The sequence below is a fragment of the Babylonia areolata genome, chromosome 23, assembly GCF_041734735.1.
Source record: "Babylonia areolata isolate BAREFJ2019XMU chromosome 23, ASM4173473v1, whole genome shotgun sequence".
NCBI lineage: Eukaryota > Metazoa > Mollusca > Gastropoda > Neogastropoda > Buccinidae > Babylonia > Babylonia areolata.
Window position 1 is genome coordinate 28679608 of NC_134898.1, and position 62500 is coordinate 28742107.

At 40.8% G+C, this 62500-nt stretch overlaps 2 protein-coding genes across 2 annotated transcripts; one reads left to right on the forward strand and one right to left on the reverse strand.

The window, feature by feature from the left end:
- The first annotated feature begins 9546 nt into the window (after positions 1-9546).
- On the forward strand, positions 9547-23657 carry LOC143297770 (SET domain-containing protein 4-like). Its single transcript, XM_076610242.1, has 9 exons — positions 9547-9769; positions 11508-11680; positions 12414-12540; positions 13738-14170; positions 14566-14740; positions 15359-15443; positions 16630-16710; positions 19408-19531; positions 20708-23657. The coding sequence occupies exons 2-9, from the start codon at positions 11509-11511 to the stop codon at positions 20807-20809; spliced, it is 1299 nt and encodes a 432-aa protein (XP_076466357.1). The 5' UTR covers positions 9547-9769; position 11508; the 3' UTR covers positions 20810-23657.
- Positions 23658-28415: 4758 nt separating this feature from the next.
- LOC143297738 (uncharacterized) lies at positions 28416-59893 on the reverse strand. Its single transcript, XM_076610187.1, has 12 exons — positions 59796-59893; positions 55677-55949; positions 54993-55179; positions 51884-51955; positions 51186-51267; positions 49220-49304; positions 48312-48501; positions 47359-47450; positions 46575-46731; positions 45376-45542; positions 37651-44874; positions 28416-36309 (listed from the first exon to the last, which is right to left on the reverse strand). Exons 2-12 carry the CDS (start codon positions 55813-55815, stop codon positions 36239-36241), a joined length of 8466 nt encoding a protein of 2821 aa, XP_076466302.1. The 5' UTR covers positions 55816-55949; positions 59796-59893; the 3' UTR covers positions 28416-36238.
- Between the last annotated feature and the right edge of the window lie 2607 nt (positions 59894-62500).

The window sequence follows — 62500 nt, forward strand, 5'->3', positions numbered from 1 at the left end:
GATCTGGTTGGATCGATGAATGCCGTGAAAAATAAACCGGACTTAATGTGAACAAACTTTAAAAACAAACAAACAAACAAAAACAAAAAACCCGAAACTGTTCGTCTGCTTCTTGTGGTCATTCAATGTTCCTTGTTCAGTTCACATCTTATGATGTGGAGTTTAATCTATCCCTGGGACTATCCCGGCCGCATGTCAAGTTTTAGTGGATTATCCACGCAATCACAGTCATGGGTACCACAAGAAGAGAGTTCTGTATTCATTTAAAAACCGATCGTTCTTCCGAAGTCAGTTCAACATGGATCCGCTGCTGTGTCCGCGGTTCATGATATTCTTGGAATGAACACAAACACGGCTCAATTTAACACGGATAGTTGTTGTCGCGGGGATCAATACGGATGATGATCTTATTGTGCGTGTGTCAGTGTGTGTGTGTGTGTGTGCATCAATATATATATATATATATATATATGGGGAGCATCGGGAGAGGGCGGACGGCCCGGGGGGGGGGGGGGGGGGGGTTATGGGCGTACGTGTGTGTGTCACTGATGATGATGATGTGTGTGTGTGTGTGTGTGTGTGTGTGTGTGTGTGTGTGTGTGTACCCTGGAAGCCGGCTGCGATACGTAGCCAAGGAATGAGCGTGGGCGGGTCGCCGACGAAGGGAAGGGGTGTGGGCCGGGGTTGCAGGGTGATTTGGCCTCGGAGATGGTGTGTCAGTGTGTCAGTATTAGTCTGTGTGTGTGTGTGTGTGTGTGTGTGTGTGTGTGTGACGGCAGCCGTGTATGTGTTTTACATTTATTAGCTTGTTTGTTTATCTATTATCATTATTGTCATTTTATTTCAGCTTGATTATATATATATATATATATATATATATATATATCTCAAGTTTCTCAAGGACTGACTACTGAAGTGTGTTCAGTTGGGCCGTTACGCACGCCGGCTGTTGATCAGGCATCTGCTTAGCAGACTGATGTGATGTTGCGTATGTGATGGTCTCGGGGTAAGGGTAGGGTTGGAGTGGAGTGGAGACAGGGATAAGTAGGACAGGGGATAAGGGTATGGTTGGAGTGGAATGAGGAATAGTAGAAGATAGCAGGTTCCCGTGCAGGCAGGAGCATATGAAAGCGGACGCCCTTTCAATTGTTTACTGTTTACTACAGCTATTACAGGAAAACAGTGCAGCAATACGTAGCGAGATGTTGCCGTATACTGGATTTGTCGGAATGCAGTGACGGACACGGGCCTCCTCAGTTGAGTTCCTGACACTGATACTGATCTTTTATCAGCCGCGTGTCTTCGTCAGCAATGGTTTTCTACAGTGTGGCCGGTCGGTCACGGCAGTTGGACTGAGGTCAGTGGACTAAGTTAACTGTTCGATCAGTTGGAGTCGACTGATTCGGAAGGTCAAGGCCCAGAGAACGTATGTTGACGTACGCTAATACAACTGAAGGCTGGCAGACTACTATTTAAAATCTACTCAGTGTATCAACTTCAATCCCGCTGTCGGTCCCAGTCTTTCAACTTTCTCTGTCCGCCGCCAACTTTGTCTGTCTGTCTCACACCAACATACACTGACTCATGGCACGCACGCACGCGCTTGCACTTGCGCCGCACTGCACGCTGCACTCACACACACACACACACACACACACACACACACTGTGACACACCGTTGGCACTGACACACACACACACACACACTCAGTGACACACACACATACACACACTCACTCACACACACACACACACACACACACACACACACACACACACGTACACACACACACACACACACACACACACACATGACACACCGTGGCTGACACACCTCCACTGATCCGGCACTGTCCAACTGAACTCCGTCTCTCTCAGCCTGAGAGGATGTCAGAGTATGTTTGTCTGCCTCACTGATTCGGACTTACCGGACTTACACACACTGGCACACACACACACTGACTGGCACACACACACACACACACACACACACACACACTGAAACACACACTGACTGGCACACACACACACACACACACACACTGACACACACACTGACTGGTACACACACTCACACACACACACACACACACACACACACACACACACACACACACACACACACACACACACTCACACACACACACCCGTGGCTGACACACCTCCACTGATCCGGCACTGTCCAACTGAACTCCGTCTCTCTCAGCCTGAGAGGATGTCAGAGTATGTCTGTCTGCCTCACTGATTCGGACTTACCGGACTTACACACACTGGCACACACACACACACACACACACACACACACACACACACACACACACACACACACACACACACTGAAACACACACTGACTGGCACACACACACACACACACACACACACACACACTGACACACATACACACACTGGCACACACACACACACACACACACACACACACACACACACACACACACACACACACACACACAATGTTATACTGTCAGTTGTAGTCTGTACTCCGAGAACACGGACAGAGCATGTGCGCGCGACGGAGAGACACGGTGCACACACACACACACACACACACACACTGGCACACACACACAGGCACACACACACACACACACACACACACACACACACACACACACACACACACACACTGACACACACATGGCCGACCCCATCCCCCACCCCGGCGACACACACACACACACACACACACACACACACATATGCGCACGCTACTAATAAATGTAACGTGTTGTATGCCCTTTGTCCCTTTCCAGCTGACTCCATGCCGTCAGTGTCGACTCAGGGTCAGTGTGGCCTTGACGTTTAGGTAGTAGACATTATATGTATATATAAGTGGAGTGATGGCCTAGAGGTATGGCGTCCGCCTTGGAAGCGAGAGAATCTGAGCGCGCTGGTTTGAATCACGGCTCATCCGCCGAAATTTTCTCCCCCTCCACTAGACCTTGAGTGGTGGTCTGGACGCAAGTCATTCGGATGAAACGATACTAGTAAACCGAGGTCCCAAGTGCATCATGCATTTAGCGCACGTAAAAGAACCCACGGCAACAAAAGGGTTGTTCCTGGCAAAATTGTGTAGAAAAATCCACTTCGATAGGAAAAAACAAATAAAAGTACACCTGCGGCAGGAAAAAAAAAAGGGTGGTGCTGTAGTGTACGACGCGCTCTCCCTGGGGAGAGGAGCCCGAATTTCTCACACAGAGAGAAATCTGACTCATGTGATAAAAAGAAATACAAATGCTGATGTCAGTCTGTGCTGGCCGGGGTTACACCCAAGTGCTGATACCCACGATAAAGGCGTTGCCCGTGAATTGTCTTATGTTGTTCATGTTCCCTGATAACCTCCGTCATTCTGATTCCCTCGCATCTTTTAAATCTCGTCTCAAAACTCACCTTTTCCCTCAGCAATAAGTTCAATTGTGGCAGGTCCACAACTACATGCATGTATATGAATGTGTATTGTGTGTGCGTGTGTTTATGTAAGTTTGTGCCTGCCTATGTGTGCGTATGTGTTAGGGTAGCTGTTAGATACACATGTATGTTAAAATGTATGTATGCAGTGTGTGTGTGTGCGTGCGTGTGTGTGTGCGCGTGCGTGCGTGCGTGCGTGTGTGTGTGTGTGTGTGGTCACATTTTGGTGTGTGTATGTAACATAGATATAATGTTTTATGTTATCAAAAGCGTTTTTGTAAAGCACCTAGAGCAGATTTCTGGATAGTGTGCTATATAAGTATCCATTATTATTATTATTATGTTATATCCCTAGCAGGCCACAGACGGGTATAATTTTTTTATCTGTCAAGACTGACAGGTGTATTGACTGACCTAACCACCACAGACAATCATAATTATCACTTCGGTCTGTGGCCCGCGGCATAACACTGAGCAAAAAAACCGGGTCTATATTGCATGTACCATCGTTTGGTACAAGCTTCTTGGTCTAGTAATATCAACTTCAGTCCCTATACACATGTAACGTACACCGGGCGTCTTTCGCTATACCCACCACGGACCTGATATATGACCACAGGTGTGTAATTTTACCACTGCCGCAGAGTTGGCAGGGGAAACTAGCTGGCCTAATATATAATGGTTGGAATGCCTGTCAGCTTTTTGTGACCTTGGCGCTCACCCTAACTTTTCACGGCTGTGTCGTGCAGGATTCCACACATAATATGTGTTGTCAGTGTGTGTGTGTGTGTGTGTGTGTGTAGCGGGAGAGTGTTCATCAAGTTGTGCCGGTGTGTGAGTGTGTGTGAGTGAGTGTGTGCATGCATTTTCTTCAGTTTAACGTCTATTCACTATAAGTGTTTTTAGACGGAAAGGGTGAAGTAGTGTATAAAGGAAAGGGAATGCACGTGAATATTAGTGTACAAAAAAGAAGAAAAAAAAAAAGGAGTTCATGTTATGTATCAGAGGAAAAGTATAAGAAAAAAGTCTAAAGAGGTTGTGGTGTGCATTGAATGAGTTGTCATGGGAAGGAGAATATGTATATGCATATCAACAAGTATTAACCTACAACAATGTAAATATAAATAACAGTATTAATTATAACACATCAAAGGAGGATACCAACTGGACTGGAGTGTGTGAGTGTGTGTGTGCATGCATGCATGCATGTGTGTGTGTGTGTGTGTGTGCCGCCGTGTGTGTCCGTCAGTGTGTGTGTGTGCTGTGTGAGCGAGTGTATGTGCGTGCGTGAGAGAGAGAGAGAGAGAGAGAGAGAGAGAGAGAGTGGGTGTGTGTGTGACGTTGTATGTGTGTGTGTGTGAGTGCGCGCGCGCACGTCGCACATGCCAACCTGTAAACGTGCTCTGTCACGTGACAACTGATTTTTTTTTTTAATATTTTTTTTTTAATGAATTGAAGACCCGGCAACTGTTTTCTGGCATGTGATGATAGAGTCTCCCGTCGGACCGACGGATGAGTAGGCAGGCAGGCTTATCTGTCGGTGTGTGTCCTCATATGGGAGAAGAGGCCGATTCTGGATGCGCAGCACTTGGCCCACATGTGTTGCAAGGGAAAACGTCTCCAGAAGTTGATCCCTGCTTCCTTCGCTCACGCTTCTCCTTAATGGCCAGCGTTCTCTTGTTTTCAAACGTCTTTATGCCACTAGAGCACAGCATCCTCCAGCGAGAGCGGTCAAGGGCATCAGTTTCCCAGGAAGCGATGTCTATGTCACAGGCTTTGAGGTTTGTCTTCAAGGTGTCTTGAAGCGCTTGCAGGGTCTTCCATGTTCGGCCTGACCAGCACAGGTGACTTTTTTTTTCAGTGAAGAGGAGTTGTGCAGTCCCTTCCCCACTCTCTCGACTACCGATGCTCACCGTCAGTCCCACAGGAGCAGATACTGTCACGTGTAGAACGGCCTCGGCAGGTGCAGGTTTTTTCTTCGGAGTTCCGTCTCATAGGAGGACTTCCAGCCAAGGATAAGAGCTCCCCGTTGCCCTTTGGTCATCCTCTTCCGCCTTCACCGCCGTTGGGAAAGGTTTCCTCCTCCGCCTGGTCCGTCGTTGGCATGTAACTTGAATACAAAGCTACAGCACGCATTGAAACATACCTATACGCCAGGCTTAACTGGTTCTTTAGTGCTAAATTCAGAGCTGATAAATAACCATTCGTGGGAAAATGTGATAAAACCTGTACCCCCCCACCCCCTCTCTCTCTCTCTCTCTCTCTCTCTCTCTCTCTCTCTCTCTCTCTCTCTCTCTCTCTCTCTCTCTCTCTCCAGATAAACAGATATAGTGAAAACCCTGAAAGCAAACGATGCCCAAGTTGTGGACACAGAATCGAAAACGAACACCACTGTATTTTTGTTTGCCCATTATTCAATGACTTGAGGCAGAAGTTCCTAAAAGATTTCCTATATTTACCCGTAAGCATAATGTTAGAGGGGAAAAACGATAACTTAAGTCGTCCAGTTGGCAAATTCATTTTCCATGCTGTAAGAAGGAGACAACAAATCAATGCAAGTTAACGGATTTTGTCAATACCGCCCCGAGAAATGTGTTTCTCGTATTTTCATTGAACCTTGAATGCCAATGTTATTGGTAGTTTAGAATGTATGCCGTGCAGTGAATTAACTTTATATTCAATCTGGAAAATGACCTCATACTTAATAAGAAAAATTAGTTCGTATATACTGTGTTTAAAATGAAGTCATTTCATAGTCTGTAAATGAGCTGCTGGATTACCCATCTCCTCTTCCCCCATCCCTCTTCCCCCATCCATCTTCCCCTTCCCCAATGTGTATGTATGCCTATGGCCGAAACACATTAAACCATCTGAATCTGAATCTGAATCTCTCTCTCTCCATGACCACGTTCGCCACTCACTGAAGAATTTACGGCTACAGCTGGAGACAGCTGTGCGTTTATCTGTTTACCTTCATGATAAATCCAGTTTCAGTCTTCCTCAACTGGGTCAGCCATACCATCGTACAGTACCCCCACACCCCGGCTCTATCTCCGTGTGTGTGTGTGTGCGTGTGTGAGTGTGGTGTGTCAGTGTGTGTGTCAGTGTGCGCTTTCGCGTGCGCGAGACAGACAGACAGACAAACTGAACAGACACTGAGACAGAGACAGAGGCAGACAGAGACAGCGAGTGTTGATTTGGCCTTTTACTGGATAAGATTCTGATTATCCTGATTCTGGTTATATAGGACTGACCTGACAAAGACAGACACAGAGAGAGACTAATAGATAGATAAAGAGACAGAGATACAAAGACATACAGACAGACAGACAGACCGAGATGCAAAGAGAGGTTGCATTGTGGGTGGGGGTGAGGGGTGGAGAGGAGCGAGGGAGGTCGGGGGGGGGTGGGCAGGGGGGGGGGGTCCAAAGTTTGAGAGTTGTGTCAGCAGACAAACAAACTAACGAGATAAGACCCTGCCGACGACCTGACCTGCCCGTCCATCAATGTCTTATCTAGATAGTCTGTCCTAAACGTGTAGAAAGTGCTGAGTAGCCAACAACGCTCTTCAGTCAAAGTAGTTCTTCAATTCAATGATGGTGTCGCTGCGCTCAGCTGATCACAACACACACTTTCCGTTGAGGCCCACGACTTGTCATACGTTTATATAATTCTCGATGGACAACTAAAGACCCTGTCATGCTTTTTTGACTCACCTGTGTAAACAAAGTGAGTCTATGTTTTAATCAGGTGTTCGGTTGTCTGTGTGTGTGTGTGTGTGTGTGTGTGTGTCCGTGGTAAACTTTAACATTGACATTTTCTCTGCAAATACTTTGTCAGTTGACACCAAATTAGGCATAAAAATAGGAAAAATTCAGTTCTTTCCAGTCATCTTGTTTAAAACAATATTGCACCTCTGAGATGGTCACAAAAAAGTAAAAAATGAAGCCTAATTATATGCAAACTGCATTTACTGTTATATTTAAATTTTTTGTATTCTCTAAACTTGGCACTTTGATCTGATATTCGACACAACAACAAGAGCAGTCATTATTATCATTGTTTGTTCAAACAGGAACTTCTTTTGCTAAGCATGGAAGTTTTATTTATTTTGCAAACGTTTTGGTGCAGATAGTAAAAAAGGGAAATTACTCTGTAATTAATGCTAGGGGACTTAATTTGCCACAAGTAAGTCTTGAAGGCCTTGCCTCTCTTGTTTTGGTGTTTGTTTTTTTTGTTTGTTTGTTTGTTGTTGTTTTTTTCAAATCCCTTTTCTTTCTTTTCTTTTCTTTTATGTACTTTTCTTTTCTTAGTCACTATAATATTTTTCAACCAAGTTAACTGTTTCATTGCCTTTAGTGACACAATATGGACTCAGGGGACTGTTTTCAACTCGACCGTAGGTAAACTGACTTCACTGATTGGCTTTCATTACCAGGTAAATGCAGACTGTTCAATTGAAACTATTTAGCTTCATTTGTTTGAACTCAAGTTAAAACTGAAGAGCAAAAGTTAGTGAACATGAAAATTGTATTTCAGTCTTTGTTTGTTTGGGTTTTTTTTTTAATCATTCCAAACTCTCCTTGCTTCTTTTAGACTTCTGTTTTCGGTTCTTGAGGCAAATATTGACATACGACCGCACGCGCTCATCTTCTCACTGTCTGACCGAATAAAGTGTGTGGAGTGGAAGTTTTGTTTCCGTGACCCGTCACACATACTGGTGATTATAGACAAAGTTTTTGTTAAAGTATTGATTTTCACACTGATTTGAATGTTATCGTTTAAAAGATTGAACAAAGTTCCTTTTTATCAATCATCGAACGTAATACAGTTTGGCACTAACTGTATAGAGTTTCTCGATTGTAGACAGTGTGTGCACGGTGTGTGTGTGTGTGTGTGTGTGTGTGTGTGTGTGTGTGTGTGTGTGTGTGTGTGTGTATGCGTGCCAGTGCGTGCGTGCGTGTGTGTGTGTGTGTGTGTGTGTGTGTGTGTGTAGCGATGAGAGTTAGTCAGTCGACGACCCACTTCAGTTGTTTTGTCAGTTTCGACAACGTGTCATTTTCCTCACTGCTCTGTTTTGAGAAACTGGTTTTGTTTTGAAAGTTATATCACACCAATTCTACACTACTGTGTTTCGTTTTGTTTGAAACTGTCTCATATCCACACCGGATTATTTGTAACCGATGACTGACGTACAGTGAAAGTTCTCTTTTAGTTCAGTCGTAAATCTAATTCAAAATTGAACCAGTATGAAAATAACTAACATTCTTCAACTCAAATCATTAACTTGAATTAATCAGCATTCTTTTAAATGCTGCATTAAAAAAAAAAAAAAAAATAAAAAAAAGAAGAAGAAGAAGAAAAGAAGAAACAGACTATATATGAAAGAATCAAACGGAACAGACGATAGAACGTCACAAATATATGTATGCAGTGTGTGTGTGTGTGTGTGTGTGTGTGTGTGTGTGTGTAGTCACATTTTGGTGTGTGTATGTGACATAGATGTAATGTTTTATGTTAACAAAAGCGTTTTTGTAAAGCACCTAGAACATATTTCTGGATAGTGTGCTATATAAGTATCCATTATTATTATTATTATTTTTATTATATGGTGTAATTAATGTTCAACAACCGGGAACTATCAATCAGTCAAACCAGTACAGTACACTTCAAAGACGTTAAATTGAAGACAACAGCAGCAGCAGCAGCAACAACAACAACAACAACAACAACACACACAGACACACAGACACAGACACACACACACACACACACACACACACACACACACACACACACACACACATTCTTCAATCACCGATATGTGTGACGGGACATTAAACAAAAATTCCTTCCTACACACACACACACAGAGCCAAGGGAGAAAACCGCTAATTGGTATGGGTTGTTTCTTTTCCCCCAGTTCGGGACTGTCCGTAATGCCAGTGAAAGCACGAGAGAGAGAGAGAGAGAGAGAGAGAGAGAGAGAGATGCGTTTTAAAAGCAAAAACAAAAACAAAACAAAAAGACCCACCAACAAAAACAACGTGTGCAGTTGAGTTCGTCTGATTTCCTTAGTTTTCATCCAGATTCACTTGGGGTTTATTTGGGTAAAAAGTTGTACCCCCACCCACATGTTTTGTTTTCGTCGGAGAAAAGTGTGCGGACATTGGCTGCCGGTTACTACCACAACATTGGATCTGGTTCTTTTTGTGTGTTGTCAGATGGTCTGATTTCAACTGCTCCACCTGTTTCGGTCTACTGTACTACTGAATTGAAGAATGCTGCCACCACCCACGACCACTGACAATAAGCGCGTGCTCGTGGTTGTCGGCAAAGAAAGTTAGTTGTTGCACAAACTGTCGAAAGGAAAGACTGGTGACTGACTGATTCGCAATGTAGTTTAGACCTACTGGTCAGCGTATGCATGCATGTTTTCCATATATATGTAGTGTACTGTCCTCGAATGATTCTGGGCCAAATATTCTGTTGCTCACTCTATCTCTCTGTGGTATAACTACATTTGTGTGCGTACATGTTTGTGTGTCTCGTAGAACAACGGCAGATGTGTAAGTCGGCCAAAGTGCTAATATCTTCACCGTTGGAAAATAAAGATTCATTCATTCATTCATTCTCTCTCTCTGGCATTGGATGTAAAAACGCACTCCAGTGATATAATCCTCGAAATAAAGAATTTTGTCTGGTCTCCATCTCTCTCCCTCTATGATCTATCTGTGATCTATCTCTCTCCCTCCTTCCCCCTCATTCTCTCTCCCTCCCTCTCTCACTCTCTCTCAACCCCAGTTCTGTGACATCATCAGACTTGAAGGTGGATATTCAAAGGGAAGAAGAAGAAAACTGAAAAGTTTAATCAGTCAGTCAGGCAAAGCTGAACGCCTGTGCCTCACACTACTGATCCAGATGGATGACACCTCCCCATCTTCGAATACTTAAGAGAGAGAGAGAGAGAGAGAAGAAAAGAATTTTCAGTGCTTTGTGAACACAGTTCAGTGTTAATTTGGTGTACCTGTGGTAGCTGTGTTACGTATACACTGTACTACTAATGTCATTCAATAGATAGGGCAGGTATGCCTAATTACGAATGATCCAGTCGAAGCGATGAGCTCAGCGTGTGTACTGTAAAGATAATATATTGTACGGTAGTCAAATGTAGTTCTTTTGTTTTTGAAGGCTTTCTCCAACTGGTTGCATCAGGAAAAGTTTGTCAACTCATTCTTTTCAATGTTTCGTTGTTTGAAATAGCAAGGGTGCCTGAGGGTTAATGCGAACAAGCAAGCCAAATTGCGAATGATGGCTTTGGGTACATGTAGACAATTAAAACAGAAGCAGGTCTTTAACTCATTAGACATTACATATTATTGGAACATCGCACCAGACTGCTGAATTGTTGGGTTTGATCACATGTACACAAAACACAAACAGACGTTTAAACACACAAACAGACGTTTAAACACACACACCCTGCACCACATACAAACATACCCTTTTGAGAGTGCTCAGCAACTGTGCAGCATCATTCACAAATAGACTCACGTCAAAATATCCTGTGGTCTAATTGCGTATGAAACTATTTTGCAGATTCCTGTCAAAACTGACATTCTGATCTGTCACCAATATGCTTTCTTGAATTATCCGAGCACTGGTAATGCACATTCAGCATATCCAGTAAAATCAACTATTTTAGACTGTCAAAGTTGGAGTCCTACAGCTTGCCTCCCTTGATTTTAAGATTTTGAGAGCATGTTTGTGAATTTGGTCGGCAGAGGTGTGTGAAGAGAAGAAAGAGTGTGGAAATGAACTGAAAGAGCTGATGTTTGACTGGTTCTTTCAAATGGATATTCATTAAGGTATGGGAAAAAAGTTGAAGCAGACATTAAATTATGAAATGCAACCGTTAAGAACGCTTCAAAGTGGAGTGGCATATGAATCGTTTGCAATTAGACACTGTTCGCATTTGCCCATACCTACCATATATATGTGTTTATGAATTTTATGAATAAATTCTGAATGACTGTGTGTGTGCGTGTGTGTGTGTTGCTGTTGTTCCCTCTGTTTACAGCATGAGAAGAGGACGAGCAGGACGCTGTCGAAAACGACATAAAATCAGACAAACACTTCAAACCATTGTGAAGGGGGATGACAGCTGTGGCAAGTTGAGAAAATGGATGGTGTCACAGTCCTCCAAAGCTGACTTTGGTGACACTTTGGATTTGGTGCCCTTTAATTTTCCAGGTAATTAGCATGAGAAATTGTCAAGCTGTTCGAATCTTCTGATAAAGGTAATAAGATTTTGGGTTTTTTTTATGTATTGGTTTTCTGTCTTCTGGTTGCTGTTGGGTTTTTTTGTTTTTTTAATTTTCAGTTCTGCAAGTGGAATAATGAAAAGAAAAGGAATGTTGTACTTTTCTTTACAGGTCAGTGCATGCGTGTGTGTTAGTGTTCTCAAACATACTGTGATTTTTAAAATAGCTGATGGACCAATTTTTGATACATTTGGAATTATATTAGGTGTTATATATTGTATAATTTTAATGCATTTTTACATTGACCTTGTTTCAGGTCTTAAACTAAAGTCAAGAGTTTCAGCATTAGAATAAATGAATAGGGATGATGAAGGCAACATGTCAAAAACAACTTGATTGACTTGGAAACTTCACAGATTGCCTCTCAGATAGATCTTGAAGCTCTTTCCATCTTGAATGATCTTGACTCAAAATCAAGGTCACTTTGTTAACCCCTTATGAAGAGCAACTGTTCCATTGTTTTCAAGCGTCTTGAACTGAGACTTGCAGCTTGCATTGATGAATGCGAAATATTTCAAATGTACTTGAAACAGTTTAGTCTCTTTTTTGAAAAGTTCAAGTATTTTCTCGCTTTGTTTACCTCTCTCTTCTCTCTCTCTCTCTCTCTCTCTCTCTCTCTCTCTCCATTATATTGAGATTATTATCCTTGGTTTTATGTGCAGATACTGGGAGGGGTTTAAAGACCAAAAAATCCATCAGCCCAGGCACTGTGATCATCTCCATCCCGCTGTCTCTGCTCGTAACAACCAGCACTGTTCTCAACAGTCCTGTTGGACTTCTTGTCAAAAGGTAGCCCTCTTCTTCTAGAAAACAGGTTCCTTTCTATAACATGAAATTATGTTAGATCTATATTGAGTATTGTTAAAATTTTGGATTATAACTATGATATAAGGTCTTCACTTTATGCCAAAACCAGGTAACTTTACTTCCTGTGAAAAGGACCAAGTATTTTTTCATGTCACGAGAGAACAGTTAGTGTTGTAGAGACCTGATGTGATCAGCATTTGAATCAGACCGTATTCAGAAGGTATGTCATGCCTTTAGTTCTTTTTTTTCCGTTGTATTTGACTTTGTGTTTCTGAATGTTATTCACAGGGTAAAGAAGAACAGGAGGTGGGTGAGGAGAGGTGTGGGATGAGGAGGCTGTTTATTTGTTTAGGTTTTGTTTTTTTTTGACTATTTTGATGTTCATGGTTGGAGAAGTTTAGCAGTAATCACGTGAAAGGTGTTTGAGCATGGATATGGTTATCCAGTTTTAAGGGTCACTGCAGTCTCAGAGGGAAGATATTTCAGAAGCAGAGATTTAATTCTGCTCAGTAACTGTGTTAGAAGAACACCATTGGTTGCCAGACGTCTTCCCATCCGGTGAAGTTAAGACACTGTTTCAAAAGTCACTGGAAGACCACTGATACACAGCTTTGTAGACAGTTTTCTGTTCTTGTCTGATTCTGTCTCTTGCTATGAAAAGGTTCATATTCGGGAGTGGGATGTACACTTCCCTCTATATGTAGTTTGTTTCTGGTTTTTCTCTGATGAGGGTATTTTTGCCAGAGACTACAAAGTTTGTATGTACTTTGTATTTTGCCAATACAGGTTCTCTGTACCACAGTACAAATGTTAGTTGTCTTTGGAAATCCTGTTGGTCGGCAAAGCTCTGGCAGTCACACACACTCATGTTCTACATCTGCCCTGGAACTCTGTCAGATGCGACACAGTTGTCCTATGTCCAGCATCCATGAATACAAGAGATACAGTTCTTGTATGAAAGGAAAATGTTAATTGTTTTTCTTAATCACATTTTTCTTAATCACACTTGATAACAGTATTATGCAAATGGAAAACTTTCTTGATGATATGTTACAAACTTTGTATACAGATTTAATGTAGATAGAAGGACCAAAAGGAAGTGCAGCTATGAACATTGGACAGCTATCAAAAGTCAGCCTTTGAATGTTTGATAAAAAATGGAATTTTGTTTTCGGCCAGATGGAAGGTGGTGTTCACACCTCAGCAGTTGCTGAGCCTGTTCCTCCTCACGGAGCTGGACAAGGGAGAACACTCACAGTGGTATCTGTTCATCAGTTCTCTCCCCTCCGACTACACACTTCCCCATTACTTCAGCACAGAAGAACTGAATGTTCTACCCCTCCACGTGTTGTTGGCGGCACAGCAGATGATTCAGCGATGTCGGCATGCACACAGACAGGTTGCCAAGTTCATTGCTGTTCACTGGAAAGACCATGAGCACTTGACATCGTGGGAGAAATTTCGCTGGGCATGGTGCACAGTCAACAGCCGTGCTGTGTTTGTGGAGACAGAGGCGGGGGTGGAGGGGTTTGTGGACCTGAGCATGAAGTCAGAAAACAATGTGGCCTTGTGCCCCTACCTTGACCTGCTCAATCATGCCTCCACTGCAAGGGTGAGGAAAGCATGAAGAGGAGAGTTTGGGTGAAAGTGAAATATGTGTGTGTGTGTATATGTGTTGTGTGCGTGTTTGTATATCACTATATGTGTGAGAGTGAGTGAGAGAGGTGATTTTTTCATGCACACACATAGGCTTTCCTCTCTTGTTATAAAACCAAGCTTTCATCTTCATTGAAGAAATTTAGTGAGTTGTCAAGCTAGCTCCTGCCCAGTAGAGAAAGACTTGCATGTTGATGTTGGTATGAAATCATCACATATATGTTGTATACGCTAATTTCGAATATCTGTAATATATTGCAGCACACTGTTTGTTGTATGTGTTACAAATTGATCATTGTAGCAAAGTGATATTCGTTTTATGATAGGTTTTTCTTTTTTTTATTGTTTCAGATGCAGGCAGGTTTGAACCAAGCAACCAGAAAGTATGAGATCGTCACCGAGGACGCTTATGAGCCTCACGATCAAGTTTTCATCAAATATGGTCCCCATGACAACACGGCCCTGTTTTTACACTACGGTTTTACACTCCCGTTCAACATCCACAACAGTTTCATCTTCTCTGTGGGTGAGCGTCCATCACATGCCATCAAGAGATATATATCATTTACTATATCTAAAACAATGGTGTGCTTTGAGTTCTTTTGCTTGCTTGCATTATTTATGTGTACGTTGGCTCCTGCTACAGGATTCATAAGTGTGAATGACTGGGATTTCATGTGAATGGCAGTATTTTTTCCCCTTGCTGTTAAGGTAGCCATACTCTGTTTTCAGGGGTGTGCATGCAGGGTATGTTTGTGTTTCCATCATCCAGCAAACACTGACATGCATGAAAGGATTTTTAATAGGCATATTTGATCTTCTCCATGGGTGTATTTACAAAAGGAATGAAGGCACTTAAACGTTTGGATATATGTTGATCTGGGATATTGGACAGCAAACTGATTTTCATCCTTAAGAAACCAGGTCCTTAATGTATAAAGTTCATTAAAACAATATGCACACATAATTTAAATAATGTCTTGATTTGTTTTAAAATTCTATGAAAATATAACATGCCTGCTTTTTTTTCTTTTTTTTTTTCTTTTTTTTCTTTTTTTAATGAAGTCATCCTGAATGTATTGTGAAGCCTGCAGTATAAAAACACTCACACAGGAGGGTCATGTTTTTGCACAATTTGTTTCAGATGATTTCATCCCACTGTGTAAAAGGTTTCAAGTGGTGTGCTGGGATAAAAAACAAGAGGTTCTTGTGAAACATGAGCTAAATCGGTAAGAGCGTTTCTTCTTTTTATTATTTCTCTTTTATTCTTAACACTTTAAAGTGGGTTTCTGTTGAACTTAGCGTGCGTGCGTGCGTGTGTGTGTGTGTGTGTGTGTGTGTCTGTGTGACTCTGATTGTGTGTGTGTGTGTACTGCAGTATGGATCTTCTTGGTGGTGATTATAATTTTGTTTTCTTTCTTCCTTTTCTTCCCTTCCCACTTTTCCCTGATGAATATTTGTTGTTGTGTTTTTTGTTAGTGGTTTTTTTTGGGTTTTTTTTTTCACTTTCTTTCTCTCTTGTGTGTCTTCATGTGCTGTCATATGCTATTATGCTGCATGTGTTGTTCTATGTGAGGTGCTTCAAGCCCATTATATGGGCAGTCCTATGTGAGTCCTATATAATAGTAATAATGATAATGATTATAATATTTTTTGTTTGTTTTTTGTAAGTATTATTTTTAGTAGTAGTAGTATTGGTATTGTTTTAACGAGTAATACTAGTAGTAGTAGTAGTGGTAGTGATGGTGATAGTAGTAGTAGTATGAATATGATTATTGATGTTATTATTATTATTATTATTATCATCAGTATCATTATTATTGTTTACTTATTACTACTACTACCACTATTATTACTACTATTATTACTATCATCATCATGATCATCATCATAATGATTATTATTGTTATTTACTTATTACTACTACTACCACTATTATTACTAATGTTATTACTACTATTATTACTATCATCATCATCATCATCATCATAATGATTATTATTGTTATTTACTTATTATTACTACCACTACCACTACTATTACTATCATCATCATCATCATCATCATTATCATGATCATCATCATTATGATTATTATTGTTATTTACTTATTACTACTACTACCACTTTTATTACTACTATTATTACTATCATCATCATCATCATAATGATTATTATTGTTATTTACTTATTATTACTACTACTACCACTACTATTACTATCATCATCATCATTATCATGATCATCATCATAATGATTATTATTGTTATTTACTTTTTACTGCTACTACCACAATTATTACTACTATTGTTACTATCATCATCATGATCATTATCATCACGATTATCATCATAATGATTATTATTGTTATATTGATTGCCACAATGAAAGGAAAATTGCTGGGTCTGCCCTGTAGGGAGCTGAGCTGTACGATGGAAGGGGTCTCTTGGAATCTGATGTGTGCCTTGAAAATTCTCTCCATGAACTGGGATCAGTTGTAAGTAAACTCTGTGTGTGTGTGTGTGTGTTGTGTGTGTGTGTGTGTGTGTGTGTGTGTGTGTTTTGTGTGTGTGTGTGTGTGTGTGTGACTTTCTGTAGCATTTTTTTGGGTACATATGAGAGAATGTATCAAGCATGAAAATGATAATGTGTCAAGCATAAATGATGATAGAAATTATGCTGTTTTATGTATCGCCTATTATCTGATGTATCTAGGCACTTAAGCATAAGTATGCTAATTTAGATAGGTGGTAATAATGTGGAAACCCAGTAACCATGGACAGCTTGTGTTAATGCTGACTTATTTGGAGGATGTGGTAAATGATATTGTTTCATCGGTGCGGTGGCTAGCTGAGACTATGATTGTCTTGGCGAGGACACATTCTGTCTCTGTCAAGTTTCAAGTTTGATTAACCTTTAACTTCTACTCAGTAGTACCATGGAAAAGTACAACATTGTTTCACAAGTATCATTCGTAACTCGTGAACATGTGCAATATGAAAAAAAAAAATGTTAAACAAAATTTAAACAACATTTTCCAATTCTGTAACCTTACTCAATTTCACCTGTACATTCTTACTACCATGTAGTTAAATGCAGAAACTGAAAACAGATTTGGATCAACATACTTTTTGGCCAAGTGTTTTTGTAAGTAATTCAGCATACTTTGGATATTTCATAATAAAATAAAATTTGTCTTCATTAACTGACATGTAACAATTTACAGATTCATAATTCACATTGCGTGTCTTTTCGTTTTCTACGTTCAATCTGTAACTTACTGCATCCGAATTTAAAGAAACTAATAACATATATGTCTAGCAGATATTATATAGATTTCTCTCTGTAAAATATTATGTTTTTGTCTTTGATATATACATTTGTTTATTACCCTGTTCAAGTGCATCTCTCCATACACATTAGAAATTAATTTTCAAAGCCTTGTTAGTATTTTTTACATAATTTTTCTCTATTCATGAATGACTGAGAGTCCCAGACACAATCGTAACCAGTTTCTGATAAAATCTGTGTGGTGGTCTGAACCCATTTTGAAGAAATTAGCATGCAGAAAAATTTATTCACCTTGCTTTTAACAGCTAAACATAACCATGAGCAAGAGAAGTGAAATGATTTGGAATGGTTTGGAACTTTTGGCCAGCAGCTGCTGTTGTTTGTCTATTCATTTGTGTGATTAAATTTTTTTTAATTTTTATATATATAATGCTGATAGACATGTTTTAGATGCATGTAAAAAAAAAAATTTTTTTAAAAGGAAGACATGGATGATGTCTGAATATTTCCTGTTCCATAGTATTTGAAATGTCTGTGTACTCCTTTATTATTTTGTTGTTTTAATCTTGTGCGCTATTTTGTATTTGGAGCAGTTTCCACACACACACCCTGTCCTGCTTTCTTTCTCACCGCTTTGCCATCTGCTGTTGTCTATGTTGTCTGCTGTTGTCCATGTTGTGTGCTGTCTGCTGTTGTCTGTGTTGTCTATAATTATTGTTTGCTGTTGTCTGTGTTATATGCAGTTGTCCATGTTGTCTGCTTTTGTCTGTGTCATCTATGATTATTGTCTGCTTTTGTCTGTTGTCTGCTGTTGTCGATAAATATTGTCTGTTGTCTGCTGCTGTCCATGTTGTCTGCTATCTGCTGTTGTCTATGTTGTCTGTTGTTGTCCATGTTGTGTGCTGTTGTCTGTGTTGTGTGCTGTCTGCTGTTGTCCATGTTTGTTGTTGTCCCTGCTGTCTGCTGTTGTCCATGTTGTCTGTTGTTGTCCCTGTTGTCTGCTGTTTGTTGTTGTCTGTTGTTGTCTCTGCTGTCTGTTGTCTGCTGCTGTCCATGCTGTCTGTTGTTGTCTCTGTTGTCCATGCTGTCTGTTGTTGTCTGCTGTTGTCCATGCTGTCTGTTGTTGTCTCTGTTGTCTACTGTCTGCTGTTGTCCATGCTGTCTGCTGTTGTCCATGCTGTCTGTTGTCTGCTGTTGTCCATACTGTCTGTTGTCTGCTGTTGTCCATGCTGTCTGTTGTCTGCTGTTGTCCATACTGTCTGTTGATGTCTCTGTTGTCTGCTGTTGTCCATGCTGTCTGTTGCTGTCTCTGTTGTCTGCTGTTGTCCATGCTGTCTGTTGTTGTCTCTGTTGTCTGCTGTTGTCCATGCTGTCTGTTGCTGTCTCTGTTGTCTGCTGTTGTCCATGCTGTCTGTTGTTGTCTGCTGTTGTCCATGCTGTCTGTTGCTGTCTCTGTTGTCTGCTGTTGTCCATGCTGTCTGTTGTTGTCTCTGTTGTCTGCTGTTGTCCATGCTGTCTGTTGTTGTCTCTGTTGTCTGCTGTTGTCCATGCTGTCTGTTGCTGTCTCTGTTGTCTGCTGTTGTCCATGCTGTCTGTTGTTGTCTCTGTTGTCTTCTGTTGTCCATGCTGTCTGTTGCTGTCTCTGTTGTCTGCTGTTGTCTGCTGTTGTCCATGCTGTCTGTTGTTGTCTCTGTTGTCTGCTGTTGTCCATGCTGTCTGTTGCTGTCTCTGTTGTCTGCTGTTGTCCATGCTGTCTGTTGTTGTCTCTGTTGTCTGCTGTTGTCCATGCTGTCTCTTGTTGTCTCTGTTGTCTACTGTCTGCTGTTGTCCATGCTGTCTGTTGTTGTCTCTGTTGTCTGCTGTCAGCTGTTGTCCATATTGTCAGCTGTTGTTGTCCGTGCAGGCAGAAGTCAGAGAGGGCGGTGATGGGGGAGGAGCTGTCGCCAGCAGTGGAGCTGTCTGCCCGACGTATGGCCCAACACCTCATCCGGCAAGCCCTGGCTAAGTCCCAGGCACAGCTGGCAAAGGTGCAGAGAGAGTGCTTCTGATTGGGGGGGTTGTCAGCGTGCAGAAGAGTGCCGTTCGTGTGTGTGTGTGTGTGTGTGTGTGCATACACATGCATATTTGTGTGTGTATGTTTGTGTGCGTGTGCATGCAGATGGGTGTGTGCGTGTGCGTGTGCATGTGTGTGTGTGTGTGTGATGACTGATCTGTTCATTTTATGATTTAATTATTTATTACTTCATTTGTATTTCTTTTTATTATTCATTTCTTATTTGTCTTCTCATTGTGTGCAGATTTATTACTTTCATTATTCATGATTTATACTTTTTTGGGAATAGCTCTTCCTCAAATTCACTTATAATCAAATTGCTTTCAATATTGTGCTTAGAATGAGGGTATTATTTGTGTGTGTTTGTGTGTGAGTGTGTGTGCTCCAATAAGTTTGACTGGGAAAATGGACAGAAATTGAAGACATGAGACTGCATGGACCCTTGTCTGTTTGGTATCAGCGGTCTGGGTATCGGTATTTACTTTTTGACTTGAGGTAGAGAAGTGGAAAAAAAAAAAAGAATTACAGAGACTGAGAGATGGCAGATCAGTCTTTACTGATCAGTTTCTGCTGATCATGGGTAGAACACAGTATCAAGTTAAATGATGGAGCACAGTGCTAGGTCAAATAATTTCGCTTCATCCAGTTTATTATATCAACAAAGAAAAACATATGCAAGAGAACCCTGACTTGACAGGGGCAAAATAGCCGAATGGTTAAAATATTGGACTTTCAGTCTGAGAGTCCCAGGTTCAAATCTCAGTAACACCGCCTGCTGAGTTAAGGGTGGAGATTTTCTCTGATCTCCCAGGTTAGCGTATGTGCAGACCTGCTTGTGCCTGAACCCCCTTCATGTGTATACGCAAGCAGAAGATCAAATACCTGTGTTAAAGCTCCTATAATCCTTGTCAGTGTTTGGTGGGTTATGGAAACAAGAACATATCCAGCATACACCCCCCCAAAAATGGAGCATAGCTGCCTGCATGGCAGGGTAAAACCAGTCAACATGTTAAATCCCACTCGTGTACGTACAAGTGCATGTGGAGGTTGCAGCCCGCAAACGAAGAAGAAGAGGAAGAACCCAGGCTTGTGTTGATGTTGTGTGTCTGTCGAGGTCGATTCATGTCATGCTTCCTTACATCTGTTGCAGTTGCTGCCAGGTGAAGCACTGTCTCCCCACCTGTCCATTGCACACACACTGCTGATGGACGAAGTCAACATTCTGACTGTGTCACTGCAAGCCCTCACCTGATGAGCTGGGGGTGTTGTCCGATGACGTTATTGTCAGGATTATACCTGACAACAGTAATGGCCAACACCGACAGCAGTGGAAGCCAAACTGCACGGCACCCTGGAGGAGCTGCGACGGACAGCAGCCTTCATTGAGGACACCAGGCTGCTCATCTAATGGGAGGCAAAGGAGGAAGAAGAAGATACCTGACAACGTCATTTGCAAGACTTCTCGCCTGTTGTGCCTGTCATTTTAGAGCTTGTCGTTGTGAGGAAGTACCTGCCAGTTCTGCTGCGAATGCTCACCTAATGAACTGTAGCTGTCATTCTGATGGTGTCACTGTCAAGAGTGTACCTGACAGTGTGATTATTGCAGGATAATACCTGACAATGTGATTTGCAAGACGTCTCACGTGTTGTGCCTGTCATTTTAGAGCATGTCATCATGAAGATGTACCTGCCAGTGTTGCTGCCAGTGCTCACCTCATGAGCTGTTGCTGTCATTTCGATGACGTCACCATCATGAGCGTACCTGATAGCGTGATGATTGCAAAGACCTCATATGACTGTGCTGTGATGGGCACAATAGTTGAGTGGTTAAAGTGCTGGACTTTCAGTTTGAGGGTCCCGGGTTTGAATCTTGGTGGGTAAATGGAGATTTTTCCGATCTCCCAGGTCAGCATATGTGCAGACCTGCTTGTGCCTGAACCACCTTCATGTGTGTATGTAAGCAGATCAAATACGCACTTTAAAGATCCTGTAGTCCATGTCAGCATGGACAAGAACATACCCAGCATGCACACCTCCAAAAACGGAGTATGGCGGCCTGCATGGTGGGGTAAAAACTGTCATACATGTAAAAGTCCACTCGTGTACATACGAGTGAACGTGGGAGTTGCAGCCCACAAACGAAGAAGAAGAAGAAGACTGTGCTGTGCCTGTCATTCAGAAAAAGGCACCATCGGGAAAGTGGTAACTGATAGTGTCATTGAAACGCATTAAGTGCTGGGCTATCATTACTGTTCTGTTTCTCAGTGCGGTGCCCGTGACTGGCAATAGGATTACTGTATTATTCTGTTTGAGAGAGATAGTTAAAGCAACAACAGTGTCCATGAGGTCACCGTAAAGACTTGGTGTAGGAGCTGACGCTCATGTCATGAATATGAGGTCTTTCAGACCTGTCAAGAAGTAACAGTCTTGAAACAACAGTGATCGTGAGTTACCTGTAAAGACCTGTCAAGAAGGTTGACAGTTTTGTAACAACAGTGATCATGAGTTTCCTGTAAAGACCTGTCAAGAAGTTCGACAGTCATGTAACAACAGTGATCATGAGTTACCTGTAAAGACCTGTCAAGAGGGCTGACAGTTTTGTAACAACAGTGATCATGAGGTAACTGTAAAGACCTGTCAAGAAGTCCAACAGTCATGAAACAACAGTGATCATGAGGTAACTGTAAAGACCTGTCAAGAAGTCCGACAGTCATGTAACAACAGTGATCATGAGGTAACTGTAAAGACTTGTCAAGAAGTCCGACAGTCATGTAACAACAGTGATCATGAGGTAACTGTAAAGACCTGCCAAGAAGTCTGACAGTCTTGTAACGACAGTGGACACGTAACAGTGTAATGATGCTGCCTGTGATGTAACTACAAACACCTGTCAAGAGTGTCAGTTATGTAAAAGGCTACTCCTGTAACAGTACTGGCGGTGAAGCATTCTTAAAGACCTGTCGAAAGGGCTGACATTAGTGAAACAACTCTGACACATCACTGGTAAAGTTCTGCAAAGACCTGTCATAAGGTGTGACAGTCATGTAACGATTTACAGTGCTCATGAGGTTACTGCACAGACCTTTTAACAGGGACTTTCTCATAACTGCTGTGGCCTCCAGTAAATGTTATTCCCCTGTCATCAGGAGCAACGATCCGATCATGTAAGAGCAGTGCTTGTAACTGTAAGGTATTGTAAAAAAAGGATCAGTCATTAAACAACAGTGCTTTTGTGTTCTGAAATGCATGTGATACTTGGTTCCTTTTTTTTTTTTTAATCTGTTTACTGTGTTGAAATGCCAAAAACTTAAAAGTGTTTTCGCATAGTATATGTTTTGCTTCCCAAGACTGAGGTCAACGTGTGTGGGGGCAGGTGAGAGAGCTGGGGCTGAGGCCAAGCGAGGGTGGGGGACTTGAATGAAGGAGGGGAGTTGGTGTTAAGCATGTTGGGAAAGAAGAAGACGGAGGGCACATGATTCCAGTTAGCTAATCAGGTTAACGTGGATAATCATGTGCTGGAAATACTTGAAATTGGCACAACGCTGAATTAATCCCCTTGACCGTGCTGTTGACGAACAGCATACGGCCAATTAATTACTCATGAATGTGTGAATATATATAGGTGTGTGTGTGTGTGTGTGTGGAGGGTGGGTGGGTATGTATATATCATATATGTATGTTTGAACATTTTCTTGTATGTGTGTATGCATTGTGTTCATGTATGTGTGTAGTTTGTTGGGTACATTTTGGTATGTGTGTCTTTGATGGAATTTGTTTTGTGTATTGTCTGTTCAGTAAAGCACCTAAAGCAGTTTTCTGGATAGGGTGTTGTATAAGAATCTGTTGTTATTATTAAATACCAAGCTTTCTGGTCCACTCAACTTTGCAAAGAACTTCCCTTGATCTTTCTAGGTGGGAGATGGGTTGTGATTTGTGTTGGTGTATGAGAGAGTGAAAGGGGGAGGTCCACTGTGACCTGTTTTCTCTCTCTTTCTTTGTGCATGTTGATGGGAGTATATGATACAGTGTGTGTGTGTGTGTGTGTGTGTGCTGTGATTAAGTTGCATTGAATAAAGATGATTATTTCTGAGAGTGCTGATATTAGGAATGCAATGTGATGATACTGTTTAAAATATCACTTGATAATCTTCAATGTTTTATAGGATCTTACTGAACTTAAACTACAAATGTAGTTTTTATATATTTTCTGTAAATTATCCAGCATACATCAATGCAAAAGGTGTCAGCAGTGATTGGGTTAAACAGATGAAATTTCCCGAATTCTGTAACTTGTGGCACCAAAATTAGTTGGTTTCCACCAATATAATGCTTTCATAACTAAGCATGGAAGAGGATGTAACCTACTCCTCTATTTAAATTATTTTCAATGGAAGATAACTAAGACATATTATTTTAAATGGAAATTGGAAAAAAAATAAGGAGAAAGAAAAGTTGCAGCAGCAAAATTAAAGGAGTTTTCATCTTTCCAACATAAGAATGGTGATGACTCAAGCAAAACTTTATGAAATTATTGTTAGAAACATAAAACCTACCATGAACATCCTCACACCAATTTTCTATTCTGCTGTTATCAGACTAACATTAGTCAATCACAAAGGACTATGTTGCCTTTTGTGTGTGTTTTTTTTTTTTTTTTTTTTTTTCTCTTTCCTTTTTCCTTCAAGACTTCTGTGGTATGAAAAATGAGACTGAAAATGAAAATCAGTTATTGTGAAAAAAACCCAACTATTGTATTACTTTTTTGTCACTACAGATATTACTTTGTGAAATTTGGGGCTGCTCTCCCCAGGGACAGGACGTCACAATGCTGAGAGTGCCGCCTTTTTTTTTTTTTTTTCTGCCTGCAGTTTTATTTGTTTTCCTAAGTGGATTTTTCTACAGAATTTTGCCAGGGACAACCCTTTTGTTGCTGTGGGTTCTTTAATGTGCGCTAAGTGCATGCTGCACACAGGACCTCGGTTTATCATCTCATCTGAATGACTAGCATCCACACAACCACTTGAGGTCTATTTGAGGGGGAGAAAATACTGGTGACTGTGGTCTTTGAACCAGTGCGCTCAGATTCTCACGCTTCCTTGGCGGACGTGAAACCACTAGGCCAACATTCCACATGAAAAGCAGTCATAATTCTAAAGATTTAAGGCAGAATCCAATACGATGAAGGCAGGATCAAAGCCAAAACAAATCACCACAATCAAACAGGAAGTTCCAGAATACAAACACTTTATTCAGTACAGTCATCACAACTCCTCAGTCACCTTGTTTTCACAGCGCATCGAATCACTCCAACTTCTTTTTTTCTTTTCTTTTTGTTTTTGTTTTACAACACTGATCTTTACACTCTCTCACAAAATCAACAACAGCAACAAAATAATTCACAACTCCTCTTGAAAAATCTAACAATACAACCAAGAATAAAAGAAAAGCGTTAGTAGTCTGTAAAAAGCTCAGAGTACTGTCTGAAGTTCAAGCAGGCTGCGTAGAAGATATGAACAATGCAGATATATGGCATCCTTTACATAGGCAAAGCCCACCCCACCCACTTCTGTAGTGTAGTTACACACTGTATTTTCTTTTATGCATTTCTTATTATTTTTATTTATTTATTATTATTTTTATTATAATCCTTTATTTTTCTAAGTTGTTTTACACAAATCTAGGGTAGGCTCTCATGGCCTGATCCGCACATTAAGTTTTTGCAAAGATCAGGTGTCTTTGTTTTTTCTTGTCTTTTTTTTTTTTTTTTTTTTCCAGGGAATATGGTGCAGTATGTATGAATCAGTCTGCACATTTTAACACCTCCTTGAAATTGAAACTGCCTGCAGACACCCCCAAAGAACAGTGTCCTATTGTTTCCAGCCCCACATGAAGCTCTGTGTAATCTTTTGCAGGAAAATCAGCCAACAGGCAAAATAGACGCTGAAAAAGACTTGTCACACACATGGATAGAAATCAGAGTGCTGATCAGCCTGATGTTCATAAACACTCTGTTTGCATGCATGAATGTGATCGTTTTTTGTTTTTTTTGGTTTTGTTTGGTTTTTTTTTTGTGTGTGTGTGTGTGTGTGTGAACAAATAAACTTTAAAACCCATGAACTGCTTGCTTTGTAATGGGGGACTCTGAGAAACTGCAGTGTTAGCTTTATGTTACAAGTTAATTCAACATATAATGGGTATCACTGTCTGTCGTTTTACATTTACTGTTTTTTTGTCATCCAACTAGTTGACTTGATTCCTGAAGACTACAAGCCTTTGTTTTATGTAACTTCACAGGCTGTGCCATGGTTTTCAGTTGTCATCACTTGGAGTCACCTCCCTTCTGTACACATTTTTGAGAGAAAAAAAAGTGAACCACAGTTTATGTACAGGTTATATGCTACGCCTCTCCTTCCCATTCTCTCACACATATATGCAATATAACCTGCTGCAAAATGACTATTGTTGTAATATTTATAATGCTGCAAAAACTCAACAAAAAGCAGGAGTCTTTTATAAACAACAATAACATCAACAACCAAAAAAAACCCAAAAAACAACAAACAAAAAAAAAGTTTCTTTTTTTGTATTAAACATAAAAATCACTAACCACAAAAGCCTGGAGTGCCTCTTGAGTCAGAAGAAAATATGCCAGAAGAAAAAAACAAAAACTGAATACTCCCCAGCTAAGGCAAATCATAATGAAGAGCTCAGGTTATGAATAGATCAGTATAAAATGAAGTAGGTGGGAAGATCAGAAAGGAACAGAATGAACATCAAGCAAAACAGAAGATCACCAAATCACTGAAAATCCAAACCATAGCATACCAAATGGCATTCATAATCTTGATTTTGCATCAAAAATGAAGAATGCATGATATGGCAAAAAGATCTGAAAGAATATACAAAGAAGAAAAAAAAATAGGAATGACCAAAAAGTTCACAATTTTCAATGCAAGGAAGTTTGAGGGCATATATCTGTACAAACACAGTTTCACTGTCATCTCTGGACATCCATCCCTATCTTAACTTCTTTCACAAGGAAAGAGTCATTTCACAGAGGTGAAAAGAAGACTGTCAATCAATTTAATGAAAAAGAACAGTTCTATTCCCAAATGAGCATGATTCCTGACAAAACCAAAAATAAATTTCAATGCTAACACACAGAATCATGCACTTAACTATGCAGATGTATGAGAGAGAAAGACAGACAGTGCTTAAGGTAAATATCAACTGATGTTCAGTAAAGCTTGGGATGCCCTAGTTTATCAGGATGGTAAGAGAACACAACTGGTTTGTGAATGCCTTCACAATGTTACCACACATACTGGCATAATGATGGTGATGATGAACAGTCATCACCTACTTTGAGCAGTAGTTACCTGCACATCAGAACCAGCAGAACCACTTTTGTTCAGGACAGACTCTTCCCACACCTGATTATCACTGAATGTCCATCCTGAATCATCAGCAGGGTATACAAGCATCAATCTGATACAGAATGGCCTGAGCATACATAGTCAAACAACACCTTTGTACAAAGGTATCAATTCTGTACTATGGCCAAAAGCAGTACAGGTGGTTTAATCTATGACTGACAATTGTAGAAAAAAACAACAAATCTGGCCATCAAATGAATGGAAAACCTTCAAAACATCACACAAACTTACAACTGCAAAACAAATACCATAAAACATTATATGACAAGTTCAAACTGGTTCTCCATAGTTTGTTCTTTCCCTTCGTTTCTCTTTCAGGTTCTAACAAATCATAAAACCCGATCTTCTATTATTCTGGTTAAATTCTTATGAGATATTTTTTGGAACATTGTTGAGAGGGGACGGGTGGGGGGTGGGGGTGGGGGGAGACTGTATTTGTTTCCTTCTCTTGCTCTGTTTGCTTTCTACAATAAAATCAAGGACAACCAGTATATATGCTGCTTGATCATGTCAATAACATGAATAAAGAGGGGAAAAAAAAGGTGAGGGTTGCCAATTATTCCAAAGAGCACTTTCTCTAGTCTGACACTGTGAGAAGTTCAAACTGAAAAAAAAAAGTACTTGAACAACCGATGGAAATTAAACTGCAATACAGAATTAGAAAGCATGCACCCAAAACAATAGCACCAAAATAAAAACCAAAAAAATATTATGGCATGTAAACTGCAACAAAGTGCACCAGTTAATGCAAATTTCAAACGTCTTGCTTTACAAACAAATGACTTGCTTATTTTAAAGAAACAAACCACACACATCCACAATGTTGGGTAATCATAGAAAATTAATGATTTTACAGACAATTGTCCAAAATACTAAGTAGAAAACACAAAACTCAGTTTATGAGAAACCCTGTTTTTTGTCAAATGAATGTATTATTTCCCTCTGAAGATAAAAATGTCAGGTGAAGTAAACAACATATCATAAAAGTAGATAGAAATGTTCTATTTAAAACACATTTTTCTCCCTGAATGTGGAAGTCTCAGACCTGCTATCCAGGATTGTGGATATGCATGTTTCTCAACTGCTTCAACTTAAGAAGAAAAAAAAAAAAAGGGAGAAAAAAAAAAAGAAAGAAAAGGAGAAGAAAAAAAAGAAGAGAAAAGACAATCTAAATGCCTGGGAACTTCAAACAAATCAGTTAAGAGTTGTGATGTATTTTCAAGAATAAAATGCAGCTGCTCTTAATGTTATTACATCTTTGTTTATGTTTCGTTTTGGACAGAATAGTAGTATTTCTTCCCACCAAATAGCAAAATGATGCACAACGAATAAGAAAATGCAACAAGAAAACATCAATGATGAAAAATTTTTTTTGGTCATAACTTCTAACTGTTCAAAAAAAAAAAGAAAAAAAAAGGGGTGGGGGGGGGGGGGGGGGGGGTGAATTTAAACAGGGAAATACAATCACCGGATCTAAGCATAAACACAATAAACAAATCAAAACAGAGGTTTATGCGTAGATTCTGTTTCCCATACAACATAGGTCAGCTGGCCAGTAAAATGATAAAGGGATTCAGCTCCTGTTCAAGGTATGATCACTTGACTGCTCAATGTCTTCTCAATGACCACCAACACAATCGTCACCACAGTAGAAACCAAACAGCTAAACTGTGATATATTATGTCTGTCATCAACGTATTCCGCACACACACACACACACATATAAAGGAAAATCTGATTGAGATGAATATCCTCCTTTGTATCCATCTTAACGAAAATCTTTACAATACCTGCATGTGTTCATTATTTAAACTGTATCTGATTTCTGCATGAAGCTGCATCTCTCTAACCTGTATCAAGTGGCACATAAATAAAAGAATATGGATGTATACACAATGACAAACACAAGGCACACAACTCTGTGCAAACCCAAAATCCTGCCGAAGATGGGAAAGAAAGACAGCAAGGGATGTGATGGGCAGGTGGTACGGTTGGTGCACGGGTGTTCTCTTGTGACATTTCTATTGATATGTTTCAGTTCTGGGGGATTGGGTGAGAGAATAGGAGTGGAGGTGTTCTTCTAAACATTATTACTACTGATATGTTATCCTACATATGTGAACAACAGAAATGTATTGTACTGTATTGGTCTTTTGTCAAAATAGAATTCTCAGTGTGACACTGGGCTGCTCTCCCTTGGAAGAGTGCATCACTACAATGACAGCATTACTCTTTTTTTTCCCCCTGCCTGCGAGAGTATTTGTTTTCCTATCAAAGTGGAGTTTTCAACAGAATTCTGCCAGGGACAAAACTTTTGTTGTTGTGGGTTCTTTTACATGTGCTATGTGCATGCTGCCACAGGACATCACTTTATCGACTACATGTACTATTCAAGGTCTTGTGCAGGGGGAAAAATACTGGCAAGTGTTGGGATCGAACCAGTGTTCTCAGATTCTCTCGCTTCCAAGGCAGATGCGATACATCTAGGCCAACACTCATTATATTTACTGCTACTATTTGCCAGAGGTTATAGTTTCTCACTACCCAGACACAAGGTAAAACAAATCTGTTGAAAAAACAGCCCCTTTGATATTAACTTAAAGATTAAAAAATCATCAAAAAACAACAACAACAAAAAACAGAGAAAGAACCAATCCTTTCATATCACACCAATAATTCTAGTTCTTTCTGAACAGCAAGAAAAGAAAGGTTGCTCGGTGTCTTTCCAGTTTGGTTTGTTGTTGTTTTTAAAACTAACTGTGGTGGAAAAAGTGGGGAGCAAAGAAAGGGAGGGTTAAGGGGGTAAAGGTAGCAAAGAGAAAACTGTAGATTAGTAATTCCACAAAAGGAAAAACTGAACATGTCTCCCGATAAAGGCTCACCAGCCATTTAAATGATTATCATATTGCTGGCAACCAATGTTAACAATAAAGCAATGCATAAATAAAATCTTCATTCTCCACAATGTATTACAAATAAAAGCTTCAAACAGTATAAATGAATACTAAGCAAGAAGAATAGTAATCACTTTCTGTCAAGCATCAGATATTACAAATTAACAGCAAGGCTTAGTTTCAGCAGCAGCGCAAGTAATTCACAATGAACAGTCCCTATTGTACGCTGGAAAAAAAAAAAAAAAAATATATATATATATCTTAGTGTGGTAAAGATCATTGAGTATCACGACTGAGAATTGATGTCAAGCAGCAGAGACCAAGAAACAAAATAAACACATTTTACCATACAGTACTCTGTGACTGCATGGAAATCTTGACATGCTGGCAACAAACCTTATCTTTTTTGCCAAGTGTTTTCAAAAACAACAACTGCATATCAGATTGTTGACAACATCCTATTTTCAGTTTACACTTCAGTAGTATAAGTATGGAAGAAGCCCAGACTTTGACGCACAACCAACAGAGCTGCAGTAACTGGGTGAACTATTCTTCTTTGAGGTGCTCCAGTGGTTCTTCAGACAGTCTGTTGTGAAGAAGGCTTTGGCAAGCTTCAACAAGTTCATCAACCAGAGTGCTTGTTTTTTCCCCAAGGCCTGATGCATAACTGAATCATTTTGAATACAAGGACCTTAGGCATTCCAATGATATCCATTTGATTTAAATCACTGCAGTCAAAATCATCACAAGTCGTTTTTTTAATCACTGCAGTTGAAATTAAACTCACACTTATAACAACAGTCATCTATATGGTATGACTTCATAAGGAATTAACTAAACTAAATGCAGATGTAACATCATCTTGTCCAACTGTTTAGCCACTTCCTTCCACAGACCATATGTTTGACCAAGACAGTCAACTGGAAAACAGCATGCATCCTGACTGCAATCCAAACAAGAGAGTGAATGTAACAAAGAGAGAGAGAGAGAGAGAGAGAGAGAGAGAGAGAGAGAGCATGTACTTGTATGCATTTGTAATCAAATAAAATTTGTTCTAGAAGTGGAGAGTTACTGGCAAGTCAATGGTGGCCGTATAATGAAAAGAAAAAAAAGAAAGATTCTGACCACTTTTTCAAAATTCAAAACATCATACTAAAAACCACTGTACTTCATTTCAATTAATCACAACCTCCTTCCCCTTCAAAATGTAAAAAAAAATAATGATTTTCACTTGTCTTGAAAAAACAATTCTGACAAATCCATCAAAAAAATAGTGATCAATACACTCACTTAGCATCTATTGGGGAAGGAGACTGAGAACAAAATGGCTCGGCACTTTTAGTGAAAATTAGTACTGGTATCAAACAAAAAATCTCATGTTTATGTTGTGACTAAATTCATTTGTGAAATAAATGCGCAATTTTAAAAAAAGAAGAAAAGGTCTGGGGTATATAACTCAGTTAGAACTACTGATAGAAAAGAGCAGGGGTAGTCACAGCGTCTGATATGACTGGTGTGCAATGGTTTTCAGAATGACTGGCAAATACAACTGATCTGCCAAGAGCATCTAAAATTAACAGAAAGTTTAACGAAAATGTAAATGCTTGTCTGGCATTGCATACTGTACATAGTAAAGATCAGATCTGTTCTTCTCGTAAAGAAAAGTGGAAAGGAAACAAACACACTTTGAGATCCAAAGTACACAGGGAACCCACACTGATTTCAATACCACATCTGACTTATGTTTAAGAAAAGAGGAATTAATAATCAGGATGGAACACACAGACACACACCACCAGGAGTAAATGCTTCTAGTGATCAAGTCACCAAATGAATTCATGTTCACATGACACAATTTGCAACCATGCCTACTGAATACAAAAAGCAACATAAAGGGTCTTGCTCCTCTCTTTCCACACACACACACACATATACACACCACAAACTCATGTATTCAAAACAAAGTGTGTATTTCTCTACACACTAACATACCCCAATATCTATTAACTGGTTTAAGTAGCTGTTGCCATCAAACAAGTGTAACAAAAACCATACAAATCATACAAAAATATAACCAACAAGCTTTTACAGAGATCAACTGCTGAACAGTTCAAAACATGACGCCTTCAAAACAGCAGACAAGCTTCTTTTGTGTTACCAATAATTCACACATTCTGTTTCAAGTCAAAATCAGTGATGTGAAAAATCTGTTTTACATTGTTAACCAGTGTCTAACAAAGACTGATTCCTTATACACATCCACACCAGCAGTGTCAAATTCTACCAGAAATAAAGTGGTTGCAAACATATCTGCTCTTGGCAACTATCATCTTTTACATTTAAATACAGTTTACAGAATGATGTTTTTGTCAGACACGACTGGCAACCGTACTGAATAATTGAAAGCATAACAGTATTAACCCAGATTTGCAAGGATAACTACTTATCGCAAAATGTTTATAATGATGATCAGGTGATGAGAAACTTAAGTGAGAGACAAGCATAAGGCAAGAAAGCTCTGTTCGTCAGTGTTAAGATCAACAACATTGTGATAAAGATTGTGGAAGCAGAAAACATTACTGTACCTTTCAGAAATCAATGGCATGTTGACAGAAACAGTGCAGGAAGGATCTTTTGGAGAGGTCTGAAAGACTAGGAGTATAAAGATTCCAACTCCTTTTCACCCATTACATATTGAATGAAGAACTAAAGTCCACAAGGACAACAGAACATTGTCTGAAACCAGTCATGCAGCAAATAACACAAAAAAGTTAGATATGTTTCCCAGTTCATGTGGTTTTAACAAAAAGTCCTTTTTAATGCTGGTTTGTTTTGTATTGTTTTGTTGTTTTTCTTGCTTTCTTTCTTGGACACTTCACCTTGAATCAAATTCATGTAACCATCTTCTTTTCACTCTCAGTAAAGGAAAACATGAACTGTCACAAGCACATTGATTAAAGCCACAGGTGTAAGGGTTACTAGAAAAGTGTAGCATGGAACTGGAAACCAATCTCTCACACTGCAATTTCAGACCTGACTACCACTTTTATTTTTCTGCAACAGCCAACAGAAAATCCTGTGACAAAGTTAGGGATATGTTTAGGTTTCTACAAGTAATTCATTGTCTTTCCACTTAATTTGTGTGATGTGCCCTTTTTTTTTCTTTTTTCTTTGTTAACTTGGTACTCTGTGACAGACATCTGTCTCAGTGTCTGTCAGTCATTTCATCAACTTTGTGTGATGTTTTTCTTTCTTTTTTTTTAACTTGGTACTTTGTATCTGACACCAGTTTCTCAGTCCCATCTAATTTCAGTACTACTTTCAGTAGACAGATCTATCAGTTAACAATAATGAATGCCATTAGTCTAAACCTGACAGATTTCATGGTCTATCTAATAGCACAAACTGCACTGAAACTGTCCCACAGTTTGCAAGAAAAAAATTATAAAGAATAAAAAGTTGACCACATGCTTTTATAGCTTCCAAGACCATTTGATATTGAATCAAATCCAGATCAAAATGATAGATCACTGTCAACAGACATTTTTAAGTTATGCACTCATGTGATTTAACTTCACCAAAATCTGCTGAATTATTTGTGAGAACTGACTGTCCATAGATTATACACATTTCAATCACTCCACACAAACACATTTGTACACTGTGACAAAGCTCCCCTATCAAAGTCTTTATAGAACAGCAAAAAAAAAACAACATTGGGAAAACCAATATTTCACTTGAACAAAGAAACACAATTTAAAGAAAATACACACAAAAAACAAAAGAAAACAAAAAAAAACAACAAAGGTCGAAATGGCAGGATTGTATAATAAAAAAATAAAAAGAAAAAATAAAAAAATAAAAAAAGATCTGTTGTGACAGCAAGTAAATTATGACCAGAATAATCAGGTCGAATACAAATCAAAAACTGTTAAGTGCAAATAAACTTTGTATCAAACATTCCCAATCTATTGTTTCGATTATTCAACTGAAGATTCAAATTAAAAAATGCTGACTACAAAACCAAGAAAGGAAGGGGGAGGGGTGGGGGAAGAATGGTGGGATAATGCTGATAAATAAATATCGCACCTGAATCAGCCTGCTTTTAACATGAGGTCTAAAAGTATCTATGGGAGATATGGAGGGATAATACTGACCAATTAAAATCACTCCTGTATCAGCCCATTTCACAAACATGTTTAAACTGCAAGTCTACATAGGACGGTGCACAGAATGATAATGCCTCATGCTGGCTTCATGATGATAATCTGCATGTTCTATTTACTCTACGTACACCTCCTTGCAGTATCACAGACGTGTGTGGGAGAGAGAGAGGGGTGGGGGGAAAGAATGGAGGGAGAAAGAGATAATGAACTGACAAGGAATGGGTCTGAAGAGTGCATGATGAATACCTGTTTGCTTTTTGTACTGGCTTTTTTTTTTCTTTTTTTTTCTTTTACATTAAGGAGACAAGTCACACCTTTGATTTTTAATCAAAGACACAGTGTCTATTGCTTGGAATCAGACATGACAATATTTTGTTGCAGTGTACCCGAACTGACAGACAGCCATAGTATGCAAATCTTCTTTCCTACTTCTATATCAGTGTGGCAGTGATTCTGTTTTACCCGATTCCTGTATATCATTTGATGGAGTCTCGCATGGATAACTTGTTAATTCTGAATCTGATATTTCACTTGGTACCAACAAAGTTTTGTAACAATTTTATGTCTTTGACATGACAAAAAGTATCTTTTCAAATACAAATTACAATGGAATAAGTGGGACTGCCCTTTATACTGCAAGAGCAGAAGAAAGACATTATCTAAGTTTTGCTGATTGGGATTTTCTATGCTTCACTGGGTACATAACTCTTATTTTTTCCCATTTTTCCTCTCTTTTGACAGTCTTGAAATTGTGTGTGTGTGTGTGTGTGTGTTTATATGTGTGTGTGCTTGTGCTTACATGAACAGCCATAGGCCATGCATGTAGGTGTGTGTATGTTTGTGTGTGTGTGTGTGTGTACTGATGTGTGTGGGTGGGTGGGTGCATACAGCAATATTTGTACATAATGCTTCTTTTTGAATTAGTTGTGTTTAGAGCCAAAAGGCCCACAGCGTGTATGTGTGCGTGTGTGTGTGTGTGTGTGCAGATCCACCCTTTTTTTTCTTTTTGTGCGCTTAGAGTTGATTTCATCAAGATTTTGCGCCTTGTAAATACCATAATTATTATTATTACATTTCAGAGCGTAAAGGCATAACTGGGATTCTCCATTACACTGACAAAATGTAGAAGAGAGAGAGAGAAGGAGAGAGAGAGAGGGGGGGAGAGAGAGAGGTCAGTTGATGTGCATATCATCTAAGCATGAAATTTTGCCAGTCTTCTCCAGAATGACAAGTAAAATCCATGCAAAATTAAGCTGTAAGCAGATCTGAGGTTCTCTGTATTGTAACATGTTATTCTGACCATTCAAACCACTTGTCAAATAGCATGCTTGAACAGCCAAAGCTGTTGCCATAGCAAAAATTTACAACAGTTTTTTGTTCTCAACGTTTCTTTCAGTTTCATTGCTTTCTTGCTTCTAAAATCAAAATATAAAATAATAATAATAATGAAATAAAATAAATTACACACACATATATTTTTTCTTTTCTTTTTTAAAACACATAATATTAATTATATTTCTTCTTTTCTTTTTCAAAGTACTTTGCTTTCAATTATCTGATGCAGCCTACCATATCTACATAATTTTTAACAGTGCCAGCCTACCAACTAGCTTTACAATAAAAAATGGCATAATTACACTTCTTGCAGCAATTCAAGATCATGGATCCACCTGTGAATCATATATAATGTCTTGGTCACATGTCTGATTGACTTGTCAAGTACGGTTTGCTAAATTTTCACGGATGATCCTGATGGCATTTTCAAATCACACGCTAACATGCACTGAACACGCCATGTCGAGGAGTGGAGGGTGGAGGGAGTGAGGATGTGGGGCAGGTGAAACAGATCATGTGACAGAATCATTCATGTCAGAAAGCTACTACAATGTATGTACAAAAGGCCTTTTTCACCCCAAAGACTGATCTGTATCGATTTCAGCACACAATTCTTCAAATCCTAAGTCTTTTCATAACATTAACAGTTATTAACAAGCTGCAAAACCATTCTATTCTTTTTATGACACAGTGACAGCTTTTTTTCAGGCATACGAGACTGAGGGCTGATGTCCTAAAAACACCAATACAGCATGGCACCCATCCATCATTATGCAAACAAAAAAAGCTAAACATTTTGATTCAAACTCATGAAGACATTCTAACTATGAAACCACCTGTAAACACTCTGTCAACAACTTTTCCCTTCGAGCAAAGACAGACCAATGGTAGTGGACATTCCCTTCACAGGCTGACTGCTCTCTGAAACAAAAATTAAACATATTCTACATCATCATGTCTATGAATATATTAGACAAAGATAATCTGTGTGTGTGTGTGTGTGTGTGTGTGTGTGTGTGTGTGTGTGAGAGAGAGAGAGAGAGAGAGAGAGAGAGAGAGAGAGAGAGAGAGAGAGAGAGAGAGAGAGAATGTGTGTGTGTGTGTCTGTGTGTGCGCGTCACACTCATGTGTGTGTGCATGAGCATGCGTTCGTGCATGCATGCAATGATGCATGCATGTGTCTGTCTATCTGTGTGTGCAAGTGCGGTATGCATGCAGTTCATATATCGTGTATTCTCCCAGAGGAAAAAAGGGTTCCAAACAAAATAAAAATGAGAAACCTGTCATTCAATTCTGATTCAACAGCAATACAAATGCGCAACATCACTATATGTACAAGTCACTTTTCATCTGAATTTATTTGTTCATTACTATAATCATGTGAACATACTTGCATCTATTCATTTCTTTTTCTTCCAGAAAAAAAAATGCACTGCAGACCTTTTTATGAAACAAACCATCCAACATGATGAGCTACATGCCATGTGATCAATATCTGGGTTAAAATTGTTTACAAATGCACACAATATCTTGCTTACACACTCATTCTGACCAGTTAAACAAGTGACCATTGTCACTGTGCACTGATGGGTCATTAACAAACCATCCAACATGATGAGCTACATGCCATGTGATCAATATCTGGGTTAAAATTGTTTACAAATGCACACAATATCCTGCTTCCACACTCAATACAAAAATGTTTCACACTAACTTATTTTTGCGCACACATAGACACACATACAGAGAACATACTTCATGCCACAGTATGGTCTCTTGACAATATATGACTTCAGCAGAGTAAAAAAAAAAAAAAAAAGAAAAGAAAAAAGGAAAGGACACATACGCACTGAGATTTTTTTTTGCACATTTTGCCTAAGAATGAATACCACAAATTAACTGGGACAAAAACAACTTTGTCTTGAATGTGACACATGCTGTATATCAGTATTTGACAGAGAGGTCTGATCAGCGTGTTGGGTTTAAGCAAAGGTCAGGCATTTGCTGCCTTTAATCTTTTTTCTTTTTCTTTTTTTTAAACATTTTTTATATTCAGCAGATGTGTAGCGTATATGGATCAATCTGCACGCTCTGCCACCTCCTTCAAACTGAAACTTACAGTAATTTTCTCTCTACATTACTTGCAGCTGTATGCCAATATCCCCCCTGCTCCTTTTATCAGCAAAACAAATGTTACCTCCCCCTACTATCAAACAGAACCAGTGCTGAAGTGTGGGAAAAACAGGTTATTCCTGAGCTCACCTGGCAACAACATGGGTGACTGCCTCTGTTCTGTTGGCACTGTGTCACAGGCCATGCCGTCCGTCTGCAGATAACTGCTGCCAATGAAGTCTCCAGCATTTGCTGTTTGAATCTCTGGCGTCTCTGCACTGGGACTGCTGGCGGGCTGTGTATGCAAGGCACCGTGATCTTGTCCTTTTGAGTCACCCTGTGGTTCTCTCTCCTCACTGTTTTGTGTGTTAGCTGTGGCATCAGGATCCTCCTTCACAACACACAGTTTTTTTCTGTCTGTACTGTCCTCAGTCTCGTGACTTTCCACTTGCAGCGGCTGAGCACCACTGCTGCCACACTCTGTCCTGTGGCCTGGCTCTTCCTTGGATTCCTCCCCAGTCTCCTTGTGGGGACTGTCCTCTGCTTCAGTTTTCATCTGTTCACAGGAAACACTCAAAATCCCATCATGACACTCAGTTTTAATGTGTGAGTGTTTGTATGATACATCATCATTGACATGCACAGGAAAAAGTGTCTGATCTGTTTCCAGTTTTATTGCTTTTTTTAGATCACAGTCTTCAACTTCTTTCTTCACACATGACTCATGTTTTATGATGTGGTTAGAATCAGAGGGAGGGGTAGGTGAGATGTTCTTTTCTTCAGGAGCTGCCTCCTCACACTCATCTCCCTCCACCTGTGAATCAACACGATCAGCAGTATGCACAAAGCAAGGGTCGTCAGGTGGTGTCCCTTTAGCTATTCTTCGACAGCGAGGGCCCTGAAGTCGACGTGGCGGGGTCACTGGACATTTTCCTCCTGTCCTTGACCAGTCACTGACCTTGACTCTCTCATTCACCTTCACTTTCACTTTGTCTACTTTTACAAGCATTACTCGGTTGCCTTTGAACTTCCCTACCACAATGTAATGTACTCCCTCTATCAGCGGGTCACCTTTCTTTTTCCTTTTCTTCTCTTTCTGGTTGTGGCTTTGCCGCAGTCTCGGAGAGGTTTTCTTTTCAAACCCACGGTCCAAATATTTGGAGAAAGCATGGGCATCATAGTTTACTGATGAACGTTTCCTACGTTTGATTTCAGTCGGACTTTGATGCCTGCTGCTTTTTCGTTTCCGTCCACTGCGCCGTGACCTGCAGGGCTGATAATCATCTGACGACTCTTCATTATTGCTGTTCTCCTCTCCACTATCACTGTCACCATCTGACCATAACTGAACCGAGGAACGTCGCACATTCTGGCGTGAACAGGGCTTGACAGCATTCCTCTGTTGCTGCTTGTCCTTGTATGAACTGCCAGGGCTTTTATCTTTCAAAATACATTTACCGATAGATGTTTTCTGATCTTTCATGTCACAGTTGTCATTCATATTCTGAGGAACAGCATGGTCAACTTTATCATCAAAACTGTGACGTTTCGATTTTGTGTGCTTGGCACGGTTAGCGTTGAAGCTCTTTGTATTTTGGACTGCTGCGTTCCGTTCTGTGGTGTCTGTGCTATTTTCCAATGAATTTGTTTCTGGCCTGTCAGACTGGAGGTTCTGGGCAGAGTGCTCAGAAGGTTCACAGACTTTCGTGGTCAAAGCCTGACAGGCCGCCTGCTGTAAAAAAGATTGCTGTTCAGGTGTGTGTAAATCATGGCTGCTGACAGAGGAGTCCCTATTTTCAGGACAACCGCTGTCACTTTCACTCTTGTCCCCCTGCTGGTTCTGATGGCCCGATGTCAAGGAGTACTGTCCCTGCTGATTGACTGACTTGGGGGACTGTTCCAGCTGCCCTGAGGTTTGACAAGGGAGTCCCTGGCTGCTTGTCTCAGATGACACTGGACATGGCTGATTCCCTTGTTCTCTGGAACTGTATGCTGACTGACCTGAGAGTGGAGGGACATTGTTCGCCTGGCCGGGAGGACAAGGAAACTGGCCAGACTGGTGACCAAACTGGCTGGGCTGGAAGAACTGGCCTGGCTGCTGCTGAGATGGTGGCATGAAGGAGCCATGCTGGTTAGGGGAGTACATAGGGGAGGAATGGCCCCCAAACTGGGTCGGCCCAGGGCCCGGTCCAGGACCATGGGGTGATGCAGAGGGCAGGGTGGGGGCGGGACCAGCAGCGCTGTACCCCCCACTGGGCTCAAACCTTGATGGGACCCCACACTGCACATACTGCTGAGTCTCCAGAGGCAGTCCTGACACCTCACCTCCTGGCTGTTGCTGCTGCTGCTGCCCTACACCAAACCCAGGTGGGCACATCCCTTTCCTCCCTGCACCAGCTGGCCCATACCCCGAGGCACGGTAGTTACAGGGATACTGACCGTGGCCCATGTTGCTGTAGTTGTGTGGAGGTGGTGCTCCAGGGTAAGGAAAATGCTCAGTTCCCATGCCAAAGTGGGGGGTAAACTTGCCACCAGCGTTGCTGTGATGACCTGAGGGAGAGAAAGCAGCAGGCTGGTTGAACCCACCACTGCCGTAGTGGGTGAAACCCTGAGGATACGACTGACCTTGGCTCATGGGACCCATGCCTCCCTGAGCAGTAGAAGGGGAGGAGCCTGTGGTGGCAGACTGACACTGAGCTGTGGACACAGAAGGCTGTGATGTGAAAGCATGTGCTGACTGAGACCAGTTGCTGTAGGGGTACATGCCAGAGGCAGACGGATGCTGGAATCCTGGCCCTCCACCCATCCAAGAGCCATAGTTGTACGCCTGACCCCCCTGGCCAGCACTCCAAGCCTGTGACTGGTTGCAGTTCTGCCACTGCTCCCCCCACTGAGCTGATCCACTGTTGGGGTAGTTCCACATCGCCCCTGCCCAGGACTGGGGAGGAGGCTGACCACTCTGCCACTGATCTGCCCCAGAGCCACTGGCTCCCCTCTGAGCTGGATACTCTACCTTGACTGAAGGCCGCCGGTCACGGTCCAGAGCTTGCCACGACTGGCTGTTGGTGCAGTCCCCTACCTCAGTCTGGATGGTAGGGGTGTGGCTGGTGGGTGTTGACTGCAAACCAGGGGAACCTCTCTGCATCTTCTCACTGTTGGCTTTATCCATCACCTCCCCAACATGGGGATTGTGCAAAGATGTCTGAGAACACCCTTCGGCCGTTAGCTTTGGTACTGGCTCGCACTGTGGTTCCAACTGGCGACGTAACTCTGTCCTTTCATGACTTGAAGACTGAACCCTGTTTTGACTGTCTTCCGTTCCCACACCAGGCAAAGGGCACAACAGCTCACCTGTCTGGGGGTCAATCAAGGAATTGTGCTCCTCACTGCAAATGCCAACATTACCTGAACTGCTAGTTAGAGAAGTTTCTGGCTTCATCATCATGTCTTTTGCAGACAACCGCTTCAGTCGAACCAGTTCACGTCCAATTTTTAAGAGGCTGTACCTTCGTGCATCCATCGGGTGCATTCGCACTAACTTCACATCTGAGGACGCTTTGTTTGGAAAGATGGCACGCATCTTGAACCTCTTGTAGACAGGAGTTGGGACGTGGAAGGTGAAGGTATAAGCAGCACAGGGGATGGGGGTCACTGGAGGGCTGTTGACTCTGTCATCTGACATGCGCCGGCTTGTGTTCAGAGTCAGACCCAACTTCTTCATCCTGCTTTGTTTACCAAGCCGCTCAGAACCCGAAAAACCCGTACTAGACACAGCCCCTGAGCTACTCTCCTTTTTACTGCTGCGAGTCCCTGACACAGTTTCCTTCTTTGTGCTTTTACAGTCAGTCAGTAAAACAGACACATCTAAGCTGTCACAGCTGACCTCTTTGCTGCACATTACCACCTGTGCATCTGCTGCCTTCTCCTTCTTGCTTGGCTTTTCACGCGCTTCTGACAAATCAGTTGGCTGCTTGCTCTGGACCTCACTGTCCATAACCTGCTCTTCAGTGATGCTGGATTTGTTAGAACCCACGCTACTGCTGCCCATCAAGGGAGATGCTGCAGGGGTGAGCTGTTTAGCACTGCTCCCAAGGGCTTCATCCACAGATGAACTGCGTGGCAGGGAGGCCTGGGGAGAAGGAAGGTGTGGCTGCCACTTGGCTGGCCCCAACTTCACCTCCATAGGGCCCATCTCTTCATCCTGTCGATGGCTGGGGTTGGGAGAAGGGTCAGAGTGAGGCGTGGAGGAGGGTGTGGAATTGCGGGAAGTGGGGGTAGGTGTGCGGGCCATGGGATCTACATTAGACACAAAGTTGTAGAGACTGGACAGAGCCGAGGAGGCACCGCTACCAGCTGAAAACCCAAAAGGAGAGCTGAAACTGCCAGACCGTTTTTGTGGCTGCTTGAACTCTCGCCTGACTGCTTCATTCCCCTCTGGACCCCTGGTAGGTGAAGCGTAGAAATCTGAAGGGCTACAGTCCATAGACATGGCTCTCCTGCCAGACGGACCATGCGATGACAGTTCTCTGCTGCTGTCTGGGGCACTCAACAGGCCTTGTAATGTGGAGGGTGGGTTTCCACTGTCCTGCCACTGGTTCCTCTCACAAGGCAGGGTGTTCATCTGGCTCTGACTGCTCTGATCTGGTCCAGTAGAGATCTGCGACAGTCGTCTGTGTTGATCTGATGGAAAGGAATGAGCACTGCCCTGGCCTTGCTCCATCTGACTGTGACTGCTGTCCTGCAAGGGTCCAGGCTGTCTTTGCCCTGAAGGTATGTGGAGGTTCTGTGCCGGGACAGGGGGCCTCAGGCCATAAGGGCCGTGTGCATGTGGGGCAGGACCTGGATACCTCTGACCCACTGGAGAGTGGATGTTCTGGGCAGGGCCAGGGTATCTCGGCCCTGTCAGGTTCTGCGAACCATGCTGCACAGGGAAAGGCTGACTGTGTGCTGGTGGGTCTGGAATATTCTGCACACCACACTGCTGACTCCGCCCCATTGGCTTCTGAAAGCTGGGCATGGGACCGGGCTGTGTCTGTCCAGGTGGGGGGTGGTTACCTGCAATAACACCAGACTGGCAGAGTCCTCCTGCATTCTGAAAATGAGTCTGAGCAAAACCAGGATGTCTTTGTCCAGCCATGGCATCAGAGTGCATTGGGCTGAACTGACTGTGTCCCACAGGACTAGGGGTGCTATTCTGCATGGGCCTGGGTGCTCCCGGGAATGAGGAGGACCACCAGTTTGAAGACATGTCTCGAAATGAGCCTGCAGGTGCTGCATATGATGGTTTTGAAGACACTGAAGGACAGGAGCCTGAGTGTGTAGATCCTGAGGGAGTGACTTGCGATCCCAAAGAAACACCACTGGAAGACTGTGAGGGTGCAACATGTGGAGAATCAGCTGGTTTATCACCACCAGAACCAGTCACACTGTTCTGGCCAGACGCTGCAGGGACACTGACACAGGACTTCATGGATGCTTCAATGGGAGAATCTGAAGACAATGATCCAGAAGTGGTAGCACTTGTCAGTACATACTGGGAAGAAACAGGAGTAATGCTGGGAGAAACGACTAAAGTATCACATGATGCCACATTCTGTGAAGAACCTGGGGCAGATAATCCAGAACTGATGACATTAAATTCCATAGCCTGGGAGGCAGCAGCAGGTAAACCACTTGATGTACTAACTGAACTTCCAGCAGACTGACTGCTAACAGATACTGCAGGTGTGCACTGAGCAGATCCTGCAGGTGTATCCTGAGACATTCCTGAAGACAGCATTGGAGCGGACCCTGAAGACATGCCTTCCACGGGTTCTGAAAGCATACCACTGTTAGACCCTGGTGTTGTGTCTGGGACAGATCTGGAAGGTGTACCTTGGACAAAAGGCATAGTCCGAGTCAATGTCAAGGTTGATCTCTGGGCTGTTCCCTGAGCAGACACCGGAGGCATGCTAAGGTCTGGCCCTGTTTGCACATGAGGGACAGCCTCATTTAGATTACTCTGAACCGATTTGGGGGGCACGCTCTGGGCTGACCCTGCAGAAATACTATCTTCAGATCTTGCTTGAACAGACTGGGCAAAATGTGAGGGAGCATTACGGAGAGGTCCTGACGGTCCACTCTGGGCAGGTTCTGAAGGCTTGTTTTCAGCAGGTCCTGATCGTCTCCTTTCCACAAGTCCTGCTGACACACCTTCAGCTGCTGTAGTAGACCCTGAAGACCTACTCTGGACAGATCCTGAGGACACTGCAGATTCTGATGACACACTATGGACAGATGCTGATGGCATAACAGATCCTGTTGACATATTCTGCGCAGGTCCTGAAAGCAAAGCCGACTCCAGTGACATGCTCTGGACAGATCCTGAAGGCATAGTAGATACAGGTGACATACTTTGGGCAGGTCCTGAAGGGCCAGACCCTGAAGACATAGTGGAGAGTGGTGACATACTTTGGACAGGTCCTGAAGGCATTGCAGGACCTGAGGTCACAGTGGACACTGGTGACATTCTGTGGACAGGTCCTAAGGGCATGCCTTGGATAGTTCCTGCTGAGATGCTTGTGACAGTTCCTGATGACCTACTGTGTGCAGGAGCTGGGGGCATGCTTTGGACAGGGCCTGAGGGCATACCCTGAACAGGGCCTGAGGGCATACCCTGGACAGGACCTGAAGGCATACCCTGAGCAAACCCCCAGTTGTTGAGGACTGGGCCTGGATACTGCCACTCAGCAGACCCGCTAAACTGCCGGTCTTGTGGAGCGACACTGCCATCAGAATGTCGTCGCATGGCAGCTGCCTGCGGAGACATGAAGTGAGCATACTGCTGTGAGGTGGAAGTAGACTGTGGATGGACTGCAGGCCCACTGCTGGGGAAAGAAGGTGGGGACATTGGGGAACCTACAGGAGGGCTGAAGTTAGACTGCTGTCGACTGCTCAGCGTTCCATTCTGCCTGAAGGCGGGGCTGTACGGGTGGTGCCGGGGATAGGGGTAGTAGCCTTGGAAGCGATGCATGAATGGGTATGCACTGTGGGCTGCAGCAGACTGGCCCCAACCCCCTGATGCTGGGTGGTAGCCAGGGTACGGCGTCATGGAGGCCATGCTGGAAGCCATAGCAGACTCCCCCCACTGCTGTCTGTAGTACCCTCCCTGGTAGGGGAAGCCACCTTGCTGATGCCGATATGGTGACATAACACCCTGCTCTCGCGGCAGAGGGGTATCCCCTCCTGCTACCATCACAGGGCTCTGAACCTGAGGGCTACAGGATGGGTTGCTGCCTTCCCCTTGTGAGCTGCTGTCCTCACGGCCTGATCCACCTGAGCTCGTTCCCAGCTTTGAGTTCTTCCCTGTGGCACGCTTCTTGCTTTTCTTGGAGGCTGCAAAACAGTAAAACTTATGATGAGAGGTTTTGAATAAAGTGATTCTGCAGTTCAAACACAGTGTGATTACTTCATAGCAATATACTGAAAAATGTCTTTTGGAAGGTGATTTCAGTCAACCATGAGAAAAAACAAGATGACATTAAGGCTTTTAAAACTCACCTTTCCATGCTTTGAAAAAAAAAATTCAACCCAACCTAGAACAACCATTCTTTGTCCATCCTTTCTCTTGTATTATCATTTTGCCGAATATGAAAACAAAGGAAAGTACAGAACATCAACTCTCACTGAAGGAGGACAGCATTTATTAATAGGATGCTATATCATATACTTGCCTGACTCAAATCAAATCAGCCTACCACAAAGGGTCATTTCAAGGTTGTTCCCTGACTCAAGCAAATATAAAAAATATATACAGATAAGATATCAACCAATTCAGTCGTTTCAAGCACTTAAAAGAAAAAAATAACTGAAGATGATGGAAATTTGAATATCTACCTGTTGTATCATCCGAGGTACCATCAAGTTGAGGTATATCCCCATCACTATCATCATCATCTTCCTCCTCTTCAATATCTTCCTCATCATCCCAGTCACTGTCATCCATGGCACAGTCATCATCACTGTCAACCTTGAATGGCCTGATTCCTCCATCAATGATGTAACTGCAACAGGAAACAAGTGAATCCATCCAGACATTCATTTACAAGATATTAACTTTAACTCACTCAGGACAACAAGTTTTCTCCCTTGCTTTTCCCAAAAGACTGCCCATTTGTAAGGGTTTGGGGAAAAAAAAAAAAAATACAGAGTAAGAAAATGAAACTTTCAGAACTGGTTTATTACGTGTTGGACTATTACATATATATATAAAAAAAAAAAAATCAAATTTCTCATCTTATTTTTACAGTTTTCGCATTATGTAGAAAATAATGCCAATTTTTCACCCCAAATCACCATACCTATGCTCGCTTTCTGCACTTAATTCACTTTCTTCTTAGTCCACCTCTTCAATGTCCAACCCTTCAGTTTGTAGCATTTCAAGTACTTTGGCAACACTAAAACGTTGCTGTCGCTGCCTTGTTCGCTCCACAACATTCTGAGAAGAACCCGCTTTGCTAACAGGCTGGCACGCGAGCAGATGACCAGTCGGTGACTTTGTCAGCGTGTGTGTGAGATGGGCCACACATGACAGGCTGGCCAATCATACCAATTGGTTGTTGAGTGACCCAGAATAGCACACTCTACTTTGCTAATCACAAAATCATGTGTATAGCACGTGATGGATTTTTATTTGTGGAAAATGCTACTCCATTCCGTCGTCCGAATCCGAATACATTTTATGTAGGAATGCTCACAGATTCCGTTGTCCGGAGAGAGTTAAGCAGCAAGATAGTATGGAGTGTGTGCACATGCATGTACACTAGTGTCCATGGGAGTGTGTGTGTTATGTGTATAAGTAGGCACAGGAGTGTAACAGGCAATGAGAAAAATGCCACTGACTCTCCAACAGATGTCCCTTATAAATTGTAAACAGCAGAATATAGGCACAATCTCTATACTGAAATGATTTCTGCTGTCAACTATGCTAAGACTGATGTTTTTTCTAAAAAAATTGTTGTTTAAATCACACTACTAAATATTACTGATCAATACTGAACAATGGCCCTTCTCCACAACGATAAAAGACTTCTCACTGTTCGTTTTCTGAATGGGTGGAATCAGTAACATTCACTGTCGGTAAGTCCTGATGGCTCCTTCCATGGGCAGCACACCAGAACAACCCAATGCTGGAATTTTTTTCCACCAAGCCAGCCAAGCTGTTTAACATGGAGAGTTCCGTGGTTTCACAGCCTGTGAACAAAGTTAAACAAATAAACCACTTTATAGGAACTTTTAAGCTGTCCAGTTAACACATAATATTCATTTTTAGAAACAAGAAACCTCAAAGCTAATACATGTTAAAATATTGGAAAAATACAGAAAAAGATAAGGTCCATGAAATCCCAAATTGCCAAAGTCACTTGGCACAAATCTTGAAGAAAACTTTAGAGTGTCAGGTGTCTCACCTGTTCCCATGTAAAACATGTAAATGTGTCCTGTTTTTGTCTAATGAATGAACCGGGGAGCAGAAGTGTGGGCATTTGTATATGTCTTTGTTCGTTATGCATCAAGAGCAATCTACTGCCAGTATGTCTGCGCTGTTCACCAATTTTCTGGCATACATAGTGCTAAGACACCATGGACTACATTCTGCCTCAAAGCAAATACACTGGTCATAGCTTGCTACAGTTTGACACAGTACAGTATAAGATGCCCAAGACAGAATATTCTGCTCCGAAACAACAGGAAACAGGTCTTCAATGCCAACAAATACAATTCTTCTCGTACACATTCAAATAAAGAAAACAAAATATCAATGGTATGCAAATGTAAGAAAGCAATTGGTTAACATGTGGACAGACAGAACAGCTCACTGACCATGACCACTAGGGATGATGTCAGCAGCCCTCACATCCACTTCCACTTCACACAAACTCTGGGGCTCCAAGCAGACTGAGGACAGCATCTCACTGCAACCCACACCACCATCCATTTACTGTACATATTTTCACTTGTGTGTGCTTGTGTATGTGCGTGTGCGTGTATGTGTAATGCATGAGAGAGACAGAGACAGAGACAGAGAGAGAGAGAGAGATGAATGAATAAATGACTGAATGAATATTGACCACAGCTAATTATAATTTGCTGATAAACAGACAATAGAAACGAGAGAGAGAGAGTGAGAGAGAAAGAAAGAAATATCAGATCTTCAAATGAATGATTACAGACTAATATATTTCCAGCACATGTTTTCCAACAAAATTACAGACTAATACATTTCAAGCACATATTTTCCAACAAACTATACCCCCAGTGAAGTGAGATGATTGAATCAATTTTCTTGTGAAAATTTTTTTTTCTTTTCTCTTACTTCTGCCACATTGTTTACATACATTAAGAGACTTTTAAGAGCAACAGACATGACAAAATAAAAAGCTCTCATTGGGAGTGTACTGTATTGACATGCCTGGCATAAAATCTAATAACTGAAGTTCAGGACCTTGACCATAGAACTACTGAAAGAAATACCACGAAATCTGGAGATAATTTGTGATTTGCCAATTCTCAAGCGTACAAACAATTCTTAAAAAAAAAAAAATTAAACTGAGCACTTCTCAAGCATAACAATATTTCTTTAAAAAATAGTCCAGCCAAAACAAGCTCTCAAACATACAACAGAGTATGGAAGAAACAGCCTCTCCTCCTCCACCTCTCCCCTCCCACAATCCCCACCTTGTTTCTCCCTCATACAGTTGTTTTAGCTCATGCATAAATGACTCTGGAATACTCCTGTTCACCCTCCCTCTCTAACAGCTGTCTGGGAACCCCACCTGGGCATGTTGTCCACAGCCCAGTGCAGAGCTGGGGGTGTTGTTGTGGAACAGGTGTGACAGGTTTGACACTGGGAAAGGCTTGTCGCAGATAGGACATCACCAAAGCTGATCCACTGGACCGACGCCAGATCACTGGCTGGATGGCAAACATCCCCTTCGGTCAGCCTGCACCCTTGATCCCCTCCACCTGAGAGATAAACAGCTGGTTGTCTGTCATATCTCACGTTTTTTTCTTCTTTTTTTTTTTTATCTGTTAAGAGTGCTAATCGGGTATCTACACATATTTGAATAAAATATCTCTCCCATTTACAAATTATAGTTTTGACACAAGTTTCCAAATAAATCTGGCTTAATCTTGGTTACTTACTATGACTCACTTGTGCAGACCTGGGTATGGATCCATTTTGTTGTCGAAGGATCTTCACTTGATCTGCGCCAGTGAGTCACAGTACGGTATGATGGGAATGAAATAGAAACTTTTCCACCTTGGTATCAAAATCACAATGTTCAACAATCATGTTGTGTGTCACACTCTGAACAAAATAATTTGAACAGATCATACTGTCCTAACATCAATGTCACAGCTTGATCTCTGTCAATTCCTAAGTAAAATTGTAAACATATATATACAGTCCCTCCAATCTTCTCTCCCCCCACCTACTCTCCCCCACCACCAACCTACAAACACAATCATTCCCAGAAAAGTCAACCTTTGCTATACAAACTCATCTACTCTTAATTTTGCTTTAAGGGAATTTTGACATTTACAAAATCCAAAAATTAACAAGTCATATGCTTTGGAATTCCTAAAATATATAAAAAATGACCCATAAATGTTATTCTCTTCAACGGAGTCATCAATAACTTTTTTTTCATTAATAACTTAACATTTTCAATAAATTTACCTTCAGGTGTCTTTCTGAGCAATCTTAACTTGAAAGCCGAAAGATGCAAATGGCTCACATCATGAACATGACGGTCAATGATAAACTGAAACAAAAAAATTGCAACACAACATGTCAGTGGATGGCAAATCAAGCTCTTTATGCTACTGGCCAGAAATTATAAATAACACCAGGATTACTGACATATCTAGCATGTTTGTTTTAAGCAGTTTTATTAGAAAGACTGGGAAAAGCAACTGGATTCCAGCACATTGTATCTATATATTTGAAATATTTTTAGTAAACAACATCAGTTATAGTATCTAACATGCCTGCAGAATGGGGAGTTTGTATTATACTCCCTGTTTAGTTAAATACACTTACCAAGTCAAACAGGTGTAAACCAGACCTATCAATTTTCTCTGTGTCAGCCAAATTTTACGGCTAATACTAAGAATCATCAGCCAAACCCACTGTCTGCTCAGCCAATCGGCCTAAATGTTCCATGGAAACCAATCAACCTACGTTCCTTCAAATCTGGCCTCCACTGGGTATGTCTTCGTCAGACACAATGCTCACAAACATCCTCTGCAACGACCCTATGATGGCCCGTATCGCATCATCAGCACCAGTGACAAGTATTACACCATTGACATTAAGGGCCGTTCAGAGAAAGTGTCAGTGGACCGTCTGAAAGCTGCATTCGTCACCCAACTCACAACTACAGGAAACAAGACTGTGCTTTCACCTGGTGCTAGAGTTCCACCATCATCAACACAGCCAGTGAACTCTGAAGCAAAGGCCATGAAAGCACCCACTCAGACTGTGCGTTCACCGTCTCCTGTCAAAAACCCCTCGTGTGTCACGACCCGCTCTGGGCGCATCTCCCGCTTTCCTCCAAGATTTCAATGACAATTGTTTCAGTTTTGATGTTTTCTGTGTTTTAATTGCGCTTCGTACCATACATTATGTACTGTGCTGGGAGGGGGGTAATGTAGGGACAACTTCACCTCAAGACTTTAACTTTAAGTGTTACGTTTTCTTAGTTTCCTTAGTTACATGTTTGGAGTTCTTTCCCTTTGTTGGTTATCATCTAGCAACGATCACGATCGTTACAGGCTATCTGATCTGAATTATTAAAAACTTCAGATTATTATTGCAACTTGCATCTTTTGGCTTTATAATTTTGAGAACGCTAAAACACAAACAATTCTGTGGCAAACAAAGAATGCCCCAAGTGTGAACCTCAACAAGTACAGTGGGAACGTACAGGCAAGCATTATCTAACCAAACAGAGTATAATGAAACTCCCAATTTTGGTGCCATATACTGTACCATGTCAAACTGATGCAGAACTAAAAGCTACAGGAGGGCAAAGCCTTATACTAGGTTCCATAGGGAGACTCATTAACAGTTGTGTTAGCCATAACAAAGGAATTTCTTTGGGAACCATCAGCCCTGGTCATTCGGAATTCCAAGAGATACTGATGAGGGGAATACCCAGATGCAAGGACGCTGCCTCCAGAATGTGTCATAGAGGCACAGAGTGCTGAAAGGCTACCAACGTGGCAATGGCCAGCACCTCATGAACTCTCAGATTCAAGTGAAATATCTCTCTGGGCCTGAGAGTGGGCTCAAAATGACCTGAGAAACCCAATGACAAAAGGTGCCAGCATCAAAGTCTGTTTGTAGTTCTCACTGTTCAAAAAGAGAAGATTGCTTATTTAGCTTGTATAAACATGCAGAAGAAATTAAAGATTCCTTAAACCATGTATACATTCACTGGGTTATCAAAACATAAAACCACCCAGCATGTACCCACCCCTGAAAACAGAGATAGAGTAGGGATTACACACACACACACAAAAATACTTGTTAAAGGAGTAACTATGAGTTACACACCAAGTACAAATTGGAATCAGAACAACCAGATACCGAAAACACAGAGTACCTATCTAATACCTGAACACACTGTGCACAAACCCACCTGTAGGAAAAATGGTATGTCAGCACCCCAAGGTTGGAAACGGGTGTTCAACACAGCACCATCTTGCAACAAGTGTGCTGCTCTGAAATAAAAAAAGAGATAACATTGGATTTCTTCCTTGCTAACATAGATAAATGTGATTTGGTCTGAAATGTTTTACACACATATTACACACTATGCCAGAGTAATTTTTCAGCTATAAGCTTTTGGGGTTTTTGTGCAACTGTGCTGTTATGCACAGTCATTGAAATGGGGATATCAGAAAAGGTCCTCACTTTGCTGTCATGCTAAGGTTGCTATAGACAGATGCAGTTTCAGAAAAAATGCTATGTTAAAGAAGGTTGCTATAGACAGATGTAGTTTCAGAAAAAATGCTATGTTAAAGATTATCTCTCAAACACACACACACACACACACATGAACAATATGTTTCTGCAATTACTTTGTTAACTGAAGTCAACCAAAATGCATATGTGACAGATCGAACAAGTTCTCTTGTAACCAGCACCAGCCAATAAATAAGTAACTGGAATACAGAATATCACCCAACAACACTCTTGGTAAATATCACATGTGTATTATTACGTAAAAATAACTAAATATCAAATCTGTACCTGCGTGCACAGTCCATTTTTCACACCTATCAAGAACGTTATTCAACACCAAGAGTAACAATACAGTTAATTAAAGTCACTCACTTGAGCACAATGTCTGGGTCATAGAAGCAAACTTTCATGAAAACTTGTATTTCTTTATTTTCAGTCTTCAACCTGAAACAAGATTATCACCATTTATGGACATTATGATTAACATGAATGATATACGGATTTTTTTTCTTAAATGTATTAATTCATTTGATGTCTTTTTTTTTCTTCTTCTTTTTTAATAGTCTCATAAAACTGAGCATAATACTGGATTAGCACACACACACCAATATCACAATATAAAGTCAATGATACAACATGCTTAAAATTTTTTTTTTTAACTAAAACACCTTCCTCTTACTGGGAACTGACCAATACAAGTAACATTTTACACACAAGCTCTGAATGTAATATTGTATAATAAACAAACATATCATTACCCTTTGCTAACATAACACATTAAACAAGCAAGAAAATAATGAAAAGTATTTGAAGAAAAGAACAAAATAAAAAGAATATTAAACAAGATATTCACTATCAAACAAAATGAAAGCATATATAATGAAAGCATGTGCTGTTACATTGTATCACCACCTGCAGACTAAATCAATGAATTTTGCTTTCTAAATTTCATAAGCTAATGGAAAACAGAAAAGAAGTTATCAAAAATTTGTTCTGGTTCTGGTCAGCTTTCCCTTCCACTCTTTTTAGAGAATTTACTGTGGTTAAGAGTGAACTGGATACTAGTAACCTTTACACCTTACTAATTACACCCTGTCCATAAACCATTTCATTTATATGCCTGAATCCCATAATAAGGTCATCAATAGCTTATGTATATCATTTACAATATCAAATCTGAGTGACATATATTCAGACCAATATATGCTCAGAACAATGAAACAGTTTCCAGCCACTTTTTCAATTATAGGTTAGGAATAAGGAGCAGTCTCAATGAATAAAAGCCCTGTCTTTCTTTTTTTCTAACCCTTATTCTGTCAATGTTAAGCACTTGTCAATTGTCACATGAACAAACACTGATCATAAATGTACCAAACAGATATGCTTGAGTGCATTAAATGCATATGACTATGACTGTATGAACATGCCAGCAAAGTAGCATGCATGAACTAAATCCACACACAAACATCCAAAGACAAAAAAGACAACACACACACACACACACACACACACCACATGCACACATTTCAACATTCACAATCATTGTAACCCATTATGCTCACAACTTTACTTATGTAAATACTACACCCAAAATGATGCAGAGACAGAGGTAGGTACAGAGTAGACGAAGAAAATCTATGCAAGCAAATCAGAGCCAGTCTCTCCACCTCAATGTCAAGCCATGAACGATCACCAGGGGGCAGGGGGAACCCAAAGTCTGTGCCAAACTGTTCTTCCCTCAGCCTAGATCTGGACACTCACTGGGTGTGGAGGGTGCAAAGAGAACGGAGACTGGGAGGGTGGGGAAAGAGACGGGGAGGAAGAAGAGGGGAAGAGGGGGAGAAGGACAGGAAAGGAGGGGGAGGAAGAGGAGGAGGAGGTGGAGAAAAGGAGGGGAAGAGGGAGAGGCAGGGAAGAGAAAAGGGTGGGCAGGCAGGCAGCAATCAATAAGCGGAGGGCTGGCAGAAGGGCTGAGCTATAGGTCTGTGCCAGCCGGGGCCGGAAGTGCTCAACAGATAGGCCAGCCAGTGTCACAGACCCCTGATCAATATGGCCCTTTCTAAAGCCATCAGACCGGCTAGAAATTAGGCGGAAATACCTACCCACGCAGACTTGCCATGGCAGTGAATGGTGTTTCCGCCTTACTTTCACAACCATTCCTAACCATGACTGCTTCATGATATTTTTCACCAAAATACACTAAATATATCATTCACTTTAACTTGGGTCATATTTTCAAAACTATGCTCTCTTTTTTTCTTATTTGTCCCAGTGATTTTTTTTTTTTTTTTAAATGGATAATTTTATTATAGATCAGTCAAACATGGAATGTATTATAAAATATGCGGTATTCAGTTCATCGTAAGTCATTAGATAAAACAAAGGGAGAAATAAGACCTACACATGCATGATCCAATCTAATCGGGTTACTCACTTACTGTGTAAAAACTACAAGTAACTCACTAACTGAAAAACAAAATTTAATTGAAAAAAAACCAAACAAACAAAGAAACAAAAGCTGACACAACAAAATATTAACAGAATAAAATACAAAAATGAAAATGCACTGTCAAAAAGAAAGTAGTAATGTCACAAATTATAACAGCAAATAAGAGAATTAACAACTGATCCCAACTGAAAGTGCTGACACCATCTTCAATGTACAGAATGTACAAACTTCAGAAATAAGAGGATCAATGTTCAACTGCTGGATTGGTTACATTAAACAGGGTTTTGAAAAAGCATATATATAAGAATTCTTTCACAACACTTCCCCATTTGTTTCATAGTAACGTTCTGTTGACTGATACAAGTAATAGTAATATATACTTAAATAGCACCTGCTGAACTATACTGCCCAGTGCCTGCACCATAGAATACCACCACAGACCAACATCAGACGACCTGACCCTTGGAGTGAAAGCTAAAGGGTTGTTAAAGTGAACTAAACTAAGAATACTGCCACTGATCTGTAATTATAAGGGATGAGAAGAAACGACATGAAGGGTCTTCACATAATCAAAGAATTCATCATGTTCTATTCCCTCTTTTCCTGTCTCCTCCCTTAGAACTCCTCCCTCCCCACCTCCATCTCAACTCTTTTAACATGCTCCTCCATCACTGAACTTGCTACCCATAGTAGTTGGACAAAACAAAATATGGTAAACAATGGATAACTCCTAAACAGACAAATATCAGAACTTTATATCTGATCTGATATTGTGTGAATGTTTGAATTAAATATGCAGGCACTCTACAGATGGTAAATCGTGTTTCTTTGTTCTCATCAATTTTTTTTTTTAACACTGCCTGCCCTGTTCACTCACACACCCTCAACAGAAAACATTGCCCAATATGTGACTCTATAAAAGCACTGTTTCTGAGTGAGAGATTTACAATCTGTGAAATTCTTTTCACATGTATACCATTTCTGCATGGCATGAGGAACCTTAACATGGTGTTAAGTTCTGTGCTGACAGACCTGCCAGAGATAAGGGAGATGCTGAAGACATGGTGAGTGTTGGTGGTGCTGCGACCGATAGCTGATCTGATGGCATCCTCCAGTCGAGCAGCAAACCTGTGCAGATAGTTGTCATCTGCTTTGGCTCTACTGAGAGGGACCAACAGGTAGGGAAACTGCCCATGAATGTGCACACACGTTTTCTGACCTGAAAGTCATGATAATGACCATTTTTATTCACTATGAAGGCAGTTACTTCAGAACAAATATCATTTATTCACCTGTTCACCCCATTCTCTCTCTCTCTCTTCCTCTCTCTTTTGAGCATGCACGCACACACACGCACACACACACACACACACACAAATAAAGAAACAAAAAGAAGCTATCAATGAAACTGAAATGGCATTAAAAAGAAATTTTGTCAAGCTTTTTTATCAACTGTTATTAATAGCAATGATGTAAAGCAAATGAAGAGTTGAGTATTAATTATTATACAGTGACATTTCCTCTTTCTCAGTTTCTCACTTTCTGTCAACAAGTCTTAACACAGACAAAATAAATTTGTGGTCTCTTCCACATAATAGTGATATATAGACACTGCACACATGCATGAATGCTCACAGGCAATGTGTAAACACCCCCACACAATATAATTCACACAAGTGCAAGCAAACACACACACACACACACACACACACACACCTGCTGGCGTGGTACCAAGGACGCACAGCACAGGCACCCTGCAAGCCTCAATGGACCAGAACGATGAGTGCAGCACATCCCAGCCCGGCTGAGGTTTACATTGATAATGGCCGATGGTGTCGATGTGCAGGGTAAACATTTCCCTAGGAGCTTGCCCTCTCTCCACTCTTGTTCTGGCTGCCAATAATTCTATTGCTATTCCAGGGCAAACTTCAAGAGTTCTGCCAGCTGTAATTCTGGCCCTCCACTTTTATTCCTCACAGCAAAGACATCCTGCATGACAAAAAGTAACCCCGTGATAACATGGCTGGAAATATATATATTATACATATAAAAAAACAACCATGCTGTGCATGTTAATCATGTTTATTTTTAAACAATAAACTATATATACAAAAAATCATACACATTATGTTGACTCTCCATCTCTGCTACCAATCTATTATCTCCCTTCATCTTTCTGTTGTGTATGCATAAATCATTTGAATGAGTGAGTGTGCAGGGGAGGAAGGGGTGAGGGTAAGGGGCAAACATTTGTATACATATAATGATATATATATACGTGTGTGTGTGTGTGTGTGTGTGTGTGTGTGTGTGTGTGTGTTGGAGTCCAGGCCATATTTTCCGCAAGCTGGACTGGTGCAAAAACATATGCCTTAAATTGCAAAAGATCAAATGACCCTTTCACCTGACTGAAAAATGCAGTCTTTCGACACTGTAATTTACACAGTTTGTCTATGTCAGCAGCCAACTTTGTTGACTTCAAGAATCCAGAGTTGAAAGACATACATGTAGTTGAAAGACATACATGTACAGCTGTCAAGAAGAGAAAATAAATCCTGCTTTTCACATCTGTCGCTCAAACAACACACTTCTCATAAGTGTGAAAAATATTCAAACACATGTAACACATGTACACTTATACCTGCACTGTAAACAAGCTATCTGAGTATTTACGAAAGACAGAACTTTTAGAAGCATTTCAAAACAGAAGAGGCTAACATCCTTCTTCAATCTCTGCCATAGATAATGAACACAGCACATATCATGAGCCAACAGTGAACGGAAAAAACTACATTGAAACATGACCTGCTAAATCAGTAAATGTGAAAAAGAAATTTTAAACAATATAAAGGCTGTACAACATACTGTAACCTTTAGTACAACTACAAGACCTGCTAAATCATAAATGTGAAAAAAAAAAAGTTGTTTTTCTCATTTTCTGATTCAACTTTTCCCACCCCCTTATCCTCCTTATGGTTTTTTTATTTCAGTTTTCAGAAGTCTGACTTTCTGGGTGACTTTGAAGCAGCCCTTTGCAGACACTGCATGCTTTTTAACCATAGATCTTCCAACATGAATTTGAAACCAATACTCCCTTTTCCATAATCTTTTCTTTTTTATGGCAACATTTGATATTGTGGATCCACTCAGTCTGTCTCATTATCAATTTCTCCATCTTTCACTTCTAGTTCTGCAAGGTTCAGCAAAGGGGCCACCAAGGCTGAATTTTAAGTTGATGGTCTGAAAACATTTTTCATTCATGCTTGAACTCAAAGGTTTACTGAAAAGTTAATTTAACTATGGGTGGCAGTCACCACAAATACAGTAAAACATGCATCAAAGGCTACAAAAAATGCAAGCAAATATGATTTGTGCTCCTACTCTGAATGTGGTGACTGTCTCTGAGCCAAAAGACTGATGTTGGTGAAAATACATAATCATTAGCACAATTACTATACTGCTACTGTGCTAGGTTCCAATGTATGTGTTTTTATGATTCAAATATCCTGGAAACATTTGCAAGTAGTGTGGTGATATAACTGAATGATATATTTGGCAAAATTCATGCCACACAGTGGCTGAAAACAGTGCTCACTTTTGATTTCTGAAGTTTATGGTGAGTCTAGGATTTCACAAGCCCCACATGTTACCCCTACACACTTTCCATGTCTATCTGTTTGTGTGTACACATAGATCTACCTTTATAAAATATCGCTGATATAAATTATAAAGTGAATTGATGAAGTATTGCCCTGCAAGAAATTTACACACACACACACACACACACACACACACAGTCACACACATGCACATGCATACATACATGCATGCATGCACGCACACACACATACACACACACATTTATATCATAAATAAATGCTCTCACAACAATGCTAAAACTTAAAGTATGAATACTTTCAATGGATTAGCTTTCTTTCTCTTCAGCAATTGGGCATTCACTGTTTGTTGCTCTTGTTTTATGTGGGTTTTCTGTTTGTTCATTTGTCTGTTGTTCTGGAGGGGAGGGGGGGGGCTACAAATTTGTGTAAGTTCAACAGTTTCACTGTTGTATGAACACAAACACGCAATAACCTGGGAAGCCATGACATGAGCAGATAGAGAAACAAACAAAACAGGAAAAAAATGGGAAAAAAGAGGAAAAAAACCCTTTGAATTAACATCCACACCCATCCCCCACCCCCCAAAAAAGGAAGCAAGAAAAGAAGTCACACTACTGTTACTGCTAAAATACCACAAAAATATGCCATTGAAGATAAAATTTCCCTTCAAGAATGGAGATTTTCCCCATCACCCTTGTGATGTTCAGACATGTTTGTGCAGTTACCCCTTTTGTGTGATCACTGTACAAGAGAGGAAAAAATACACACATTAACTTAGGATCCTGAAATCAATCCCTGAGTTCAGTTGGTTATCGAAGCACAGAAATTTATACGTGACAGAAAGAATCATCAGCAAGGTGATGTTCACCATAAAGTAGAAAAAAAAGTTATTGCCTACGAACTGATGAAATATTATCTACATTAACAGACTTTAATCCTATGAAGAATTCAAGACTGCTATCATAACACACACACACACACACACACACACACACACACACACAACTTCAAAATATCATGACAGAAAGAGGTGTGGGAGTAGAAGAGGGGTGTCATGAAACCATTACTATTCTGTTGATTGAATTTATCTTCTTCCTGGTTTATTTTCAGAAGGCAGAAAAGTGTCCTAACTGCAATCACTGTTGTCCCAATATAAACAGATTATAGAATAATAAAATAGATAAATAAATAAACAAAGCAGCAACCTTGTTTTCACTGCATTGAGAAAAGTATTTTGATAGATTAATTAAAAACTGCTGGTAATCATAATGCAATGAAATGAAACTTTGAAAAGTAAACAAATGAATGAAAAGCCCCATACATAATATTCACAGTCCTCAGCAAAAATCAAATCAGTAATAAACTGAACAATTTCACACACACACACACACACACACACACAATCATAACTGATAAAGGGTTGGGGTGTTGTTGTTGTTTTTAAATACAAATAATTAGTTCTAGAATGGAATATCACTTTTCCATAAGTAAAAATAATCCACACCAAATCATAACAATGATACTATAATATAAAAAAAATAATAATAATAATAAACGTCAAATATCGTAGGGTTAGCAAAAAACTGACAAAATATCTTAATGACCCATCATTACAGCAAGTTTTAAAGCAGAACTTATTTTGGAACCATGCAGTTTTGGGGTACGGAACTAAAACAAAAAAACGCAGATGACGAAAAAGAAAGAGATTCAGATATCTGATTAAAATATGTACCCACAGAACTTCTTAGTCTTTCATTAAAGTTTATAACACAAAATCAAAACCCAACTATCATTTTTCTTGTAATTGTTGTTTTAACGATTCTGCTTTTGCTTTGATTAGACCACATCAACAACGTTGACCACCAACCAAGAAAGCGTCTGCTAGCCCTTCTGTGCACATTGTGATTTGTCTTCACATCTGCCAAAACTGACACAGATTGCCGCACCATTCCAAGCACGCGTTACGTATCCTTTATGATAAGAATCAACTATGGTTCAAACTGATGATTGCACAAATAATGAATACAGAAAAAGGAAGAGAGGAGAGCTTTTGAAAGGCGTCGTCAGCCTTTCTGTGAGGGGTCAGGTCTGCGAGCACAGCAGACGTGAAACGAGATCAGTCTACCAGCGCTTCGATGACGCGCACCCAGACTGTGTGCGTCTTCTCCGATAAAATTCAACGAAATCAAAGACATCGACATAAACGGATACATACCTGGAAACAAGATGGTACAGTGCAACTTTTGTTAATCCAGTTTTTCGCATTTGGTCTGTAAATTTGTGGAATTCATTTTATTTCACATGCAGGTCAAGCAGCGCCCTCTGCAAAACAAAGAATGAAATGGCGGACAAATATGTCGTGAATAATTTTGTATTTACCTCCCTTAGACCGCATGCCACCATCACATCCAGGGCATTCACGATTTACATAGTGTGCGCGTGTATGTTAGTGAAGACATGATAAAATGCACGAGAAGACGAATGCAAGTGTGTGAGTGTGAAATGCAAGTATTTGTCAATGATGTGTTGGAATATGGCCATTGTGTCTGGCAACCCTTTCACAAAACACTATGTAGTGACATCGAGGACGTCCAGAGGCGAGCAACAAAACTCCTGGGCCCACTGATGGAGAAGCCTTACCCCGAGAGACTGAAACTGCTGGGGCTGCCAAGTCTGGAACACCGGAGGCTGCGAGGGGACATGATCGAATTATTCAAATACCTTCACGGGCATTACGACGCACAGAGGCCAGTGTTCCAGTCGTCACTTAGTGGGAACCTCAGAGGCAACACCCTAAGACTCCAAAAACAACGCTTTCGCCTTGATGTCAGGGGGAATTATTTCTCTAACAGAGTAGTGACACAATGGAACGGGCTCCCAGACTCCGTGGTCCTGGCGCCATCAGTCAACGCCTTCAAAACCCGCTTAGATAAACACTGGAGGGGCCTACCTGGCCTGTATAACCCAGCCTGTCAGACAACTGATCTGGTCTAGCCGCGCTCGCCACGCATGCTACTATTTCAGTAGTGTGCTTCATAATGATGCGAAAATGATAATAAGAACTTAACAACTTTACATTGTGATTCAACACATAAACTCAAGGCACATGACCAAATTTTAAGAACCTGCTTGATTACAGCGATTCTTTTCCGTTAAAAAAGAAAAGAAGAAGAAGAAGAAAGCCCATGGCAAAATGGATAAGGAATGAACAACACAGATACTAATAAGAAATTCAGAAAGACATCTTTTAAACACTTCAGAAGCCGGATCACTATACATTAATTTCGATATGTTCAACAGCAGTACGTGTTGTATGCATAGTTACCAGCAACGTGCTAACAGTAAATTAATATTTAAAAAGATAAAGATAAAAAGTCAAAATCCTGGACGCGTATAGCTCTTTTCAGAGCCTTAGTTTGAAGAATAATGTCAGTGGAGCCATCAGTGTGCAGGAGTTTTTGCTTGAACCAAGACATCCAGATCATGAATGCTAAAAGTAAAAGACTGCCTGCCTAAGCTTTTTTTTCTGCAAGGTTCGCACGATCCATGTGGCATGAAAGACTGCCAAGAGATTCATCAGAGCAAGGCTGGAAACTTTTGTCTTCATGAAAGAAACAAAGAATGTCATTTATGATTGCATGCTGTGATTTTTCGACCGCAATAGGCTTCTGGGCCTGTGTGTTTGTGGATTGGCCGTCGATGGTCGAGAAGTTTGTCAAAATCCAGATACGTACGTGAGGTGTTGTTACAGAACCCAAACAATCTTTATTTTCTATGATTTTTAAAACTGACAAAGTCTGTTGTGAGGCAGGTCTGGGCTTCAAGATAACTTTATTCCAGATGCTACTTTCATGGTGGGACTCAACAGTAGGGCCTATTTTAAACAGCAGGAAAACAGTCACTGGAAAAAAGTGATTGGGAAAAGCAATTAAGCTATGGCTTCAAAACACTATGTAAAAAATAAATAAATAAATAAAAGCTTTCAAAAAGTGTTCTGCCTGCCAGATTTAGTGTGATTTCTTTTCCTCGGTGGAGTTTCTCAGTGTTCCTGCATTATTGAGACAGTGAATATTTCTGCCATGGTGGCCCAAGTTAACGCTTATCAAACAAGAGTGTTGTGATATAAAATTTATGTGTGACATGTTCCGATAACCATGACAGACAGACTTTCATCTGTCAGGAACAAGCCCGTTGAGTGTTTTCCTTTTCTTTCTTCTTTCTTAAAAACTTTTTTTTTTTTTTTTTTAAGCACAGGTTTCTAAGCAGGTGGCACACAAATCGAGGGCAGATTATTGTACATGTTGTTTCCCATTTCTGATGTTTCAAAGAACACAGCTGGATGTACATTTCAAAAATATTATTCAGTCTATGTTTGACCATTCTTTCATCTTTAGCATTTTTGTACGAATGAAAATCCCAGACACAGTATAGTGTAGGTGCGCTAGTGAAACAGATCATGATCTGTGAGCCCAACATAAAGGAACATCAGTGTACTGGGCCAAATTTCAAAATGTTATTTTTAAAATATTATGTTTAAAAAATCGATTAATATCAACATACACGATTTAATATCGTATGGTTGCGTTTTCATCTGAATTGAATCATCAGTTCTTTTCACTTGACTGCAATTTAGTGTGGATTATACGGAATCAGTGATGTTCAAATTTACAAAACCCATTATATGTAGGATCTGTTCCCCTGTTTGTATGTCGAGATGTGTTGAGTGTTTGGCATACTTACTTTCCTCCTTACATTGATTATGGAGGCAAGGGAGGTCGTAGAGGATGGTGGTGGGGGTATGTTCATTCACTGAACCGTGGTAAACACCAGAGTCCATAAGCCAGGTCAGCATTTCATAAATTAAACACACAAGCAGGGTAGGAAATGTCTCAGTGGGAGGATTTAAAGACTTCGATGTGA

Bases quoted from the DNA above. Each gene is read 5' to 3' on its own strand.
- LOC143297770 (XM_076610242.1), top strand. From the start codon at position 11,509: ATGAGAAGAGGACGAGCAGGACGCTGTCGAAAACGACATAAAATCAGA. The intron at 11,681-12,413 runs GTAATTAGCATG...TTTTATGTGCAG, and splicing joins GGTGCCCTTTAATTTTCCAG to ATACTGGGAGGGGTTTAAAG. The intron at 16,711-19,407 runs GTAAGTAAACTC...TTGTCCGTGCAG, and splicing joins TCCATGAACTGGGATCAGTT to GCAGAAGTCAGAGAGGGCGG.
- LOC143297738 (XM_076610187.1), bottom strand. From the start codon at position 55,815: ATGTTTACCCTGCACATCGACACCATCGGCCATTATCAATGTAAACCT. The intron at 49,305-51,185 runs GTGGGTTTGTGC...TTTTTGTTTCAG, and splicing joins ACATACCATTTTTCCTACAG to TTTATCATTGACCGTCATGT. The intron at 46,732-47,358 runs GTCAGTGAGCTG...CTTTGTTCACAG, and splicing joins CATCATCCCTAGTGGTCATG to GCTGTGAAACCACGGAACTC.